Below are 72,089 nucleotides of genomic sequence, written 5' to 3' on the forward strand. Positions count from 1 at the left end.
AATACAGTTATGTAAAGTTTAAAAATAAAATTAAAAAAAAAAAGAAGATTGCCACCTATAAGTGAAAAAAAAAATAAAAATAAAAAAAATCACACAAAGCAAGTTCTCAGACACTATGCAATTAAACTAGAATCAGTAAAGGAAACTTAGCTGAAAAATTACAGTAGAGATGAAATAACACATGGGCCAAGGAAGTATTTTCAAGAGAAATTTTAAAAATAATTTGAGCTAGTAAAAGGCAACTTATCAAAATTGATCTAAGTTTCCACCCTAGAAAACTAGAGAAAGATGAGCAATTAAAGCCTAAAGCTACTGGAATAAAATAAATAATAAAAATGAGGGCAGAATTTAATGAAATTTAAAAGCAGGAATAGAGAAAATCAACAAGAAAAAGGCTTGTTCTTTGAAAGATTGGTAAAATTGATAAACCTGCAGACTGGCTAACCAAAAAAAAGAAGACAAGACACAAATCAGTGTTAGAAATGAGCCCTTGGATATCAAAGGCATAATAAAGAAATATTATGACCTCTATGGCCAAAAATCTTACATTCTAGATGAAATGGAACAATGCCTTGAAAGACACAAATTACCAAACTCACACAAGGAGAAAAAAATAATCTGAACAGGCTTATATCTATTAAGGAAATTAAATCTGTGATTAATAACTTTTCCAAAAAGTAAATGCCAGGCTCAGATACTTTCACTGGTGGATTCTATCAAATCTATAAGGAAGAAATGGCACCAGTTTTTCTATAATCTTCGAGAAAACACAAAGAACACCTTAACTCATTTTAGAGATCACAATTACTAATACTAAAATCAGAGTAAAACATTACAAGAAAGATCTACAAATCATTATCTCTAATGAACATAGATGCAGTAATATTCGACAAATTCTTAGCAAATTGAATCTGGAAATGCACAAAAACATTATACATTATGACAAAGTTTTTCAGTTATATAAAACTTGTTCAATATTCAAAAATCAATCAACATAACCAATCACATCAACGAGTTAAAAAAATCATATGATTATATCAACTGATGCAGGGAAAACATCTGGAAACGTCCAATACCCACTAATGATAAAAATTCGAAGATAAATAGAAATAGATGGGAAATTCCTCAACTTGAAAAGTAATATTAACAAAAATACAAACTTAGATGACAGAAATATATTTTGAACAATGTAAAAAGTGTTAACATCAAGTACTGTATATGGAAAACAGCCCTATAGATCAATAAGAAAATAAAAATGGATAAGTAATATAAAGTTGAAATCAAAGATGTGGATATACCTGATGGACAATAAACATCAAAAAAAAAATGAAATTGCCCTATCCCAGTGTAAATATGGGAATATTTAAAAAATAAGCTTAGTATTTCCAAGGAATGGTGAGCATATGGTGAAAAAAGGATCTCATATAATCTTAGTGGGAATGTAAAATTAGTACTACCACTTGGGAGAGCTATTTGAAAAAAAATGGTGGTTTGAAAATAGGTCTGTTCTAACACTCAGGGATTTTAGTTTTTTGGTATTGTACCCTTAAGGACCTCTTGCACATATTTACTAGAAGATATGTGTAAGCAGGCCAAATGCCAAAAAATTGATGCTTTAGAACTGTGTTGTTGGAGATGGCTCTTGAGAGTCCCTTGGACAGCAAAGAGATCAAACCAGTTAATCCTGAAGGAAATAAACCCTGAACATTCATTGGAAGGACTGATGTTGAAGCTGAAGCTCCAATACTTTGTCCTCCTGATGCAAAGAACTGACTCAATGGAAAATATCCTGATACTGGGAAAGATTGAGGGCAAGAGGAGCAGGGGACTACAGAGGATGATATGGTTGGATGGCATCACTGACTCAATGGACATAAGTTTGAGCAAGCTCTGGGAGAGGGTGAAGGACAGGGAAGCCTGGCATGTTGCAGACTGAACAAAGAGTGTAAGAATGTTCACTGAAGCATGATAATAGCATGAAGTGGCATATATTTCCAATAGCAAATGCACAAATATGATATAATCTTATGATGGCAGATTCTACAGGATTAAGTATGGGTGAACAATATACTAATAACATAGACAGGTTGAAAGAGGGCTTTCCAGGTGGCTCAGTGGTAAAGAATATGTCTGCCAAGCAGAAGACGTGGGTTCAGTCCCTGGGTTGAGAATATCCCCTGGAGAAGGAAATGGCAATCCACTCCAGTATTATTGTCTGGGAAATCCCATGGACAGAAGAGTCTGGCAGGCTACAGTCCATGGGGTCCCAAAGAATCAGATACAACTTAGTGACTAAATAGTAGCAGCAGCAGTTTGAAAGAACATACTATAGCTAGAGAAAATCAAATATACAATAATATGAAAAATTAAGGCATTCATGTGACTTTTATAAAATATATAGCTTGATATGTAGTAAAACTTATGACTGGTAGGATAACACATATTCATGGTAGTGACAGGAATGCATCTAGGTACTTATTCTGTAATGTTCTATAATCTTTATAAATAGAAAATTTGAAGCAATAAAAATCCAAAGTAAAAATAGTTTTATGTTCTTAACAATATTTCAGAGTACACTGAATCTATGAACTAAGAATAACTAACCATAAGGGGAAAATGTGAAATTGTGAACAGTTATGTAGAAATGAAAATTCACAATTGTCAAATAAAAATATACTATGGGGGAAGCAGAAACCAGATTGATGCATAATCAAATCATTGAAGTAGAACACATATTTGTTCTATTTTACCAGAACTCTGAAGAAAAGAATAAAGGCATTAAAATAATGACATAACCTCTAAAAGACACAGAACAGATTGTGGAAATCCAAATTAAACATAGTCTTAAACCCAGAAACAGCAGATATTAAAATTATTAATAAAATTAACAATCAAAAAGTCTTGAAGAAAATCTTCCTGAAGTGAAAAGGATCCTATTATGATTAATAAAAGTATGCACCATGCAATAGGTAAATAATGGAAACAAAGCAAGATTTAGATTTATTCTGGAAAAAAATCCTTGAATTTGAAAGCCTTTTTTTCTTTCCCCTTAAGCATTTAGTAGGAAAAAAACGAGTTGGCAAATGATCAGATTTTGTTCTTTTTTTTTTTTTTTTTTTTTTTTAGAGGAACTAGTTCTACAGAAGGTTAAGATGAGAATTTTTGTGAATGAGAAATTATATAAGGAGCCAAGGTGGCACTTATGGAGACTTAGTAGCAGCAGCAACAACGTTTTCTCAGATATTGAAGGGTGCAGAAAGAATGCCACCTACATAATTCCCAGAACTTTACTCCTCCTCTCAACTTGCTGGAATTTGAAGATTTGCTCCAGTTTCCTCAGGAATAATCAAAGCAGAGAACTCAAGATGAATTGTTTATAGCATAAAAGACCTGCTGTGAGCACTAAAACCAATTAAATATAGACTTAAGTCTAAATAATTTAAATGTATTGATAAAATCTAAAGCTATGCTAAAAATACTCCTTAAAAATAGATTTTATAAAATACTTCTGGAACAATAAGTTCTGAACAATCATCTGAATATAAAAATTTCATAGTGAATAAAGAGAAATTGCCAAGAAATAAAACTTTCATCAGGTAGAATATTATAGATATGGCCTCACTGTTAAAATCATAATTAAATTTAAATATATTAAAGGTATCCCCTTGAATGAAAATGGGGTGTATACCTTCCAATAAACTGAGAAAGGCATTTAATTTATTAAAACAGGAAAAAAAGTGTCAGTGACAAGTAAGCCATAAAAGAGAATAAAGCATTGAACAGGATGACAGAAGTAGCATTAAAATGGATTGATTACTTCTAAGGGGGGAAGGGGAATGTTTTATTTTAGGTTGCAAAATAATTCAAGGAGCCTTCTAGGTTTCTGAATCTGTACCCAGTGGATAGTGGCTTGATCAGGAAATTCTGTGTTAGATTAAAAAAAAAAAAAACTTAATGGAGTATAGTTGCTTTACAATGTTGTGTTTCTGCTTTACAGCAAAGTGCATCAACTATATGTATACACATATCCCCTCTTTTTTGAATTTCTTTCTACTTAGGTCACCACAGACCACTAAGTAGAATTCCCTGTACTATACGGTTCTCATTAGTTATCTATTTTATACATTCAATTCAGTTCAGTTCAGTTGCTCAGTTGTGTCTGACCCTTTGCGACCCCATGAATCGCAGCACGCCAGGCCTCCCTGTCCATCACCAACTCCCGGAGTTTACTCAAACTCATGTCCATCGAGTCGGTGATGCTATCCAGCCATCTCATCCTCTGTGGTCCCCTTCTCCTCCTGCCCCCAATCTCTCCCAGCATCAGAGTCTTTTCCAATGAGTTAACTCTTCGCATGAGGTGGCCAAAGTACTGGAGTTTCAGCTTTAGCATCAGTCCTTCCAATGAACACCCCAGGACTGATCTCCTTTATGATGGACTGGTTAGATCTCCTTTCAGTCCAAGGGACTCTCAAGAGTCTTCTCCAACACCACAGTTCAAAAGCATCAATTTTTTGGCACTCAGCTTTCTTCACAGTCCAACTCTCACATCCATACATGACCACTGGAAAAACCATAGCCTTGACTAGACAGACCTTTGTTGGCAAAGAAATGTCTCTGCTTTTCAACATGCTATCTAGGTTGGTCATAACTTTCCTTCCAAGGAGTGTCTTTTAATTTCATGGCTGCAATCATCATCTGCAGTGATTTTGGAGCCCCCAAAAATCAAGTCTGACACTGTTTCCACTGTTCCCCCATCTATTTCCCATGAAATGATGAGGCCAGATGCCATGATCTTAGTTTTCTGAATAGTAGTATGTATTTACTTTATTTTGGATGCTGGCGAGTGGGGGTGGGGGCAGGCCAATTCTTATCTGAAGGCTGACTACCTGTACTGACCATCAGTGGGCAAGAACTTTTATAGATGAAAGGAGGGAGCTACATGCAAAAACAGCACAGTCAGCTCTGACAGTTATCTTGCAATTGGTCATCACTTGTCTAACCAGTGTCATCTTGATTGTTTTAATTACAGTTAATGTTCAGTTCCAGGGTCGGTTTGTTTCCATTTCTTTGAGGCCAGTTCTTAGAACTGTGGCAGCTTATGTCATGACTACAGGTCTGGTCATCATGCAGTTAACTTCTCCACCTGGTGGGGGTTTCAGTATCTATAAGACAGCTCACAGGATATGGCTCAGAATGTATCTATAGCCCTTGAGAAGGAACTAAAAGTCCTTGACTTTACTTAATGACAACATTAATATTATTTCATCTCCTTTGATTGTTTTCCTTTTTTTGTGCATTTTTTTCTCTTCTCTGGTTAAGCTTATTCTTTGGCTCAAGTTTTTCCACAGGAAAAAACAGCAGGTGAAGGACATTGGAAGAGGGGAAAAGACCATAGGTCCTGCTGCATTTCAAATCTTGTATTATTAATAAAATTACATCTGCAGTAACTTGGAGGTATAATCAGAGGCATACTTAGCGAGCAGTCCTAGAGTGAAAGGTGAAACAAAACGGAAACTTCATAGTGTGTGCTGGTTCTTACTGCCTGAAAAAGCTTGGCAAGATAATATAGAAAAGACATGAACTCAGAATATAGTCAGTTTTCAGTTAAAAATGAAAGGAAATAGGAAGAGTTAAGGGACTGTGGGCTTTGCAGGTTTAGAAAAGACCAAATGTTTTCCCAACACCATATTTTAAGAGTTGGGAATAAAAAAGATGTTGAGAGGATAAGATTTCAGTAATACTTCTCAGCTGAATAAAATGATTCAGAACAATGATCAGATTCAATGCATGGATTCCCCATCACTTTTTACAGATAGCTACAAGATAGCTACTATTAATGAGTGTGTGCGTGTTTATGTATAAGGAATCAAAATAAATGAGACTTGAGAAATATATTAGAAATACTTGTGTGATCACTGGTACATGGAACTGACTTGAAGTGAATAGATCAAAATCTTCAAAGCCTCTGATAATTTGAAAGTTAAGAGAACTTGCAGTTCCACCTTTCAGCACCTGTATTTGAGACAGCTGTGGAGCCACTAGGGATGGCCTATCCCCATGTATTTCAGATATGACCAAGGGAGATAATGTAAAAGAACTTCTAGAACACAGAGCTCAGGCTCAGCAATAATCAACAAGGACTCTCTCCCACTGAGTAGAATTAGGCTTTAATTGAGACTTCTACCAACAGGATAGGGAGCCTTCATAATGCCTGATTCTCAGGATTTCAACTTTGCGATATACTAGTGAGTGATGGGTATATATCTCTTTTTCCCTTTTTTTTTAATGGAAATTCCTTTCTTTCTTCTTTGCTTGCTTGGTTTCCTTTTTGTGCCCCAATATTATTTCACTTGCTCCAGTATTATATTTTAGACATGTGTGGTGGTGATAGACAGATAACTTGTCATCTTTAGTACATAGGTCACCTAACCAAAAGCAGTCACATCTAGTCCTAAGAGAGAGTACTGCACAAAACCTGAAGAGTTTGAAATCTGCCTGCATTCAGTACCTTGATGGGACTTTGGTTTGTCTTCACTGGGGGCATTGAAAAGAAAAAAGGTAAACATTTTAACTTCTCTGAGCAAGAGGAATGGGATGAAAGAAATGTTAGGGTATTACATCAGGGAATAATTAAATCTTCTCAGTGGGTCAGGGTAAATTGCAGCACTAAGACTGGCACTGCTCTCCATGTAACATTGCTCCTCTTGAAGTTCCTGATCTTTATCTTGATGTGAATAAATGCTGTTTCATGGAAAATGTTCTACTCATTATTTTCTTATTATGTTTTCTTTCAGCTTCTCATGAGTACTTGGTTTTAAGTATTACTTTTAAAATATATTTTAATCAATTGTTTTCTATGAATATTCTTCACTTTCTATCTCCATTTAGTTCAGCCTTTCAGCTGTAGTGACATTAATCATACTGGGAATTTATAACACATACAGGAAGAGAACACACTACAGGTTCAATAAGTATTTTACCTCCCACCACTAAACAGAGGCAACAGGTTGACTTTAAGTTGTCAGCAGGCAGAGACACTTACTTCATGTATAAGAGATGAGATTCATAGCTAGTGTAATGAAAATGTAATCTCTTGAAACTGAGCTCCATGGATTCAAGTTTAGGCTTCTAAAGTTATATTGAGGAACATGATATGAAAATAAGAGTTTCCTAACATTTTGGCAGCTGGACTTATAGTCAGTAGTTGTTGTTTAGTCACTTCGTCGTGTCTGACTCTGTGTGACCTCATGGACTGTAGCCTGCCAGGCTCCTCTGTCCATGGGATTTCCCAGGTAAGAATACTGGAGTGGGTTGACATTTCCTTCTCCAGGTGATCTTCCATACCCAGGGATCGAACCCGGGTCTCCTGCCTTGCAGGCAGATTCTTTACCACTGTGCCACCTGGAAATAATAAGTGAATTCTGAAGAAATTCTCCACAAATTATGACTGTACTCATAACCAAATAATGAACTCATAGGTACTTTAACCACATTGAAGTCAATCACTGCTCCTTTGTTTTGCAGTCATTAACAGGACTCGAGCACTTATTAATTCACCACTTAAGACTGAAGGCTTAGCTTCTTTCCTCTGAACCCCTTACAAATTATTCAAACTCCTAGTAGTACCCACTCCTGCCATCTGTCCCAAGAATGCCATGGATTAATGTTGAGGGGCATTGGGTGTTGAAGAGTTTGGGCTGATCTTTAATGATTACAGGAATGGAACAGAGAGGATTGGAAATTACAGTGAATTTCAGGAAAAGATGTAAAAGTATTTAAAATCCCAAAGTCCCCGCTCTTCAGAATGTGTTCCAAATATAAGATGCTATTATGACAATGAATTAAATTGAACATAGTAAACCATTTACAATTCGTTGTTCTCTTTCAACATCATTCAGTCTTTTTTTTTCTTTTTTTAACTTTATTATTATTTTTTAAATTTTATTTTATTTTTAAACTTTACAATATTGTATTGGTTTTGCCAAATATGGAAATGAATCCACCACAGGTATACATGTGTTCCCCATCCTGAAGCCTCCTCCCTCCTCCCTCCCCATACCCTCCCTCTGGGTCGTCCCAGTGCACCAGCCCCAGTATCGTGCATTGAACCTGGACTGGCGACTCATTCCATATATGATATTTTACGTATTTCAATGCCATTCTCCCAAATCATCCCACCCTCTCCCTCTCCCACAGAGTCCAAAAGACTGTTCTATACATCAGTGTCTCTTTTGCTGTCTCGTATACATGGTTATTGTTACCATCTTTCTAAATTCCATATATCTGCATTAGTATACTGTATTGGTGTTTTTCTTTCTGGCTTACTTCACTCTGTATAATAGGCTGCAGTTTCATCCACCTCATTAGAACTGATTCAAATGTATTCTTTTTAATGGCTGAGTAATACTCCATTGTGTATATGTATATGTGTATATGATCAACATCATTCAGTCTTAAACAGTTGGGAAAGAACAGAAGTTCTGAAATAGATGCAATTGATTTTATCAGCACTGATAGTAAAATATCAGAGCCTTGGCTATCCAAGCAGTCTTGTTCTATTCAGATACTCTATTTCTTCATGAATCACTCTTGGGTGGTTGTGTGTTTGTAGGAATTATCTATTTTTTCTAGGTCATCCAGTTTATTGCATCAGTTGTAATGTCCCCTTTTTCATTTTTGATTTTAGTTATGTGAGTCTTTTTCTTCTTATTTTAGCTAAGAGTTTGTTAATTTTGTTGATCTCTTAAAAAAAAATCACTCAGTTTCAATGGTGTTTCCTATTGATTTTCTGTTCTCTATTTCATTCACCTTGGCTCTAATCTTTATTCTTTCCTTCCTTCTGTTCAATTTGGGTTGTTTGTTCCTCTTTTTTCAGTTTCTTGAGATGTAAAGTTATGTTGTTGATTTGAGAGAGTTCTTTTTTAATGTACACATTTATAGCTCTATACCTACCCTGTTAGCAATGCTTTTGCTGCTCACCATGTTTTTTGTGTATATTGTGTTTTCACTTATCTTAAGCTATTTTCTGATTTCCCTTGTGACTTCTTTGACTCACTGGTTGTTTAAAAGTGTGTTGCTTAATTTTCACATATTTGTGAATATTCCAGTTTTCCTTGTGCTATTTCTAGTTTCATTCTATAGTGATCAAAAAGGATACTTTCTATGACTTCAGTATTCATGGATTTTTTAAGATTTGTTTTTGTATCTATCCTGGAGAATATTCCATGTGCAGTTGAGAAGATTGTATATTTTGCTGTTGTTGGGTGGAGTGGTCTGAATATATCTTTTATGTCTAGTTAGTCTGTGTTATTAAAGTCCTCTATTTCTTTTTGGATCTTTGTTGCTCTATTCACTATTGAATGGAAGATATTGAAGTCAACTACTATTATTGTGTTGCTATATATTTCTCCCTTCAACTTTCACAATATGTGTCATATATTTAAGAGTTTTGAGGTTTGGTGACTATAATTTATAATATTTATAATGACTATATCTTCTTGGTGAATTGATGCTCTTATATAATGTCATCCTTTGACTCTTATTAAAGTTTTTTTTTTTTTTTAAAGTCTAATTTGGCTGATGTTAATATAACTGTACCTGTTCCCTTTTGGTTACCATTCATACAGAATAGTCTTTTCCATTCTATCATGTTCAGCCTATGTGAATCCTTAGATCTGAAGTGAGTCTTTCATAGGCAGCATTCTGTTGGGTCTTATTTTTTTTAAATATACATTCAGGGAATCTCCATCTTTCGATTGTAGAGTTTAGTCCATTTTCATTTAAAGTAATTAATGATAAGGAAGGATTTACTGTTGCCATTTAAAAAAGGTGTTTTCTGCATATGCTGTAGCCTTTTTGTGACTCCTTTTACTATAGTCAATTTTGGTTCATTGTTTTTTTCTGTGGTGATTATCTTGATTCACTTCTCATTTCCTTTTGTGTATATTCTGTAGATATTTTCTTTCTGGTTATCATTGCAGTTACATAAAACATCCTAAGTCAGATCAGTCTCTCAGTCTTGTCTGACTCTCTGTGACTCCATGGATTGCAGCACGCCAGGTCTCCCTGTCCATCACCAACTTTGGGAGTTTACTCAAACTTATGTCCATTGAGTCGATGATGCCATCCAACCATCTCATCCTCTGTTGTCCCCTTCTCCTCCGGCCTTCAATCTTTCCAAGCATCAGGGTCTTTTCAAATGAGTCAGCTCTTTGCATCAGGTGGCTAAAGTATTGGAGTTTCAGCTTCAACATCAGTCCTTCCAATGAATATTCAGGATTGATTTCCTTTAGGATGGACTGGTTGGATCTCCTTGCAGTCGAAGGGACTCTCAAGAGTCTTCTGCAACACCACAGTTCAAAAGCATCAATTCTTCGGCACTCAGCTTTCTTCACAGTCCAACTCTCACATCCATACACGACCACTGGAAAATCCGTAGCCTTGACTAGATGAACTTTTGTTGGCAAAGTAATGTCTCTGCTTTTGAATATGCTATCTAGGTTGGTCATAACTTTCCTTCCAAGGAGTAAGCGTCTTTTAATTGCATGGCTGCAATCACCATCTGCAGTGATTTTGGAGCCCCCCAAAATAAAGTCTGACACTGTTTCCACAGTTCCCCCAACTATTTCCCATGAAGTGATGGGACCAGATTCCATGATCTTAATTTTCTGAATGTTGAGCTTGAAGCCAACTTTTTCACTCTCCTTTTTCACTTTCATCAAGAGGCTTTATTGTTCCTCTTCACTTTCTACCATAAGGGTGGTGTCATGTGCATATCTGAGGTTACTGATATTTCTCCCAGCAATCTTGATTCCAGCTTGTGCTTCTTCCAGCCCAGCATTTCTCATGATATACTCTGAATATAAGTTAAATAAGCAGGGTGACAATATACAGCCTTGACATACTCCTTTTCCTATTTGGAACCAGTCTGTTGTTCCATGTCCAGTTCTAACTGTTGCTTCCTGGCCTGCATATAGGTTTCTCAAGAGGCAGGTCAGGTGGTCTGGTATTCCCATCTCTTTCAGAATTTTCCACAGTTTATTGTGATCCACACAGTCAAAGGCTTTGGCATAGTCAAAAAAGCAGAAATAGATGTTTTTCTGGAACTCTCTTGCTTTTTCCATGATCCAGCAGATGTTGGCAATTTGATTTCTGGTTCCTCTGCCTTTTCTAAAACCAGCTTGAACATCTGGAAGTTCACGGTTCATGTATTGCTGAAGCCTGGCTTGGAGAATTTTGAGCATTACTTTACTAGCGTGTGAAATGAGTGCAATTGTGCAGTAGTTTGACCATTCTTTAGCATTGCCTTTCTTTGGGATTGGAATGAAAACTGACCTTTTCCAGTCCTGTGGCCACTGCTGAATTGTCCAAATTTGCTGGCATATTGAGTGCAGTACTTTTTCAGCATCATCTTTCAGGATTTGAAATAGCTCAACTGGAATTCTATCACCTCCACTAGCTTTGTTCGTAGTGATGCTTTCTAAGTCCCACTTGACTTCACATTCCAGGATGTCTGGCTCTAGGTGAGTGATCACGCCATGATGATTATCTTGGTCATGAAGATCTATTTTGTACAGTTCTTCTGTGTATTCATGCCACCTCTTCTTAACATCTTCTGTTTCTGTTAGGTCCATACCATTTCTGTCCTTTATTCGAGCCCATGTTTGCATGAAATGTTCCCTTGGCATCTCTGATTTTCTTGAAGAGATCTCTAGTCTTTCCCATTCTGTTGTTTTCCTCTATTTCTTTGCATTGTTCACTGAGGAAGGCTTTCTTATCTCTCCTTGCTATTCTTTGGAACTCTGCATTCAGATGCTTATATCTTTCCTTTTCTCCTTTGCTTTTCGCTTCTCTTCTTTTCACAGCTATTTGTAAGGCGTTCTCAGACAGCCATTTTGCTTTTTTGCATTTCTTTTCCATGGGGATGGCCCTGATTCCTGTCTCCTGTACAATGTCATGAACCTCAGTCCATAGTTCATCAGGCACTCTATCTATCAGATCTAGGCCCTTAAATCTATTTCTCACTTCCACTGTATAATCATAAGGGATTTGATTTAGGTCATACCTGAATGGTCTGGTGTTTTTCCCTACTTTCTTCAATTTAAGTCTGAATTTGGCAATAAGGAGTTCATGATCTGAGGCACAGTCAGCTCCTGGTCTTGTTTTTGCTGACAGTATAGAGCTTCTCCATTTTTGGCTGCAAAGAATATAATCAATCTGATTTTGGTGTTGACCATCTGTTGATGTCCATGTGTAGAGTCTTCTCCTGTGTTGTTGGTAGAGGGTGTTTGCAATGGCCAGTGTGTTCTCTTGGCAAAACTCTATTAGCCTTTTCCCTGCTTCATTTCATATTCCAAGGCCAAATTTGCCTATTACTCCAGGTGTTTCTTGACTTCCTACTTTTGCATTCCAGTCTCCTATAATGAAAAGGACATCTTTTGGGGGCATTAGATCTAAAAGGTCTTGTAGGTCTTCATAGAACCATTCAACTTCAGCTTCTTCAGCGTTACTGGTTGGGGCATAGGCCTGGATTACCGTGATCAGGAATTGTTTGCCTTGGAAATGAACAGAGATCATTCTGTCGTTTTTGAGATTGCATCCAAGTACTGCATTTCAGACTCTTTTGTTGACTATGAAGGCTACTCCATTTTTCTAAGGGATTCCTGCCCACCATAGTAGATATTATGGTCTTCTGAGTTAAATTCACCCATTCCAGTCCATTTTAGTAGGCTGATCCCTAGAATGTCAACGTTCACTCTTGCCATCTCCTGTTTGACCACTTCCAATTTGCCTTGATTCATGGACCTGACATTCCAGGTTCCTATGCAATATTGCTCTTTACAGCATCGGACCTTGCTTCTATCACTAGTCACATCCACAACTGGTTATTGTTTTTGCTTTGACTCCATCCTTTCATTCTTTCTGGAGTTATTTCTCCACTGATCTCCAGTAGCATATTGGGCACCTATCGACCTGGGTAGTTCCTCTTTCAATATCCTATCATTTTGCCTTTTCATACTGTTCATGGGGCTCTCAAGGCAAGAATACTGAAGTGGTTTGCCATTCCCTTCTCTAGTGGACCACATTCTGTCAGACCTCTCCACCATGACCTGCCCGTCTTGAATGGCCCCACATGGCATGGCTTGGTTTCATTGAGTTAGACAAGGCTATGGTCCGTGTGATTACGTTGCCTAGTTTTCTCTGATTATGGTTTCAGTGTGTCTGCCCTCTGATGCCCTCTTGCAACACCTACTATCTTGGGTTTCTCTTACCTTGGTTGTGGGGTACCTCTTCACGGCTGCTCCAGCAAAGCGCAGCTGCTGCTCCTTACCTTGGATGAGGGGTATCTCCTCACCACCGCCCCTCTTTATCTTGAACATGGAGTAGCTCCTCTTGGCCCTCCTGCGCCCACACTGCCACCGCTCCTTGGACGTGTGTTACGTTTACTGTGCAGTTTATTTCTAATCTGGGCTTCCCTCATAGCTTAGTTGGCAAAGAATCCACCTGCAATGCAGGAGACTCCAGTTTGATTCCTGAGTCGGGAAGATCCGCTGGAGAGAAATAGGCTACCCTCCAGTGTTCTTAAGCTTCCCTTGTGTCTCAGCTGGTAAAGAATCCACCTGGGCACCACCAGCCACAGGGTCTTGTAGGATCCTTTCATCAAGGAAATGGCCTCCCTCCTGGAGCTGCTCAGTGCCACCTCGTTGATGTTCACCACCCTGTCCCTACACTTTGACATATATTTATGTTTTTTTTTTTTTCATTTAAATTATATGTACCAAAATTAGAAGAGTATACAGTTTGCTGTTTGTCCATGCATTTACCTTTGCTGAAGAACTTTATATTTTTATGGTTTTATGTTGCTATGTACTGATCATTCATTTCAATCTGAGGGATTTTCCTTAGCTTTTCTTATAGGGCAAGTATTATCATAATGAACTTCCTCAGTTTTTATTTATCTGGGAGATATTAATTTATTCACTTTTAAAATAGAGGATAATTTTAATTGGAGGATAATTGTTAAACCTTATTCTGCTATATTCTGTGATTCTCCTATACAAGGTGTTCTGCTATACAAGGGTTCTGCTATACAAGGTAATATCCTTCATTTTTGAAAGACAATTTTGTCTAATACAATATTCTTGGTTGTTAGTTTTTTTTCTTTTAGCACTTTAAATATATCATCCCAGTTCCTCTAGTCTGCAAAGTTTCTACTGAGAAATTCACTGACAATTTTATGGAACTTCCTTGTATTTCTTTTCTTTTGCTACTTTCAAAATTCTCTTTGACTTTGACTTCAGTTAGTTTGTTTATAAAGTGTCTTGATATGGTTCTGTTTTCATTTATTTTAGAGTTCTTTCAGATTCTTCAATCTGTATGTCCATTTTTTCCCTCAGATTTGGGAAATTTTTAGTCATTATTTCTTCAAAGGAGCTTGCTGTTCCTTTCATTTTCTTTCTGGGATTCTTATAATGCATCTATTGATTGCTTGATAATATCTCACAAGTTCTTTAGACTCTCTTCACTTTTCATTATTTTTTCTTTTTGCTTCTCTGACTGGATGTTTTCAATTGATCTGTTTTCAAGTTTACTGGTTCTTCCTTCTGCCTAATGAATTCTGATGTTCAAATTCTCTAGAATTTTCAGTTCAGTTATTGTATCTTTTAGCTCCAGAATTTGTCTGGTTAATTTTATAGGTTTTCCTCTCTGCTGATACTCTCATGTAGTTTATGCATCAATTTCCTGATTGTGTTTAGTTTGTGCTCTCTTTTAGCTCATTGGGCATTTTTATGACTGCCTTTTTATATTCTTTGTCAGGTAGCTCATGTATCTGCATTTCTTTAGGATCAGTTGCTGGAATTTTATTTTGGTCTTTTGGTTGGGCCATGTTTTCCTGTTTATTTATATGCCTTATAATTTTTTGCTGGAAATTTGGCATTTGAAAAAAAAACAACCACCTGTTTCAATCTTTGCCTACTGGTTTAATGTGGGAGAAGACATTCACAATTCTGTCTGATTACAAGTTTTAGGCCCTCTTAAATCTTTTCTTACTTCTTTCTTCCCTTGTCATCTACCTGAAAAACTGCAGCTCTAATGTGATCCAGGAGAAGGCAATGGCACCCCACTCCAGTACTCTTACCTGGAGAATCCCAGGGACAGAGGAGCCTAGTGGGCTGCTGTCTATGGGGTGGCACAGAGTTGAACACGACTGAAGTGACTTAGCAGCAGCAGCAGCAATGTGATTCAAGTCAGGTGAGACAGAAACCAGTCCCTTGAAAAACCCCTTGACAAGCCAGAACACAGGACACATGGTACACTGTTTTTGTTTCTCTCATGATGGAGGAACCTTGGCACACAGGTCTTCCCCACTGGTTGCTCTGTACTATGCTGCTTAGGGGATGCTGCACTTTGCTACACCAAGTGCTGTGACTTTTCCTACCCCTTGCTTTTAAAATGGCCTTGATGCTCTGGTTTCTCAAGTGTACTCTAGAATTCTCATAGAAGTATTCTGGTCCTTATATTGTTGCTAACTTGGTGTGTCTATGGGGAAAAGAGGGTCTGTAACTACCATCTCGCTCTACTCAACAGGATGTTAAACTTGGTTTTCTTTGACCCCAGAGTCCATATTTCTATGTAGTATGTTACCCTCTCTCCTGTGTGGGGTCTCCTTATGCTTATCTCCATCTCTGCCCAAATTCACATTCCTGCTCTCCCACTATAGTCATTCAAATGTGAATGAGTTTTAGAAATTTAAATGACTTCACTGTCATAAATTTTGCCTCAGGTTAGTCTCATTTATAAGTAAAATGTCTACTTAATAACACAATTTCTAGGTGTTTATGTGTTATAAACTTTATTCAACAAATGCTATTTGATATTTACTATGATATAGTTGTTTGTTTAGGAACAGGATAAATGAATGGTAACCTGGAATGGCTTAAAAGTTAATGAGTTATGCTGAGCTGCCTACAAGGTACTATAGCAGAAATCTGGAAAAATTGCTGGAAGCCTTAGAAGAGAAAGTGATTTCATCTGCCTTGGGAATTAAGGAGTTCCTCACTCATGATCTGTCATTTGAGCTGATTCTTAAAGGATACCTAGGAACTGACTATGTGGTCAATAATTTTTAGATATTTATTGTAGAGAGCAGTGTGGTTAAAGGTGGAGAGGGTTGAAATGATGAGCCATTCATTATAGCAGAAGTGAAAGGAGGGGAAAGGCAAAGGGTGGCTTTATTAGATGATGATCTTTTTTTTTTTTTTTCCTTAATGATGGATTTTCAAGTGTCAAGGTAACCTATATCTGGATCTCTTGCCTCGACTTGAGGGTGACTTTTCTGTGAGACAGAAGGCATCTTGTTAACCTTCACATCTGAACTCCTAGAGTCCATGTGAAGCACTGCATAAATTTCATACAGCTCTCCATAGGGCTTGGCTTGACCCCAGAATCATATGCAGAGTTCCCTAGATGAAACAGATAAGTGTTCTACAAAATTCATGCCAATCTAACCAGTGACATTCCCCTTCTAACTAGAGATTTGGTCCCCAGGACAGGGCCAAGCAAAACCATCCTAAAGGGAGGACCTCACGAAGGTGAAAGATTTTATAGGAGTCAAAATCACTTTTTATCATAAATGACCCAATCAAAAAATGGGCCAAAGAACTAAATAGACATTTCTCCAAAGAAGACATCCAGATGGCTAACAAACACATGAAAAGATGCTCAACATCACTCATTATCAGAGAAATGCAAATCAAAACCACTATGAGGTACCATTTCACACCAGTCAGAATGGCTGTGATCCAAATGTCTACAAGCAATAAATGCTGGAGAGGGTGTGGAGAAAAGGGAACCCTCTTGCACTGTTGGTGGGAATGCAAACTAGTACAGCCACTATGGAGAACGTGTGGATATTCCTTAAAAAACTGGAAATAGAACTGCCTTATGATCCAGCAATCCCACTGCTGGGCATACACACTGAGGAAACCAGAAGGGAAAGAGACACGTGTACCCCAATGTTCATCACAGCACTATTTATAATAGCCAGGACATGGAAGCAACCTAGATGTCCATCAGCAGATGAATGGATAAGAAAGCTATGGTACATATACACAATGGAGTATTACTCAGCCATTAAAAAGAATACATTTGAATCAGTTCTAATGAGGTGGATGAAACTGGAGCCTATTATACAGAGTGAAGTAAGCCAGAAAGAAAAACACCAATACAGTATACTAACGCATATATATGGAATTTAGAAAGATGGTAACAATAACCCTGTGTACGAGACAGCAAAAGAGACACTGATGTATAGAACAGTCTTATGGACTCTGTGAGAGAGGGAGAGGGTGGGAAGATTTGGGAGAATGGCATTGAAACATGTAAAATATCATGTATGAAACGAGTTGCCAGTCCAGGTTCGATGCACGATACTGGATGCTTGGGGCTGGTGCACTGGGACGACCCAGAGGGATGGAATGGGGAGGGAGGAGGGAGGAGGGTTCAGGATGGGGAACACATGTATACCTGTGGCGGATTCATTTTGATATTTGGCAAAACTAATACAATTATGTAAAGTTTAAAAATAAAATAAAATTTTTAAAAAATCACTTTTTATCACAACAGGAATTCATTATAGAATTTGGTCATATAGACCAAAATTACAAGTTATGTGGCCTTAATCAGGTTATTTATGCTCTTTGAGCCACAGGCTCTTCATCTCTAAAATGCAGACAATAACAGTATCCTAGCACAAAGAGATGTGAAGATGAAATTAAATAACACCTTAGTGGGATCTATGTAACATGGCTGATAGTACACAAAGAAAGTTTTTGCTGCCCCTACCCCAGCCCACCCCACAGTGAGTTATAGTGAACAAACTGCTTTTCTGTATTTTTTGACAGTAAATAAACTTCCTCTTCACAGTTTCTATAACCAACCCTGAAAATATCTATAATAAGGGTAATCTGGCTTTTATTGGCCCTGGGTACTTGCTAGCATGGCTTTGTAAAATATGACTGACTCAAACTTTACTCAATTGTCTAGATCTCATGGACCATGCTGTTTGCCTTCCCTACAGGATTGGCTGTAGTTGAGCAATTGTGTCACCTTGAAATCCAAGCCTCTATCCATAAATTTCTGCTTTTATGGACCCAACCTGAACGAGCAGAACGAGGGAAGATACTCACTTTGAATGCTGATCCTCAGATAAACCTTTCCTTCATATAATGATTTGATTTCTTTATTTAGAAAGTCATTTGCCATGTGTCCCAAAGGATGTTTCAGTACCTCATTCATTGTCTTCTCTAGCTTCTTTTCATTATGTGTGAGCCTCCATTGAACTATCTTTGAAATTCTGCTTGTCAGGAAAACAGCCAAAATATTGAAACAGATGTCAAAAAGTATTTTCTCAACTTGGAATCATTAAATGCTTCTCTATTCATAGATAATATTAAATATAATTACATGATGTAACTGAATTTTAAATCTGATGTTTTCTCTACAAAACTTTTAAAACAATGTTTTAATATAAAGGTTCCATTGCCCCACTGTGTTTGTTACCCATGAATGACTTCTTTTTTTGTCTTCAATTTCAAACTCCAAAGGAGTCTTTAACAAGAGAATCTCTCTAAAGACATCAAAACTGTAGTCATCCTCTGATTTCTTAACCCCTCTAAGGTCGAGCCAGTACTATTATTTCTCATTTTGATATCAAGAGCACTTCTCTACTCAGCCTGCCTTATTCTAAGTTAATCTTGGTCAGAACTGGAATTAGATATGTGAGCAGAACTCAGTTCATTTAGTCTGGAATTTATTATATTATCCAAGGCATCATATGTAGCTGGGTGGGTGTGGCTTTTGAGTCACAGGCTTTGCCTAGGGTTCCCTCCACTGTTCTATTTACCCATCCATATGACTGGCTGGCCTGCCATGCTCTCTTATCAGATATTTACAGATATCACAGGAGAAACTGTGATAAAACCCCATCAGCTTAACTGGAACCTTGGTATCCTGCTTAGGTCTTATAAAACACCTGTCTCAAGGGACTGGGTTAGCATCATCTGAATGAATTTGTACTTCAAATGTAGAGTAGCATGTGGAGGCTATGGGCCTGGGTTATTGAACCATAGACCTTTATATGAATCTCAGCTGTACAGCTTGATCTAAGTGTTCTCTCAAAGTCCTAATTTCCTCACAAGTAAAGAAAGGATAATATTGTCGAGTCTCATAGAGTTGTTAGGAAGAATGAATGTGTTAATGAAGATAAAGCACCTATAACATACCTGGCATACAGCAAGTGCTCATTAATATGAACTGCTAAACTTCACTGACTATACAGACCCACAATGTGTTCACATTTACATTTGAGGATCACCTAGTACTGAAAAGTTCTAGCAATAATGACCCTTCACATCCTCCACATTATATGTTCCTTACCTGCAATAAATTTGCATATGCTCTATTAGAATTTTTGATACAGGAGACCAACCAATACAGTTGTGTGCCTCAGCACACATATCCATACACTGTTATAGCTTTCTCCAGCACATGAGACTTGTTTCTTACCAGAGCAGACCTAAGTGATAATATTTGTGGAACCTCTAGTTATGCTATTCAACCCGACACAACGGTTAGCCACAGGACCCCTTTCACAGAGGATGTCCCTTGAATTATGCCTGGGTGAGACATTAACCTACTTCATCATGAGGACAGATGATCTTTTGGGCTTTCTGAGCATAGTGAAACATGTAGCTGGTCCAATTTGCTAAATATAACCTTTAAGAATCATCAATGAGCAAAGCAGAAAACAAGGCGTCCCTGCCGTGTGTGCATGTGTTAGTTGCTCAGTTGTGTCTGACTCTTTGTGACCCTGTGACCTGTAGCCTGCTAGGCTCCTCTGTCTATGAGATTTCCCAGGCAAGAATACTTGAGTGGGTAGCCATTCCCTTCTCCAGGGGATCTTCCTGACCCAGGGATTGAATCCACATCTCCTGCGTTGCAAGCAGATTCTTTGCCATCTGAGCCACCAGGGAAGCCTCCAATATCCTACTGAAATATCAGAGAAGACACAGAAACAGAATAGACTGCAGAGTACAGAAGTCCATATGCTGAAAGTTCCATTTTGGTTGGAGATCCACCCAATGTATTTTTCATGGGAAATGATTGAAGGATACTGAAGAAGGGAGGAAGAGCTTTTCACACTCATTAGCTTAACAGACACTGCAGATAAGACTCACTGCTCTAGGAGAACTAGATAGAGTGACTATATGTATCATTTTGCTCACAATAGTCTTCATTTATGCCCATTTTTCTAGTAGAAGTATTAACAGTGCCCCTTTCACTCTCAAAAGAGTCCCAATTGGATATTATGTAGTCTCTCTAGGATTACATAGAGTGCCTCAATAGAATACACAATAACCTTAAAGTCACACAATTACCCCCTTCATTATCATTAAATTGTTTTGACTTACCTGAAAAGTATTTACATTCTGGGCAACACTCTATCCAATCTGAACCAGCCAACATTTGTTCATTCCTATCAACACTTCCTCAAATAATGAAGCACCTTTCAAACAATAGGGCAGGAAAAGTAAGACTTATTACCACAGGATAGATTTTAATGATGGAAAAAATGTTTTACTTCTCTGAAAAATGATGAAAAATTTAGACTTATTTCCAAGAACAAAAGAGAACATCTCTGAAATTGGAAAAAGAAAGAAGAAGAGAAATAAGACTGAGATACAAGAAAAGGTACAGATGGATGACTAAAGCAAGCAAGTGATCACATGTGAAAATAATTCAACACAGCAAGGTAAAATTCCTCATGGGAGGCAGTAATTAACAAAATGTGAAAGAAAAGTCAGAGTATAAAAAAATGCAAGAAATGGTAATAACACAAAAACACTATGTGAGTTTGAAGACCACAGAATTATAGGTGTTGAGAGGAGAAACGAGAACAGAAACCCAAAGAGTAAAGAAAGATGAAATTGAAGACAACGTTCCCTTCCTGATAACAGATGTGCATATACACGTTGAAAGTAATCAGTGACTTCTAGGTGAAAGTAATGAAAAGAAACTTACACCTTGGGATATTTTGGCAAAACTTTAAATGTTAATATTCACAAATTCTCCAATCATCAAAGCAGGAAAAATGTTTACGGACACATACAGAAAAGTCAACCTGAACACAGTTTACTACTCAGGAAAAAAAAAAAAAACTAAATGGAAGAAGAAAATGAAGAAATACCTACCATGTTTTGGACAGACATGACATCTGTGAGAAGAAAACAGTGATGTCCTAGAGCTGTGGTATCACACTTCCTCCTTTTTTTGTTCCACTTCCTGGCACACAGAGAAAAGGATATTTTAATAGTTTATATGGTTACTATATGTGGGTGCTCACAACAGGAAACTATCAGCCTAAAGGCTCTGGCTGACCCAGGCTGTGATGAGCCACCTCAGAGGTGAAGGGGTAAATTCCTCACACACATGTCATCCATTTTTAGTACAATCTTATACTATGGCCCATGAGTTGAGAACCTCTTCTCAGATGTACAATGATTCACAAAACATAACTCTTGTTCTCTCTTAAGTAGTTTTGTGTGCTCAATCACACTTCAGTAGTGTCCAACTCTTTGCGACCACATGTGGGCTGGGGTCCATGGGATTCTGCAGGCAAGAATACTGGAGTGGGTTGCAGTGACCTCCTCAAGGGGATCCTTCTGATCCAGGATGGAATCTGCATCTCTTGTGTCTCCTGCATCGCAGGCAGATTCTTTACCGCTGAGCCACTGGGGAAGCTTTGAGGAGGAACTGGGAGTCTTTAGTAGAACCTACCTTATTTGTACCTCAGCTGAAAGTGAGATAAAGGTAGAATCCAAGAATGATAATATTTTGAAGGAGACTGAAGGGGTACACAAACCAATGAAACTTAGGGTGCTAAATGTGAAGTAACTGATAGAAATATAGGAACTACATTTGTTACTTGAATACTAGGTTTGCCTCTTGGTGGATGTTAAGTCAAAACACAAAAAGACACAACCAAGCCAAATAATTGGAGAAGGAAGAAGATGTATTACTTGCAGGAAGTAAGAACACTGGAGATCTTTCCCCAAAAAAGCAAAATTCAGGAAGTTTTAAATCAAGGGTACAGGCATATTCATGAAGGAACTTGAATAGAGGAGATTTCAGTGCATAATTGGGGCCAAGTTCTACAGAGTCCAAGGCTTAGTTAATTGAAGTCACCCATGAGGGTCAACATCATCATTGCATCTTCCATCAGGGTTGGGGCAGTATCAGGTTCTTATGTATATTCTTTGAGGAAGAACTAAGACTCTGTTGTATTATTCATTGACTGCCTTTCCTCTGTTCATGCACTCATTTGTTCCCTTTGTTTCTGTTCAGTCACTAAGTTTTGTCTGACTCTTTGCTACCCCATGGACTGAAGCATGCCAGGGTTCCCTGTCCTTTATTATCTCCCGGAGTTTATTCAGACTCATGTCTGTTGAGTCAGTGATGCCATCCAACCATCTCATCCTCTGTTGTCCCTTTCTCCTCCTGCCCTCAATCTTTCCCAGCATCAGGGTCTTTTCCAATGGGTCGGCTCTTTGCCTCAGGTGGCCAAAGCATTGGAGCTTCAGCATCAGTCCTTCCAATGAATAGTCATGGTTGAGTTCCTTTAGGATTGGCTGGCTTGGTCTCCTTGCAGTCTTTGTTCCCTTAAGATCATTGATTACTGAAACAAGGGTAAGAATTGTGGCCAGGCTTAAATCACAAAATAGTTAGGCCAAAAATGCCTTCTCTTCTGTCAAGAAAGCATTGCCTAGTTCTCTTTCTCCCAGGACCCTCCTACACATTGACTTTAAAATCTTAAAGTTCTTTTTGATAATTATTTTATGTGACTAAAATTATACTTTTATTATGTTTTGTTTTTAAATGTATATTATTTTAATATTGAAAGTGCTGTGTAAAAGACAAAGTCTGCTAAGCCAAATGGACAGTTGTCAGTCCTTGTCTTATTCTTTGTAGTATTTATCTATTTTTTAAAATCTATCTTTTCAAGTGTGTGGTGGTGGTGGTAGTTTAGTTGCTAGGTTGTGTCCGATTCTTTTGACCCCATGGACTGTAACCCACCAGGCTGGATGAAGCACAAGCTGGAATCAAGATTGGCCGGAGAAATATCAATAACCTCAGATATGCAGATGACATCACCCTAATGGCAGAAAGCTAGGAGGAACTAAAGAGCCTCTTGATGAAGATGAAAGAGGAGAGTGAGAAAGCTGGTTTAAATTTGACTTTCAAAAAAATTAACATCATGGCATCCGGTCCCATCACTTCACTGTAAATCAATGGGGAAACAATGGAAACAGTGACAGACTTTATTTTCTTGGGTTCCAAAATCACTGCTGATGGTGACTGCAGAATGAAATTAAAAGACACTTATTCCTTGGAAGAAAAGCTATGACAATCATAGTATATATATATATATTTTTTTAAATTTTATTTTATTTTTAAACTTTACATAACTGTATTAGTTTTGCCAAATATCAAAATGAATCCGCCACAGGTATACATGTGTTAAGGCAGACATTACTTTGCTAACAAAGGTCCATCTGGTCAAAGCTATGGTTTTTCCAGTAGTCATGTAGGGATGTGAGAGTTGGACCATAAGGAAGGCTGAGCACCCAAGAATTGATGCTTTTGAGCTGTGGTGTTGGAGAAGACTCTTGAGAGTCCCTTGGACTGCAAGGAGATCAAACCAGTCCATCCTAAAGGAAATCAGTCCTGAATATTCATCGGAAGGACTGATGCTGAAGTGGAAGCTGCAATACTTTGGCCACCTGATGCGAAGACTGACTCATTGGAAAAGACCTTGATGCTGGGAAAGTTTGAAGGCAGGAGTAGGGGACGACAGAGGATAAGATGGTTGGATGGCATCACCGACTCAATATACATGAGTTTGAGAAACTGCAGGAAACAGTGAAGGACAGGGAATCCTGGTGTGCTGCAGTCCATGGGGTCACAAAGAGTTGGAAACTATTGAGCAACTGAACAACAGTTGCTGTGTTGCTCTCTGAAATTTATGGCATTTTACAGTCAACCAACAATGATTGATAGAATTTGTTTCCTATATCCTTGTAAATAATGTTGTTTAACATTTTTCTGCCTTTTAGGGACAAAATGTGATGTATTTCATGGATTTTTACTGAGGTCAGCCATCTCTTCATTTATTTATGAACCACTTGTATTTCTTCTGTGCATATCTTGTTCTTAGTTCTTTATCCTCCTTTTTTTATTTACCATTTTATCTATGTGTTCCCTTCACAAATTTGTAAGAACTATTTGTATATTAGGCTTCAGCTTCCCTGGTGGCTAAGATGATAAAGAATCTGCCTATTATACAGAGTGAAGTAAGCCAGAAAGAAAAACACCAATACAGTATACTAACACATATATATGGAATTTAGAAAGATGGTAATGATAACCCTGTGTGCGAGACAGCAGGGGAGACACAGATGTAAAAACAGTCTTTTGGACTCTGTGGGAGAGGGTGGGATGATTTGGGAGAATGTCATTGAAACATGTATAATATCATATATGAAATGAAACACCAGTCCAGGTTCGATGCATGATACTGGATGCTTGGGGCTGGTGCACTGAGACGACCCAGAGGGATGGTACGGGGAGGGAGGAGGGAGGGGGGTTCAGGATGGGGAACACGTGTATACCTGGGGGGGATTCATGTTGATGTATGGCAGAACCAATACAATATTATAAAGTAATTAGCCTCCAATTAAAATAAATAAATTTATATTTTTAAAAAATTACCATAAAAAAAAAAAAAAAGAATCTGCCTGCAATGTGGGAGACCTCGGTTCAATCTCTGGAGAAGGAAACGGCAGCCCACTCCAGTATTCTTGGCTGGAGAATCCCATGGACAGAGGAGCCTGGCAGGCTATAGTCCATGGGATTGCAAAGAGTTGAACATTACTGAGAAACTAATACACACACACACACACACATCTGCATATTAAGAGTAACAGTCTTCCATCTATTAAAGAGTCACAATTTTTCCAAGTTACTATCTTTTAAAATGTTTATATTAAAATGAGCAAAACCAATACAATATTGTAAAGTTAAATAAAATAAAATAAAAAAAATGTTGATTCAAAGACAAAAGTGTAAAAAAAATAAAAAAATAAAATGTTTATATTATTTCTTGGTATGTAAAAACTTTAAATTTTTAGATCTTACATTTTATCAATGTTTTCCTTTATGGCTTCTCTCTTGTCTAGGAATGCCTTCCTCACTCTAAGTTTGACCCTTCAGTCTCATATCCTTTGTCATTCTATATTCTCTAGTCTGATCATGGCTCTAACCCTTAGTAGTCTGAGTAAAGTTTAATTATCTGGGTCCTGCATTACTCCAATATTCTCAGAAAAATAATGTTTTCCATGATCAAGATCTAGAGAAACATGTATTGTTTCTCACCTTTCTCCCTTAATTTGATCTTAATTTTGATGTTTTTAGAATATATCATTTTAGTCAGTAACTGCACTGTAGTTTGATTATACCTGCTGTTTTATTCTCATTTTCTTTTTCTTTCTTTCTTTTTTTTTCTTTAAATGGGGGATGCATTCAGAGTGTAGCAGAGTCGGGTAAATATTCTTCCATCTCCAGACTTTCATCAGAGGTGTACTTGCAAGTGTTGATGACTCCCTCTAGCAAATAATCACTTAATTTTGTTGTTATTTAGCCACACCTCGACACTTCCTTTTTGTAGTTCGTTTTTCTACATCTTTGGATACTTTATCTAGTTTTCCTTCTGCTTTATCTTTTCTTTCTAATTTTTTTTTCAGTTTTTATTTTATTTTTTAACTTTACAATATTGTATTGGTTTTGCCATATATCAACATGAGTCCACCACAGGTATACACGTATTCCCCATCCTGAACCCCCCTCCCTCTCCCTCCCCATACCATCCCTCTGGGTCGTCCCAGTGCACCAGCCCCAAGCAGAGGTGCATTCTTTATCTTTTCTAACCATCCTTTAAATGTTGGAGCTTTTATGAATCTGACCTGGTTGCATTATCTCTACACTCTTTATAGTCTATCTGGAAAATCTCATCTACTGCACTGGCCTCAAATATGACCTGTGTATTTTTTATCCTCAAAACTATCTCTTTATTCCAGACTTATCTCCAGCAATGTGTACTCACATCTAACTACCTACTTCCATTTATACATGATATTTAATATGTGTCCCAACTTATTTAAAAAATGCTTTATTTCCCCCCTAAACCTGCTCATCTGTCAGTCTCCCACATGTGAATATATAACACCAATATCCATGCATTTCTGAGGCCAAAACCTAAGAGATCATTCTTCATCTCTCTCTTTTCTTCATGGATGATGTCCAAACTGTTTAGCAATGATGTCAAATCTTCCTCAAAAATAGTTCCCCCTTTCTTCAGTTTTGGCCCTCTCCAGTCCATTCTCCACACATCAGTCACAACGATGATTTGGAAACCCATTGCATATCATATTTTCTTCCTTCTTTAACCTCCTATAATGGCACTCTGCCTCATTGCCCTTTGATTATAATTCAGATGTCTTACAAGGCCCATCATGATGTGGCTTCTGATCACATCTACACATTTGTCCCTTATCTTTGACTCTTTCACATTTCACACTCAAGGAAAACTCAAATATGCCATGCCCCTCCTCACAGGCACTTTATACACATGTCTCTTTCTTCCTGAAGCATTTTCTCTTCCTCTTCCTTTTTTTTTATATCTTAGTGCTAGTTTTCCTTCAGGGGTCAGGAGTTTTCCTATGTCAGGAAGTTATTCCTGATCACTAACCCCCAGGTTACACTGTAACCAAATACAGGTTTGGCCACTGGCCACTCAACAGCCAATAAATCGAGGGGCAAGCTTTGATAGAGAGGCAAGATACTTTATTCAGAAAAGCCGGTGATCTGGGGAGACGGTGGGCTTATATCCAGAGAACAACTCCAAAGATTCTGCTCCATGACAGTTTTTAAAAGGAAAAAAGGGGATACCATCTCAGTTAATCATTAAGGCAGGAGGTCATATTCTTCATCATTTTTCCATTACGTGCAGGCCTGCTGACTTCTCCCCATCACAAGATGCTGTCTTGCCCATATGGTCTGCCTGAAAATTTACTAAAGGGAAGCTGGGGGTAGAGAGTCAGTCATTCTTTAACTACTTAGTATTTCATCCTTATACCTTCTGTTGCAGGAATGGAATCAAGGGTTTAGGTAAGGTATTGTATATATTTAGAAAAACAGAAATCAGGAGCTAAGTTAAATGTTGTGTAATGATCTCATCTTTCTGATTAAGGTCTAAGGAAAACAAGGTTGAGCAAACAGAAAGGGGCAAAAGAGCTGCTTACAACATTATGTATCCCTAGCATACGCTATAATTAGTGCACCAAGAATAGAGCAAAGGTTTGTTTACAGGTGTCTGTCTCCTAGTAGACTGCTTTCTGCAGGGGCAGCAGTTCTGTCACCTTACTTCTGTCTAACACAAGGACATCTTATCAAACATATTTTGAATCAAGTAATGGACTGGATGTGTGATTTTTCAAAGTTCTAAAAACCCCTTCAGACAACCTGAAGAGTGCAGTAGGGTAGGGGAAGGAATAAAGGAAGAGAGGAAGTCATCATAGGAATGATTCTGGAGCCTCAGCCCCACTTCCAGTACAGAAGCTGCACTTTCACCAACACTTCTATGAAACTTTTGTTTCTGACTTTATTTGAGAAAAGATTCTGCTAAGAATAAAGTCAGAAATAACCAAAGTCCATAATATTGAAGCTCTCCCCAAGCTCTTAATTCCATAATTTTGTGAAACTGCAATGAACTAAATGATGGAAATAACATAGGATGAGAACATTAGACTCTAGTCTACATACAAAGGATCTTCAAAGAGGTTTGCCTCAGACTCAGATCATTTTCAGACAGTTCAGCAGATCATTGCACTACTGTATGGGACAGTCATTCAGGAAACTGTTTCTAGAAGGTTGTTTTTTTTTTTTTTTTTTCCTTCTTCTTTTCAAGAGTACATATCCTAGTAGCTAGAAACAAATTACTATGTGGCGCTTGCAGAACTAGGATACTGTTTCTCTCAAACCATTATTCAAACCCATGATAGTTTCATTCTATTTTAGTTAGTAACTGAAATAAACCTATAAAATCCACATTCTTTCTCTTGCCTGTGGGAGCCTCTTGATTCAGGAAACTTGATTGAATATAAAAGGCAATATTCAGAGAAGAAAGACACAATTGTACTACTAATTAAATCACTTGCCTCTTGCTTCAGAGGTTAATGAGCATCCCAATCAGGGATCACAAAACCAAAATTAGATGTTTTAGAAATGAGGTACATAGGTATTATAATCTTTATATTAAAAATTATTAAAGTTTTTAATACCACTCTCTATTTTGCTCTCTCTCCTTTGTTTTTGTAATGTTTTCACATTACGAAGCACGGGATTCAAGAAGTGTCAGGGGCTTTGGAGACAATACTGCACAAATTTTCTTCTCATATAATGTGAAAAAGCCCAGGGAAGGGAAACAACTCACCCCAGATCATTCAAGTAGCAGAAATGAGGTTAGAAATCAGGACTATGACTCTTAATTAGATGATCTGTCTTTGATACTAAATTTCAATCTATTTATATTTTTGAAAAAAAGTATAATATAGGACAGAATAATATACCCCATGAGGCATTGTAGCACAGTAGAAAGAATATGGATTTTAGAGGAAGACAGATCTGGTTTGAGTTCCACTTAGGTCTCTCTCTAATTTCTTAAACACCTTGGGCCTCATTTCTGCCTCTGAAAGATTAAGATGGAAATATTAGTTGTGGTGGATTATACTTTTCAAATTGGCCACAATATCTCCCATTCTGCATGCTTTTCATTAATGTGACCTGAATGCTCCTACCAACAATAGGTGGACCTTTGTCCCCTCCTCTCCTATCTGATTTGACTTGTGGCTGTTCTGAGCATTAGAGGGTAACTGAATGATAGTATTCTAGCCTGGAGAATCCCACGGACAGAGGAGCCTGGTGGGTTATAGTCCATGGGGTCGCAAAGAGCTGGACATGACTGAAGTGACTTAGCACACACACACACATATGACTTCCAAAGATAGAACAGAAATGGTTTGGAAGTTTCCACCAGGTTTTCCTGGGACACTTGCTTGGAGGATGGTAACTGCCAGGTGTGAGGTTCAATTGCTCGGTAGTTACTATTGTGAACTGGTGGACAATCCTAGCTGGGATTCCAACTTACAGCCAACATCTCTTGCCAGCCATGGGAGTCAGCCATTTTCAATGTTCAGGCCAGTGAAATTTTCAAATGAGGGAAATCACAACTGAAATCTGGGTGCAGGAGCACGAGAAACCCCAAGAAGTAGGCAACTGAACCCTTTCTGAATTCCTGACCAGTTTAATCATGAACACAGCAAAAGTATTTTCATTTTACTCTAAATTTAGGGTCATTTGTTCTGTAACAATAACCAAATCACATACTGCTACTGCTGTTGCTGCTAAGTCGCTTCAGTCGTGTCTGACTCTGTGCGACCCCATAGATGGCAGCCCACTAGGCTCCTCTGTCCCTGGGATTCTCCAGGTAAGAATACTGGAGTAGGGTGCCATTTCCTTCTCCAATGCATGAAAGTGAAAAGTGAAAGTGAAGTCGCTCAGTCGTGCCCGACTCTTAGCAACCCCATGGACTGCAGCCCACCAGGCTCCTCCGCCCATGGTATTTTCCAGGCAAGAGTACTGGAGTGGGGTGCCATTGCCTTCTCTGAGATCACATACTATATAAGGACTAAAAGGTAAAGTGCACAGTATAGTACTCACCAAAATATACAGAGCTAGTTTTTATGAAATTACATTAATAAAGAAACACTCCCATTTTTACATTGAGGCAACAATAATTTTTTATTATACCCGAGTTAAATTCCAGTTCAGAAACATATGTGATGGCTCCAGTTAATCTGAGGTCCCTCATATTTCTCTTGTAATTCTCTTGCCTTCACATATACTCTCAGTTCCTTGTCTAGATCTCAGCCCTGGTCATTGTCACTTGGAGAATTCCATGGACAGAGGAGCCTGGTGGGTTACAATCCTTGGGGTCACAAAGAGTCAGACACGACTGAGTGACTAACACACACATTATATTTGGACTGATGCTATTATTAAGTAATATATTGTATATATGTGGCATTTGAGAAATTCTCTCAATGCAGATATGCATCCACTTATAAAAGTTAGTATCAACTTATGCCACACATATATGCATTGATGTGCCAAATGTATGTAGACCATTTGTCCAGAGCATGTAAATGAAGCCACACAAATGAATCGCATCTGATCAGTTGTCCTTCTACTATGTGCAGAACATACATAATCGTGTTCTCTGGCACAGAGAGACAACTACTCCATAAACGATGATGGGGATGCTTCCTGTGTAATGAATAGGCAGGACTCATGTGTGGAAAAGATGTTCATTAAATAAAAATATTTTAAATGCAATGATATGGCTGGCTGGCTGTATATCACAGAACCTGGGAATGGCCCTATCTCTTTTCTAGATAAGAGCTGTGCAATGACATTTGCTAAAGGTCACCATGAATCAACAGGGCTTGGAGTCAACTCAATGCTCAGAGTCATTTTCAATTTACAAGTCCTCTCTTAGAAAAGTAGGGCTCATCCTCCCTTCACTGCTCCCCTCCCTGTCATTTTATCTCCCATAATCAAGCATACCATATATGAGGAACATTTTCATCAATTGCTGTGGATGAAAGGAAGGCAACTTCCACTTATGGAGTGTGCAGTATGCACCAGGTGAATCATTGTGCTACTTCACATGTCAGTGTCATTTAGCTCTCCCAGGAGAGTATGGTGAAACAAGAGAACACTTGGATAGAAGTGTTTGCTAATAATATAAGCAAGCAATTATTGTCTTCCTAGATCCATAAAATATTAATTTTGGAAGAAATTTATAAAGCTCATTTGGCCTACTGATTTTTAACCAGATTTTGGCTTCTATTAATATATATGACAAATTATCCCTAATGTTGCTATATAGTCACTAAGTTGTGTCCGACTCTTGTGACCCCATGGACTGTAGCCTACCAGGCTCCTCTTGTCCACAGGATTTTCCAGGCAAGAATATTAGAGTGGGTTGCCATGCCCTCTTCCAGGGGATCTTCCTGACCCAGGGAATAAATCCATGTCTCCTGCATTGACAGGTGGATTCTTTACCACTGAGCCACCAGGAAAGCCATCACTAATATTATGTCTTCTAGAAGATCGGAGGAGAGGATGGTTAGGGTAGGAATCTGTGTATTTTGAAAATGAAAGCTCATCCATGACTTGCCAATAGGCCTTTTGTTGAATGCAGATCACTGTTCTTCCCTGCCACCCCCATTTGAGAATCCTGAAGTAGTTGGATACTCTTTCTTTACCAGTGAAACAGTTGGAACATTATGACAATGAGATTAAGTGACTTGGCCAAAATACTGCAAGACTGTATTAGAGGTAATCATCTCTCTTTCTTTCTTCTAGGACACTGTCTACTTCTCTTCGAGAATGTGCGCTAATGTCAGTATTTTCAAAAAAATGATTATTTTGAGAACTGATCAGGCCATCCTTATATAAGCGGAACTTACTGTGTCCCAAATGCAAATTATATGAGTTCAAGGGACCCAATGGTCTTCACATTTTTTTTTTTTTGGTCTTCACATTTTAGTCAATGTCCCATTTGCAAGATAAAGCCCAGAACACTGGTGCTGGAGTCATCATCTGTAATTCCAGGCAAATGAGAGAAACACCATGCATATTAATTACTCCTGCTACAAAACTGAAGTTGATGGGGTATTGGGGATGCTAATAATGATCATAGGAATTAAAATAACCTGAAGTACTATCCAAACATGAATCAAAGTATTCTATCACTTGCAGAAATCATTTAATGAGTGCCTACTCCCTCAGAAATGTATTATTTTTTTCTCATTTCATTGATTGATTTTTGGCATGAATGTAGATGTGGGAAACAGATACACTTTACCTGATTCTGTAGCCCTTATTTGTATTATTTCATGAATTCATTATAGCAGAACCTTCACTATATTTTAATGCAAGCAGAATAGATAATGAGTTCCTCCCAGTGTCTTACTTCACCTCTCTACATTATTTTTTATCAAATTAAATCATTGGTCAATAGAATCTTTGATTTTCCATACTGTTGGTGAATGCTGCAATTCCATGGCTCTCAAGGATCTTGGCATTCAAATTCAAGATAGATTCAGCTTTTCTTGGAAAAGAGAGATTTACCTTTGAGTCAAGTGAACTACACCATCATAACCTAATAACAATCTTCACTGAAACCAGTTGAATATGATTAGTGTGCACATTTATCCTCAACCCCCCCCCCCCCCGGGTTGCAAGTCAAGACTGTTGGAAACTTCCTGAAGAGAAGATATTGTCCACTTAAAATGGGCCAGAGATGTGTGCTTTCGGTACATCTTTTACTCTTCAGTTTTGAGTCTGTCCTCATGCTCTTAACCAATATATCACATCATAAACCCTATAAACTTGATCTCTATTCATGACAGAAAACTATTCACTCTGAGTATGTGGTCCTATCTTCTTCAAGCATACCACCCATCTCAACAACAGTGACATCACTCATCTTCTCTGATAAATGTCAACTCTTTCTTCTTTTATAATTCTAACCAAGAGTTCCCTGAACTATGACATTTTCTTGCATCTGACTTTCTGCTTCTCATCTCTGTCACCATCTTTTAGTATCCTTATATATAGGGGAAAAAGTGACACTTTTGATCTGTTCTAAAGCAGAGCTCTTGCTTTAGTTATCTGTTGATCACCATTTGAGGTTTGCAAAGGCAATACTTTCACCTGAAAAGCAGAGCTGGAGATTGCATTATCTTCACTCTGTATGCTGCTACTGCTGCTGCTAAGTCGCTTCAGTCGTGTTCGACTCTGTGCGACCCCATAGATGGCAGCCCACCAAGCTCCCCCGTCCCTGGGATTCTCCAGGCAAGAACACTGGAGTGGGTTGCCATTTCCTTCTCCAATGCCTGAAAGTGAAAAGTGAAAGTGAAGTCGCTCAGTCGTGTCCGACTCTTCGCGACCCCATGGACTGCAGCCTACCAGGCTCCTCCGTCCGTGGGATTTTCCAGGCAAGAGCACTGGAGTGGGTTGCCATTGCCTTCTAAATGAAATCTATTCATGTGGTCCAGAAATGGAGAGGGGATTAGAGAGCAGAACAAGAACAGACTAGAATCATATGCCTGTGAGTGCATGGGAGAAAATACTTTTTTTATTTTAAACTTAATTGGAAAATGAGGCAAAAAGTCCATTTTGCTCCTCTAACTGTGGCCTGAATAGAAAATTTCAGCCAATTTTTGTCAGTATCGCCTATAAGGGAAAAAGTTTTGTATGAAAGCACCAAAGGTGAGCCCTGGGGACCAGTATGTTTTTCAGCAACATAGGTTTAAGGAGAACTAAAATTGTATGCTGTGACAACACTATAATTTTGTTACAGAATAAACAAGTGAGAGAGAGAGGGGCGAGATGCTGGAGGCATGCACACTTTACTGAGTAAAATTATTACTCCATTTAAAAGTTCAATTGTGATTGCAAATAGCCAGAGAATAAAGAGTAAATTTGCATAAACTATTTAAAAAGGGATTCAGATTCCAGGTTTTGTTCTATCAGTATTGCACTAACCAACTTGTGGTGGCTAATTAGGACTCCAGTGTGCTCATACTGTGGCCTCAGAAGAGTTGTAATAATGTATTTAATCACTGAGAAGAAATTAAATGATGGATAAATTAACATCATCTAATTGATGATGCCACGGATTGTTTACTGTGGCATGTAAATCTGTTTTTTTATGTGGCTTTGTCATGGACTATGTTAACATGTGTGAACTTGCTTTATCTCCTTTTGTGAAAGTAAACATTATATTTTTAAATTTTTTAAATTGAAGTATAGTTGACTTACAGTGTTAATTACTGCTGTACAATGAAGTGATTCAGTTATACATATACATACATATCTATATATACATTCTTTTTTGATGTATATATTCTTTTTTATATAAACCATTATGGTTTTTCATAGGATAATGAATATAGTTCTCTGTGCTATATAGTAGGACCTGTTGTTTATCCATTCTATATATAAAAACTTACATCTGCTAACTCCAACCCTTTCTGCCATGGCAGTCACCAGTCTTCTGTCTGTGATTCTGTTTTTGTTTCACAGATGGGTTCATCTGTGTCATATTTCAGATTCCACATATAAGTGATATTATATGGTATTTGTCTTTCTCTTTCAGACTTCACTTAGTATGATAATCTCTCTTTGAATCCATGTTGCTGCAAATGACATTGTCTTTCTTGTTTATGACTGAGTAGTATTCCATAATGTTTGTTTGTGTGTGTGTGTGTGTGTGTGTGTGTGTACAGACATCTTTTTTATCCATTCATTTGTTGATGGACGCTTAGGTTGCTTCCATGTCTTGGCTATTGTGAACAGTGATGCTATCATCATAAAGATGCATGTATCTTTTCGAATTATGGTTTTCTCTAGATATGTGCCCAGGAGTGGAATTGCTGAATCATGTGGTAGTTCTGTTTTTAGTTTTTTAGGAACCTCCATACTGTATTCCATAATGGTGTACCAATTTATATTCCCACCAACAGTGTAGGAGGGCTCCCTTTTCTCTACAGCCTCTCCAGCGTTTGTTATTTGTAGACTTTTTCAAGATGACCATTCTGACTATTCTGAGGTGATAACTCACTATAGTTTTGATTTACATTTGTCTAATAATTAGAGATGTTGATCATCTTTTCATGTGCTTTTTGGCCATCTGTATGAAAGTAAACATCTTAGTTGCTGGGACATCAAATGTTGTTAGGGGGACTCACTAGACATGTTAAACATTGCATGGGTTAAGTGCTATTGGTACCTACTTAATGTGACAACTACTTCCTCATTCATCATTCATCTTGGGTCATATTTGTTATATTTATTAACTAAGCAAAAATACCATGTATCACTCCATTTTAATTTTTCTTTCCACATCTTTTAAGCTAAATGCAAGGTGGCTAGAACAGGGAGATGTCATTAGCTATTCAGAGTAGATGCACCACTGTATGCATTTTGTTGTTGTTCAGTCACTGAGTCGTGTCAGTCTTTGCGAACCCATGGACTGCAGCATGCCAGGGTTCCCTGTCCTTCACTATCTCCCGGAGTTTGCTCAAACTCATGTCCATTGAGTTGGTGATGCTGTCCAACCATCTCATCATCTGTCATCCCCTTCTCCTCCTGCCTTCAATCTTTCCCAGAATCAGGGTCTTTTCCAGTGAGTCAGTTCTTCACATCAGCTAGCCAAAGTATTGGAGCTTCAGCTTCAGCATCAGTCCTTCCAATGAATATTCAGGGTTGATTCACACATAATGAGACACCTTTCTCTTTGTCTTGCCCTGCCCCTTCCAGCCCCTCACAGTTGGAGGCACTGACGCCCTCTGCTTATGCAGTCACATGTGGTCCCCGAATCAACCCAGCAGACAGCAGGCATATAAAAAGAGCCACAGCAAACCATCAAGTCAGGTCTAGACTAAGTTTTTGCTCTTGATTTAGCAGGCAGAGGACTGTATACCTGCATGACCACCATGTCAGTGCACTCTCTATGCTGGTTAGCATTTTCTTTCATGGTTTCCTTGGTCCTACAATTCCCACTGGTATTATAGATGACTCCAAACCCTGGAACCTGACATTTAACCCAAATTCTTGCTGTTCTCCTCCTAGAGGGTTGGATCATACCTTTGACACCCTTGCTCCCCATCCTTTCCCAGCTAGGATCTTGCTGGGAAAGAACTGAAATCATAGTAATTACTGAAACAAGCTCAATTATCTCATCCCTTTGGATTTTATATATTGGGCACTTTGGCCATGATTCTCAGGGTCCAGTTCTATATTTGAGCTTAACTCCTGTTATCTCCCTCCTCGCTAACTTTGCCTTTCGCAACTGGCAAGAACCACCACTAAACCTCATTCCCTAACTTGACAGAGCTAACTGAGATAATAAATATATATATTAGCATTGTGACAGCATTCCCTTGGTCCCATTCTCACCCTATCCTTTTCAATAATACTAATAATGAATTTCAAAAACAGTATTACATGATTCTTCATGAACTATCAGCATTTTCATAGCTAAACAGCTGCATTCGATCTACACTGCATAAACTCTGGTCACAACAGAATTTCCTGAGAATGGAGGATGAAGATCCTGATGTCTGTGTCCAAGGCATTGAATGTATTTCCCTCCCTCCTCCTGATCACTGCTTCTAATGCATTTTTATTCTGAGATACAATGCTTTGAAGTAAACACTATGTTTAAAATGACTGCTTTGTAATTAGGTAGTCACATACATGTAGTTGAAAACAAGATCATAATACTCCACTCGGAAACATATAATTTAAACGAGTAAGAGGTTATGTATTCTAAGCAACCTTTTGTTTCCTGAACAACTATTTTTAGTATGCAAATATACAGATGTGCACACTTGTTGCTCTCTAATGAATAAGTTGTGTCAGATCTAACAAAAGCGATAACTATTGTTTAGTTATAATTTTATTTATTTATTTATTTTAGTTATAATTTTAAAAAGAAATTTTCAGTGCATCTTTTGTGCATTTTATTTATATGAAGCTTCTATTTTTTTGGATACAGTGTCTATACATATAGTCAACATGAGTATTGTGATATTAAAAAAAAAAATAAGACTCTTAACCTGATGTAGCAGCAAATGTCTAAGTAACACTTGATGTTTTTAAGTGGCATATCCACTGATTAGGCCAAATATTCAGCTCAGCTAAACCAAATATCTTGCAGCTGATTATAAAAATTACAGTCAAATATTCATGTTTTATCCAGATTGGAAGTCATACAAGAATCCAATCTTCCTTTCTAGGTTATGTCTCTTAGCATAGTTACATAAATATCAATTATTAGCTTAAGATGTCAAGTGGCTTGTATACGGTAGCTTAACACATTCATTAATATATGGCAAATTTCATGATCTTGATGTATGCATGTCTATGAAATAAAATGATAAATAAATATTTCAATAGAACAAAGGAAATCATGGCTGTAAGGGAGTTTTCTATGCATAACCTTGAATTTTAATGAAATATCTGATAAAAAGTTTATTTTCTAATGCTACTGGATATGTATTTATAATACATGTATTTATTTTTTTAATTTATTTTTTGTTGAAGTATATGTGATTTACAATATTTTTTTATATAAGATTTTTTAAATTTTTATTTTATTTAACTTTACAATATTGTATTGATTTTGCCATATATCAAAATGAATCCGCCACAGGTATACATGTGTTCCCCATCTTGAACCTTCCTCCCTCCTCCCTCCCCATACCATCCCTCTGGGTCGTCCCAGTGCACCAGCCACAAGCATCCAGTATTGTGCGTCGAACCTGGACTGGTGACTCATTTCATATATGATATTATACATATTTCAATGCCATTCTCCCAAATCATCCCACCCTCTCCCTCTCCCACAGAGTCCAAAAGACTGTTCTATACATCAGTGTCTCTTTTGCTGTCTCGTATACAGGGTTATTATTACCATCTTTCTAAATTCCATATATATGCGTTAGTATACTGTATTGGTGTTTTTCTTTCTGGCTTACTTCACTCTGTATAATAGGCTCCAGTTTCATCCACCTCATTAGAACTGATTCAAATGTATTCTTTTTAATGGCTGAGTAATACTCCATTGTGTATATGTACCACAGCTTTCTTATCCATTCATCTGCTGATGGACATCTAGGTTGCTTCCATGTCCTGGCTATTATAAACAGTGCTGTGATGAACATTGGGGTACATGTGTCTCTTTCAATTCTTGTTTCCTCAGTGTGTATGCCCTGGTGGAAAGTGAAAGTCACTCAGTTTTGTCTGACTCTTTGTGACCACATGAGCTATGCAGTCCATGGAATTCTTCAGGCCAGAATACTGGAGTGGGTAGCCTTTCCCTTCTCCAGGGGATCTTCCCAAGCCAGGGATCGAACCCAGGCCTCCTGCATTGCAGGCAGATTCGTTACCAGCTGAGCCACAAGGGAAGCCCAAGAATACTGGAATGGGTAGCCTATCCCTTCTCCAGGGGATCTTCCTGACCAAGGAATCTAACAGGCGTCTCTTGCATTGCAGGCAGAAATTCTTTTCCATATATATACATTCTTTTTATACATATATACATTCTTATACATATATATTGGGGAAGGAAACGGCAACCCACTCCAATATTCTTGCCTGGAAAATCCCATGGGCAGAGGAGCCTGGCAGGCTACAGTCCACGGGGTTGAAAGAGTCGGACACAACTTAGCGACGAAACCACCACCACCACCATACATATATATGTATAACTGAATTCAGTATCACAGGTTATTGAACATAGTTCTCTGTGCTATACCTAGGACCTTGTTTATTCATTCTATATATAAAAGCTTACATCTGCTAACTCCAGACTCCTACTCCACCTCTCTCCAACCCCTTCCCCCTTGGCAACCACCAGTCTGTTCTCTATGTCCCTGATTCTGTGTCTGTTTAACCAATGGGTTCATATGTGTCATATATTAGATTCCACAGTTAAGTGATATCCTATGGTATTTGTCTTTGTCTTTCTGACTTGCTTCATTTAGTATGACAATCTCCAGTTGATCCACGTTGCTACAAATGGCATTATTTTTTCTTTTTTTTTATGGCTGAGTAGTATTCCATCATGTATATATGTGTATGTGTGTACACACCACTTCTTTATCCATTCCTTTGCTGATGGACATTTAGATTGCTTCTTTGTCTTGGCTATTGTGAATGTGCTGCTGTGAACATATTATAACATAGGTGTTATAATACATATATTTAGCTATGTATGTGTATATACTACATATAAAAAATTAACTATTCTCACATATAAATGAATATCCATGTGTGTATACATACATATATATATATATATATATATATATATATTCTATCTATACATATGACATACATACCTTGGAAGACACACGTTAATTGATTATTAGGTTTATTGTATATTTGTGGGCACATGTTTTAGCTTGTACATTTCTCATAAAACTACATGTGCCCAAGGATATCACTCTCTTTTTTCAAATAGGAAAGCTAAGACTCCAAAGCCTACGGCATTTATACTGTATTATGATTCAGCAAACATTCTATTCATTATTTTAGATTTTACTATCCAACTATTGGATCTTTCATCCATTTGTTTTTCTTTGCAGAAATTCTTTTGTTGATTCAGTGAGCATTATTAGCAAATTCAATTTTTACTTAAGGGTACTATATCCTTTAGGATTTATTAGGTGGTATGTGGGATAGCAAGTGGAGAGAGGATGATGGTAGATGAGAAATGATACAGGACAATATGTGCTATAAATAATACAAAAATACAAAGGATTGAGTCAGTTTATAGGAGTCAGTGTGGGAGAAGAACTGAAAGAAACTCTTCATAGAGGAAGGGCAGTGAAGATGAACATCCTTTGAACCTCGCACTTTTGAGTTAAGGTGGCATTTATCTAGCAGCCACCACTAAGCCTTTCCTTACAAACACAGTATCTGAAAACCACAAAAGTGCCCTTAAAAAGGAGCCTACAATCTACTGTCATAATTTAAGAGAATTTTATATTAAGTTCAAGACCCATGACACTGAGTTAAGACTCATAATAAACAACTGATACATTATACCACACAATTAATGGGAATCTGAAAGTATGCAAGAAAGATACTTTGCCCTTCTCCCTCTGGCTGTCCTGTGATTAAGACACCGAAGGTTTCTACCAAGAAGAAACTTGGACAGCTATCTCTTTACATGTTATTGTTTTTATTTTTGACAACAATTTTATTGAGATTTGTTTACATATAATATACTGATGAGTTGGACTATAAAGAAAGCTGAGCGCTGAAGAATTGATACTTTTGAAACGTGGTGCTAGACAAGACTCTTGAGAGTCTCTTGGACTGCAAGGAGATCCAACCAGTCAATCCTAAAGGAAATCAGTCCTGAATATTCATTGGAAGGACTGATGCTAAAGCTGAAACTTTAATACTTTGGCCACCTGATGCAAGGAATCGACTCATTTGAAAAGATCCTGATGCTGGGAAAGACTGAAGGTGGGAGGAGAAGGGGAGATGGGGATGAGAGAGGATGAAATGGTTGGATGGCATCACCGACATGATGGACATGAGTTTGTAGGCTCTGGGTGTTGGTGGGGCTTCCCTTGTGGCTCAGCTGGTAAAGAATCAGCTTGTAATGCAGGAGACCTGGGTTCGATCCCTGGCTTGGGAAGATCCCCTGGAGAAGGGAAAGGCTGCCCACTCCAGTATTTTGGCCTGGAGAATTCCATGGACTATACAGTCCATGGGGTCGCAAAGAGTTGGACATGACTGAGCGACTGAACTGAACTGAATGTACTGACATATGTAACGTATTTATATATAGTGAATATATAATTTATTTACATACAATGAAGCCATTTTAAATCTGCTGCCACTAATTGATTTTGACAGGTGCTTATACTTCTGAAACCATCCCCACAATCAAGATATAGAAGATTACTATCACTCAGAAAATTTCCCCATGCCTGAATCTAGTCATTGCCACCTCCCCACAGGCAATTATTGATCTAATATTTATCAACCAAGGTCAGTTTGCCTGTTTTTGAACTCCATATAAATGAAATTATGTAGCAAGTGTTCTCTATGTCTGGCTTATGAAGCTCGTGCGTGCGTGCATGGTAAGTCACTTCAGCTGTGTCTGACTCTGTGATCCTATGGATCATAGCCTGCTAGGCTTTTCTTTTCTTCTCTTTTCTTTTCTATTCTTGGTTTTCCAGGCAGCAATACTGGAGTGATTGCCATGCCCTTCTCCAGTGGATCTTCCTGACCAAGGGATCAAACTCAGGTCTCCCGCATTGCAGGCAGTTTCTTTACCATCTGAATCAAAGCATTGTATTTCTGAGATTCATCTATGTTCATGTGTGTATCAGTAATTCAGTCTCTGTTTAGTAGTGTTAACTTGATCAACAGAACATTTATCATTTAATGGAAATGATTAATATTCCCAATATGCAGGCATTTCAAATAGAAACTGCTATAAAAATCTGTGAATAAGTCTTTTTATAAATAGATGTTTTAATTTCTGTTGGCTAGATACCTGTGCAAGATCTCTATGAGGATTGTTTTTAAGCCTTTCAGGACAATGTCTATAGTTGCCTTGACTTTAAGCCTAATGGGTCCCTACTATTGAGGTGTGATTCTTTTAAGATTTCTCTTTGCATGTGTCAGATGTCCAGTCAAGTCTCTCTACTCTAGCTGGTCAAAACTCAAATGGAGTCTAGACCTGTGCAAGTTCTCAGAATTGTTCACCTCACAGCTCCTTACTATCACTTTGCCTAATTCTTGTGAAGTGTTACCCTTGTCTGTGTAATTTGAAGTTCTACAGTACACTCACAGGGACCCAGTACAGACTCCTGGAGCTCTTTGTCTACACAGATCCCTGTTTCCAAGACTCTGCCTTACATATTTCAGCTACATCAGCATTTTTAATTCTAAATGTCTAACTCAAGTCAACAAAACCTCTATGTTTTGCTTGGGTCCCCATTCCTGCATAGCAGTGTAGAAGGAGCCTCTGGGAAGAGAGATTGGATGATCATCTTTCATCTCCTGTTTTCCCTCTTCCTAGTCTGACTGTCATGATACACATGTTTTTCAGTGTTTGAAAACATACGTTTTATATATTTTGTTCATTTTCCTACATTCCCAGTCCAATATCAAACAGGTTTCAAACACTTTGTCATGATTGAACAGTGATGTCCATGGATTTTGTTTGGGAAGGTGGCTAAAGTATTATACCTCTCCTCTTGGATCTTTAGTTATTCCTCACATGGTGGGATATAATTATTCACACAAGACAGAGCAGGAGAGTGAGAGGGGAGTGGTAACCATCTCCTGTTTCCAAAGGAAGATAATAACTACCTGTGAGTTTGTAATGGATAGGATAGGAAAAGGAAGAACCCTGGTTTACTCACATGTTGTAAACCTTTGTGTTGCCAGAGCTTCTTTGGTTTACCATGATAAAGACAGGAATGATGAAGTTAGGAAATGTTTCAACACAATTCAAATGAGATATACTGGAAAAATACTTGCTGGAAATTGAGCCCACTCCTGTGTATATCCATCTGCTCTCAAGCTACAGATCTGCCAAGGGTATTATACCAAATCCCAAATGTAGGGGTTTCCAGGTGTAAATTTTAAGTCTTGTTTGTGATAGATATGTATTTTGTCAACTAAGGGCATGTTTTACTGTGAATTTCATGCAAATGTGCTTATTTTTACTCCAGTATTTTGAAATTCATTACTCTCCTGATTTGCTGCTTTCGTATGAGACCATAAAGTTTACAGTGCAGTATTTTTGTTGAGATTAACTAGCATCATCACTCATGGAAGAAAAGTGGGGTGAAGGGACAGAAACACACCACAGACTCCATTTGTTGGCAAATACTGGATCTGCATAGATACATTTTTTTTTTCACATTGAATAAAGGAAAAGAAAACTACTTTGTGTTTCTGATAAAACAGTATAGGACAAAGAAATGGAATTTAATCCTATTTATCCACTATGTTTATGAAAATATTTAATACACAATTAAAAGTAAAATACTTAAGAATTTATTGGAAACATGATATTATGAAGATAGCAGTTCTTAACTACTTGATCTACAGATTCAGTGCAATCTTAATCAAATTCCTAGCAAGTCATTTTATAGATATTGACACATTGGTTCTAAAAGTTTTCTTTTAATTAAAAAAAATATATTCATTTGGCTGAGGTAGGTCTTAGTTGTGGCATATGGAATCTTTAGTTGTGGTATGAGAACTCTTAGTTGTAGCATGTGAGATCTAGTTCCCCGACCACAGATCGAACCTGGGCCTCCTGCACTGGGAGCACTGAGTCTTAGCCACTGGACTACCAGGAAAGTCCCTACACTGATATTTTAAAAGAGAACCCAAGCATCCAGTATCGTGCATCGAACCTGGACTGGCAACTCGTTTCATACATGATATTTTACATGTTTCAATGCCATTCTCCCAAATCTTCCCACCCTCTCCCTCTCTCACAGAGTCCATAAGCAGATTCATTTTGATATTTAGCAAAACTAATACAGTTATGTAAAGTTTAAAAATAAAATAAAATTAAAAAAAAATAAAAGAGAACCCAATTCTCCTCATTTTGATCAACACTTAACATTGCTGAACTTTTAAATAATGTCAACATGATGGATGAAAATGGCATTTCCCTACTTTTGTTTGTCTATCGTTTAGTTTGCACTTTTCAAATTACCAGAGAAATTGACCATCCTTTCAATTTTCTCTTTGATAAATTGTCCACTCTAATCCTTTGTCACTCTTTATATTTAATATTTATATTTTCGTGATTGATTTTTAGGTAAAATGGATACATTCAAAATGTTAATTGTCACTTTTTATATGTGTTAGAAATATTTTCTTCTGATCTCTCTTTTTTTGGGGGGAGCTTATAAGTTTTTGGTCACATAGATTGTATTTAACCTTGATGTATCACATTTTAAGAACATTGATCATCACAGGTTTGCCTTTTGAGTCCTGCTTGAGAAAGCTTCAGCATCCAACATTAGAAACATATTAATATGTCATTCATACAGTGATTAAATTGATCCCCAAAGACCTGATTTTTATAAACATGTCATTTTGCTATTGACCGATTATACTTTTTGTTCTGTGAAATGTATGTTCTTTGATTTTTTCTCAATGTTTCAAAAATATTTAAGGAAATATACATAAATAATATTGGTGTGTGTTGAATATATGTGCATGTGTTTGTATGTGCATAGAACTCTGATTTTAGGTTGTACTGAAATTTTCAATTTCTATCACTATTAAATGAGTATAAATGGAAAAAATAAAACATATGATCTTGTTGTCATCTAGCAGAGAGAAAGAAAGAAGGAGAGCAGGAGAATAGAAAAGTGAGAGCAGAGAGAGAGATATGGATACCAGGAGGCACACACTGTTATTTTATGGTTAAATAATTATGCTGGTGTTAATTTCTTATGATGCTTTGACTTCATTGAGATATACCACTTTTTATTGCTCAAAAGAAATCTCTATACTTTCTGATAAGACTTTTGTACCTTCCTTTTTAGTGTTGAATATTTTATCCATAGAGGAGTTATTTTCCCTTTGCAGAATTAATGGGATTATTGTTTCCAGGTATACTTGCTCTGGCATTACAGAGTCTTTACTCTAGGGATCTGGGGTATTTAGTCCTTAGGTTATAGAGGTCTGACAATAGGCTCACTCAGGAAATTGGGCAAGAGATCATGTCTTTTGATCAGGAAGAAAACCTTTGCATTAATGATTATCCATTCTTTTTTAATTTATATTAATTGGAGGATAATTACTTTACAGTACTGTGATGGTCTCTGCATACATCAACATGAATCGGCCACAGGTATACATGTGTCCCCTCTCTCCTGAATCCCCCTTCCACCTCCCTCCCCATCCCACCACTCTAGGTTGTCACAGAGCACTAGCTTTGGGTTCCCTGTGTCATACACCAAACTCACACTGGCTATCTATTTTACATATGGTAATGTATATGTTTCAGTGCTACTCTCTCAAATCATCCCACCCTCTCCTTTTCCAACTGTGTCCAAAAATTTTTAATTTATTGGCTGTGCTGTGTTAAGTCTCTTCAGTTTTGTCTGACTCTTCGTGAATGCATGGACTGTAGCCCATCAGGCTCCTCTGTCCATGGGATTCTCCAGGCAAGAATACAGGAGTGGGTTGCCATGCCCTTCTCCAGCATATACTGTATAGAAAGAAAAGAAAGTGAAGTCACTCAGTCGTGTCCAACTCTTTGCGACCCCATGGACTGTAGCCTACCAGCCTCGTCTGTCCATGGGATTTTCCAGGCAATAGTACTGGAATTGATTGCCATTTCCTTCTCCAGGGGATCTTCCTGACCCAGGGATTGGACCTGGGTCTCCCACATTGTAGACAGACTCTTTAGCATCTGAGCCACCAGGAAAGTCCTTATTTACTGTATAGACAAACACTTATAGACACTTATTTTGGCTGCACATCAATTTTGCCTCTAAAAATGTTGTGTTCTACTAGCTACCTTTATAACTTTCTGCAGGTCAGGATCCCTTGGCTGCCACTGCAACCTGGCCACTCATTATGAATATTATATCTACCACCTTGCTTCTGATATTAAGCTCTACCATGTGACCTCCTTTTTTTTTTTTTTCAGAATCCTGTCACCCCATTGTTATCAATGAGTCTGTTTTTAGATGTGGCCTACAGATGTCACCCCCATCAAACTTGAGAGTCAAACTGGTGTCCCTTTCATTGCCACTTTCATTATTACTTTGGTAAGGATGCATTCCCAGGGTCTGCAGTGTGACACAACCATCTGGTAAGTTTTCCTGCTTTGCGTGGGGCTTCCCAGGTGGTGCTAGTGGTAAAGAAGCTTCCCCAGCAGCGTTTTGCCACAGTATCCCAGAATCCTTGCATGGATGTTAAATCTTGTAATGTGAGAGGTTGTTGTCAAATTGATGTAAACATCTGAGGATGTTTAACATCCTCAGAAAACACAGTCCTGTGCATCCTTTTCTGGCTCCTCATGGTAATAATAACAATTCGTAAATGCTGAGATATTTATGTAAAAATCATGTAACCTTCACAGTTAGCTTTGCAAAATAGACATCACTGTTCATGTTATAGACAGAAACAATTAGGCATATAGGGATTAAGTAGCTTGTCCAAGGTCACACCTTGAGTATGTCAGTCTCATCCGAAAAGTCAAGTTCTCAACAGTACTCTTCACTGATTCAGGAAACCAGCTGATAAGTGGTAGATCTGGACAAAACGATGGTTTCTTGACTCTAGTATAATTTTCTAGTCATTATATCATCACTTGAATGATCAAATTACTAAAATTTTAACTATCTGATTCAGCTTTATTAACTTAATCTTCATGCATACTCTGCTATGAAATAAAATAATGTAATAAGTATAGTGAAGTTCATGCAGGAAAAGGTATGTGGAACAATATCTGTTAAATTGTTAACCATGTCACCAATCAGAGCTTTTTCTTGACCACATTGCATACAGATTTACCCTTCAAAGGCTGGACCATTTCAAATTATGTCTATGAAAAAGCCAAAATAGGTCAGCTATTAAGGACTCATATAGTTGAATGGGGCTCAAAATCTATAATTTAAAGATCCAGAAGCCTGTGTAAGCTGTAAAATACAAAGGTCAAAAGCATAATTTATACTTCACTTTTTCTTCTAGTACAGTTTACACTAAAATTATGTTAACACTTGTGGCTTCGGGGCACTCAAGGTCACCTGATCTACCAGCAACTTGAAAAGCTGTTATTTGGCAAAGGAGAGTTCGAAGCCTCAGAGACAACCAGTCTTTATAAACTGCATCCAGTCATAGATGAAAGCAAAAGATGTAAAAGCCCACCTTGGGTTAGAAAAACCAAGAGAGGCCCTGTGTTATTTTTTTTAATACTGTATTTATTTAAAATTTTGATTTATTTATTTTTGGTTGCTCTGGGTCTTTGATACTCACCCAGGTTTTCTCTAGTTGCTGCGAATGGGGGCTACTCTCTAGTAGTGGTGCACGGGCTTCTCATTGTGGTGACTTCTCTTCTTGCAGAGCATGGGCTGTGGGGCACACAGGCTCAGTAGTTGTGGCCCAGAGGCTTAGTTGCTCCTCAGCATGTGGAACCTTCTTGGATTAGGGATTAAACTTGTGTCTCCTGCATTGGTGGGGTGGATTCTTAACCACTGGGCCCCAAGGAATTCCCCGATGTTATTAATTTAAATATTGTCATAGAGCTCCAGGGACTTCCCTGGTGACCATTCTTTTCAGATGGTAAAGAATCTGCCTGAAATGCAGGGGATGCAGGTTTGATCTCTGAATTGGGAAGATCCCCTGGAGAAGGGAATGGCACCCCACTCCAGTATTCTTGGAGAATTCCATGGACAAAGGAGCCTGGCAGGTGTTGCAAAGAGCCAGATGCAACTGACCAACAGTTTCACATAGAGTTATGGCTCCCAAAGCTTTCAAAATATTGAGACAACACAAACAGATTCATGTGAGGGAACATTTATTCTAAGGTTAGTAAAATCAGCAGTTGGTATAGTTGACATGAGAAGGGGATATTTTGAAATGTGCCACTGATTCCTGTAATTCTGTGGATCTAAAATAATTCAGTCTTGAAGTAAAAGGTGAATTTTAAGCACATACCAGAATAGAAAGAGACCTGATGCAGGGAAATTCATATTCACTCTTCAGGCCTGATTTTCTTCAGCAGTAAAAGGCAGTGATCTCAAGAGCCCTTTCTAACTCAAGAAAAGGTAGGACTGCCAAGTAATAACTTTGTTGTTTTGGACATATGAATGTTTTCATGAAGTCTTTAAAGTGGTTGGTAAAAATATTCCCCTTTTATAGGGTTGTTGTGTGGCGCTCCCGTGAAAGAAGTTCCTCAAAGGAGGGACTACGATCCTGCTTTCTCACAAGTGGGAGAAAGTTCAGAACATGCTAATTGGGCAAGCTTGAAATTCCAGAGATCTGCAAATGGAACAAGTGCAAATGGAACTGGTGATAATTGATGGCTAATTATGCAAGCAGTAACACACCCCAGGGTATGAGCCTGTCTGCCAATACATACAAGCCTTGGGTGGGAGTTTATTAGCAGGCAAACACACACCCAGGAGGTTATATTGTGCAGAGCAAATGCTTTTGAACACACAACGTGGTTTCAAGTACAGTGCAAGATTCTGAAAACATATTAGTACCTAAAATGGTTCAATGTGGATCAAGTACACATACAGAGTTCAGAAGAAATTTCTGTTGGCTGTCCCCCTTGAATCCCTCTTTCAATACTTCTCATCATTCTGACCTCTCCCCCTGTACCTTCTAAATCCAAAAAAGCCATTTGGAAAAATACAAAATGCTTTCATTTGACTTTGAAACTCGATTGGAATGAATTGAATTAGCAGTCAGTGAGGATTCATAAGGTGATGCCAGGAAAATGGTTTTCTCATAAAAGATCAAGTATATCTGACCAGTCTGTAGTGAATGGTTTTCTAGACTCTTGACTCTGATGCTGGAGCATAGTGCCAGGGATTGCTATTAATGATGACAGCCAGAAGAGCAATGTCCTTAAGCTGAGAAGAAAATTGAAAGAAAATGATGGAAGGGCCAGGTTATTAGTTTCATTTTATTTTCCTTTTTGCATAGCATGAATGTTACTAGATTGCACAGATGGGCCAGCTTTCCCAATTGAGTATCAGGGAAGAACTGGTCCAATGTAGACTAATTGAGACCACTGGTGAATGACTTCATATTCAAATTATGACCAGAAGCCCATCACTTCCACTGCCTTTACCGTTCCCTACTCCAGGTCACCATAATCTCTCAGCTGGAGGATGGCTTGAGCTGCATGATTACTTCCAACCTTGTCCCCAATCATTCTGTCCTCAATGCATTAGCCAAAGTGATTCTGTCAAAATACAAGTCAGATGATGCCAGTTCTGCTCCAGATGCTCTGAGGGCTTCCATCTCATTCAAAGTGAATGCCCAATCCTTGTAATGGCTACAAACCACAAGTACTGTGTCCGGTGACCTCTCTGACTTCTGTTCTTCCCTATGATTTTCTGTGCTTGCTCTGTCTAGCCATGCTGGCCTCTTTGAACTTCCCATTTCCTCTGTCAGAACATTCCTCTTTCAGCTATATGGCTTGCTCTTTTACCCCCATCAATGCTTTGCCTAAATAGTATGTTCTTAGTGAAATTTTCCCCTGATCATCTTACCAGCATAAAATTGTAAACTATCCCACATTCCCTACCTAGTGTCCTGCATTATTATTGCTTATGGTACTTGTGAACTTCTAATATATAATTCAGTTTTCAGTTATTTGTTTCCACCAGAATGTAAGTTCCACGAAGGCACAGATTATGTCTGATTAGTTGATTGTTATAATTCCAATACAATTGAAAAGAGCCTTGTACATCTCTTCAATGTCACTTGATTCAACCTAATATTGTTATTAGATAAACAGAAAGATGTTCCCTGATGGCTCAGATGGTAAAGAATGTGCCTGCAGTGCAGGAGACCTGGGCTCAATCCCTGGGTCAGAAAGATCCTCTGGAGAAAGGAATGCTGACCCACTCCAGTATTCTTGCCTGGAGAATTCCATGGACAGAGGACGTGACTGAAGCAAGTGAGCATGCAGACTGAGAGTGCTGGTCAAATCTTTCAAAGTATCTTGTGTTTGTGAAAATCATTAGGTTCATATGAAATGAGTTGACAGCCTAGGTTCGATGCACGATACTGGATGCTTGGGGCTGGTGCACTGGGACGACCCAGAGGGATGGAATGGGGAGGGAGGAGGGAGGAGGGTTCAGGATGGGGAACACATGTATACCTGTGGTGGATTCATTTTGATATTTGGCAAAACTAATACAATTATGTAAAGTTTAAAAATAAAATAAAATTAAATTAAAAAAAAGAATATATAGATTTTCTCATAAGACAGATCATATATGAACATAAAGATGAAACCAGTTTTCTAGCTATATAATCAACGTGGGTGTCAGTGCTTCCAAAATTATGCACCAGACTTCCATAGGGGCTTTTACAAAGAATAAAACTTATGGTCTAGCACACTCAAGGTGATGACGGCAGCTCAACCCAGGTGAAACATCTTCTTTCTATTTATCTGATAACTGTATTAGGTTGAACCAAGTGACATTGATATTTGACAATTTCTGACCTAACAAATGGTGATTTCATATATTTCAAATGAATACTTCCTGAAGAACTTGAATCATTCATTTTGCTACCTTCCAAAGAGGAGCACTATTCTTGAGAAGACTCTGTCAGCCACCTTGGAAGAAACTGTCCCATCTCATGCCCAGCCTTGATTATTTTCAACTCTAGTTGCTTTCAACTTGTATACTGCTCTAAGCAAATATATCCAGAAAGTATGTTAATTTCACTCCTGGATTTTACTTTGAAAGTGGTTGAACTAGTTAAACTTTTTCTGTTACAAGTAATAGAAACCCAACTCAAAACGAACTAGCTTAAACAAAATGGGGATTCATTGGCTCATAAACTGAGAAATACACAAATTGAGATGTTGAGTCTAGAGTCTCAAATTCTCTCTCACCACCTCTTTGTTTTACTTGGCTGCATTCTGCATAGATGTGCTCTACAAAGGATGGGGAAGATGGCTACAGATATCTCTATATTCACATTTCCCTTAGTTAATCTAGTGGAAAGATTTCTTTCAGTTTCTGCATCTTGGGGAAGATACTAATTATCTCTCCATGGGTCTGGTATCCAATCCTGGATCAAGATTGTACCAAGGATGGAGTACAGTGATTGGCTCAGCCTGGGTCCTGTGTTGGGGTAGGGATGGGGGTTTGTGGACTCTTTGTGCATTAGTGTAAATGACAAACATTGTTAGGACCTCAAGTAGTAGAGGATGAGTGCTTCAAAGACAAGGTTTAACTCTATGACCCACCTCCCAGAATATTGGAAATAAAAGCAAAAATAAACAAATGGGACCTAATTAACCTTAAAAGCTTCTGCACATCAAAGGAAACTATTAGCAAGGTGAAAAGACAGCCTTCAGAATGGGAGAAGATAATAGCAAATGAAGCAACTGACAAACAACTAATCTCGAGAATATACAAGCAACTCCTACAGCTCAACTCCAGAAAAATAAATGACCCAATCAAAAAATGGGCCAAAGAACTAAATAGACATTTCTCCAAAGAAGACATACAGATGGCTAACAAACACATGAAAAGATGCTCAACATCACTCATTATCAGAGAAATGCAAGTCAAAACCACTATGAGGTACCATTTCACACCAGTCAGAATGGCTGCGATCCAAAAGTCTACAAGTAATAAATGCTGGAGAGGGTGTGGAGAAAAGGGAACCCTCTTACACTGTTGGTGGGAATGCAAACTAGTACAGCCACTATGGAGAACAGTGTGGAGATTCCTTAAAAAACTGGAAATAGACATGCCTTATGATCCAGCAATCCCACTGCTGGGCATACACACTGAGAAAACCAGAAGGGAAAGAGACACGAGTACCCCAATGTTCATCGCAGCACTGTTTATAATAGCCAGGCCATGGAAGCAACCTAGATGTCCATCAGCAGATGAATGGATAAGAAAGCTGTGGTACATATACACAATGGAGTATTATTCAGCCATTAAAAAGAATACATTTGAATCAGTTCTAATGAGGTGGATGAAACTGGAGCCTATTATACAGAGTGAAGTAAGCCAGAAAGAAAAACACCAATACAGTATACTAACGCATATATATGGAATTTAGAAAGATGGTAACAATAACCCTGTGTACGAGACAGCAAAAGAGACACTGATGTATAGAACAGTCTTATGGACTCTGAGGGAGAGGGAGAGGGTGGGAAGATTTGTGAGAATGGCATTGAAACATGTAAAATATCATGTATGAAAAGAGTTGCCAGTCCAGGTTCGATGCACGATACTGGATGCTTGGGGCTGGTGCACTGGGACGACCCAGAGGGATGGAATGGGGAGGGAGGAGGGAGGAGGGTTCAGGATGGGGAACACATGTATACCTGTGGCGGATTCATTTTGATATTTGGCAAATCTAATACAGTTATGTAAAGTTTAAAAATAAAATAAAATTAAAAAAAAAAAAACTGAGATACAGTTGTTCTATATTATATGTTACAGTTGTACAAAATTAGTGATTCAAATTTTAAAGGTTATACTCCATTTACAGTTATAAAATATTGGCTGTATTCTCTGTGCTGTACAATACATCCCTGTAGCTTATTTATTTTATGCATAATAGTTTGTACCTTTTAATCCCTTATGATTGTCTTGTGCATCTCTCCTTCACTCTCCCCATTGGTAACCACTACTTTGTTCTCTGTATCTGTGAGTCTATTTCCTTTTTAAAAATATTCACTAATTTCTTTTTTAGATTCCACATGTAAGTGATATCATATGATATCTGTCTTTCTCTGTCTGACTTCACTTGCTATGAAAATCTCTAGGTCTGTCCGTGTTGCTGCAAATGTCATCATTTCATCCTTTTTGGGCTGAGGGGTATCCTATTATACATGTATAACACATCTTCTTTATTTCTCTGTCAATGGATGAAAAGGGCAATAATAATAATAGCAATATTATTGCTATTAAGAGTCTATTTCAATGTATATATTTGGCACAAAAAATTCAGAATCTTCCTGAAACCTGCCTTGTATACACACTTCAGGTGTATCTAAGATAACCATCTTAAACTCATCTTTGGTTCTAGAATTTAGTTTGAGATTGTGGAGCTGTCTGCCAATCCCTGAAGTCATCCTCATGAATCCTAGACATATGGATTGATGGAAGATTTCTTTTGGTATTAGGGAAGCCTCTTTGCAGTTAATGGGGGAGGCATAGACTCTTTAACTAATAAAATGCTGTTTCCCATGAAAAAGTAATAATAAATACAAAGAAACGATTATGGGATCCTAAGGAAATAAAGCATTATTAAGGATCAAGTAAATTCTACAAGATCATCTTTAATAGTTTTAAAATAATATGTATTAATGGTGCTAGGGGCAATTTGAATCAACAATGCTACATTTCCAGGAGGGTTTAGGAGATGAAATTTTTCAAGAAATAAAACTACTTACATATCTCTGTCATAGACACACAACAAAAAGGATCTTAAGTGGAAAGTCATGGGCAGAGAATCCTTGGGCTAACCTGCAGGTTTCTCACCGAGTGAGGAGTTTTGTTTGCTTGTGTGTGTGGTTTTTTTTTTTTTTTTTTTTACTAGCCCAAATCCTAAAATTTATCCTAGACCACATGTTGTTAAATTTTGATGCAGATTAAAATCATGAGTGAGAAGGAAGTCCTGCCTCATGATATGGGATTTCCAAATACAGAAAAGACAGTCATATTGAGTAGCTCACACATGTGACAAGTACAGCTAGTAGTAATAGTAGCAACCATAATAATGTTACATGGATCATAAGCATTGGTTTTCCTAGATATAATTGTCATAAGGTTCCTACATCTAGGCTCTTATATAGCAGATAGACATTATCACAGAGACATGTCCAGTAAATTAAATCTAATTCAAAGTTCCTTAATGTTATATTGAGAAAGACTATATTTTGTTTCCTTTTTATTATTTGTCAAAATTTGTCTGACAAGGAAGAGCTATTGGGTTGGTATATAATACAAATATTGCTTAATCCTGAAATAGATCATTTAGGGATAATTAACCCTATTAGAAGGTAGCACAGGTGGTAGCTTTCTTCCACAATAATGTACGGTTTCATTTTGATGATCAATTAGCAACTGTCTCTGCCAAGTTCTCCTCCATACTAGATGACAATCAGAAATGCAAAGTCATTGGCACCGGGTTTTGTATTCAACAGAAGAATAACTTTGTTATTTAATTTGAAGTTACGGGTAAGTACTTTCCATATTCTTTCTCTGATGTTTTTTTTTTTTTTTTTTTTTCCTGTCAGAGATTCATTGTCATTTAAGTTGATTGTAATAGGAAATGCCCCCTTGGATGCTAACATATTGCCATAGATAACAACAAATAAAAGCATAACATCTTTTACCATGTAAGATGCTATTCTAATTCCAATTGGTGACAAGAAATAATTGCTACTATATGATCTATGACTGTTTACAAACCTTAATGTAGCTCCCAGGGAAGTTGAATGTGATTTTTTTTTTTTGTCTTCCAGAGAGGTTCATGGTGAACGTCTCTGAACAGATTATATCACTGAAGTCTCAGCTAAGTTTAGTTATGGACAAAAAACTAATATTAATGCATAAAGCAAAAATTTCATCTTTATGGCAATAAAGCATCTGTGAAATCCTGTATTTAACAAGGTATAAAAAATGTCTTCCTGGGGCAGTTCACTATCTCATTTCTCACTAGTAGAGAATACTTTTGATGGAAAGCTGGCAAAAGGACTGACTAAGGAGTTTACCAAGGTGTTCGTTTATGAAGAGTAAGGATGGTTTAGGGGTGGAATTGACATGTATATTCTGCTATATTTAAAATGGATAACCAACAATAACCTACTATATAGCCCATGGTACTGCTCAATGTTATGTGGCAGCCTAGGCGGGAGGGGAGTTTGGGGAAAAATGTATATCTATGGCTGAGTCCCTTTGCTGTCCACTTGAAACTATCACAACATTGCTCATTGGATTAAAAAAAAAAGTTTCTTTTTTTTAAAGGATTGTTGAGTCCAGAGGTGGAAAAAAGCAAACAGAAGCTGTATCAAACTATGGATAGACAGGCTAAATGAATAATAAACTTTAAGTGTTCAGACAGAGAGGAGGAGGAGTGGGAATAAAATACATCCTGAGGATTATCTATGAGAGCAAAAACTTGAAAGAAAGAATCAGAGATCCAGCAAGGAGAATTCCTCTCACCTATGAGAAGACTCTACCGTCATTATTCATTAGGTTCTTGGGGCCTCAGGCCCTAGAAAGAGGAAGTCACTGAAGGCACTTCTCTGGTGATCATTCTATTTTAATTCTCCAAACTCAGTACCCTTAAAAGATATTTATTAAGCACCCTACATGTAGAGAGTGCTGCATTAGATCCAGAGTTTCCAGGCAACATGGTTTATGGAAGAAAAAGCAATTGCTTTCTTTGTTCGGGTTTCCTCTAGCAGGCTGGGAACAGCTACCAGGAGCTCCAGGTTCATGAAGGCTTTGACAATTGTATCTGGATTCAGCAGGTATGACTGCCCCAATGGCTGTCCTGCTTCTTTTACAGGGCTTTTTGTGAGGATTAAGTGAGACCAGGTCATCTAAAGAGCTCAGTATAAGTGTGCAAATAAGATCCCCTTCTGTAGAAAGTACTGTAAAACCCCGAATCAAACATATTTCAAGAATAATCATAACTGACTCATTCCCTGAAAGCCCCAGAGGTTGGATATATTTCAGCCAAAGTTTGAACCACACGTTCATGATGTCATCGGTGGTCCTAGTTCTATGATTCTCTCAGCTCTGCTCTCCTACCTAGCCAGATTCTTCCTCAGACTGGCTTCCCCTGAAGTAGCAAAATGGCTCCAACAGTTCTAGGCCTCGTGTCGACATGTCAGATGCTCAACTCAGCAGCCCAAACTGGATTGAGCTTCTCTAGGTCAGGTGGAGAATGGATGTTACGGTTTTAACTACAAATAGCTATTACCCTGCTTATTTAACTTATATTCAAAGTACATTATGAGAAATGCTGGGCTGGAAGAAGCACAAGCTGGAATCAAGATTGCGGGGAGAAATATCAATAACTTCAGATATGCAGATGACACCACCCTTATGGCAGAAAGTGAAGAGGAACTAAAGAGGCTCTCGATGAAAGTGAAAGAGGAGAGTGAAAAAGTTGGCTTAAAGCTCAACATTCAGAAAACGAAGATCATGGCATCTGGTCCCATCACTTCATGAGAAATAGATGGGGAAACAGTGGAAACAGTGTCAGACTTTATTTTTTTGGGCTCCCAAATCACTGCAGAAGGTGACTGCAGCCATAAAATTAAAAGACCCTTACTCCTTGGAAGGAAAGTTATGACCAACCTAGATAGCATATTGAAAAGCAGAGACATTACTTTGCCAACAAAGATCCATCTAGTCAAGGCTATGGTTTTTCCAATGGTCATGCATGGATGTGAGAGTTGGGCTGTGAAGAAAGCTGAGTGTTGAAGAATTGATGCTTTTGAACTGTGGTGTTGGAGAAGACTCTTGAGAGTCCCTTGGACTGCAAGGACATCCAGCCAGTCCATTCTGAAGGAGATCAGCCCTGGGATTTCTTTGGAAGGAATGATGCTAAAGCTGAAACTCCAGTACTTTGGCCACCTCATGCAAAGAGTTGACTCATTGGAAAAGACTCTGATGTTGGGAGGGATTGGGGGCAGGAGGAGAAGGGGACGACAGAGGATGAGATGGCTGGATGGCATCATCAACTCAATGGACATGAGTTTGGGTGAACTCCGGGAGATGGTGATGGACAGGGAGGCCTGGCGTGCTGTAATTCATGGAGTCACAAAGAGTCAGACACGACTGAGCGACTGAACTGAACTGAACTGAAGAGTATGGATTCCAGTGGCTTCTGTAGATTCCAAGATCGGAAGGAAATGTTGATTTTGTAAATTTCTTATTTCCTTAATCAATCTTTTCTCTTAGCTCATGGGACAGATGACTGTTGAGCAAACAGTCATGGCCACATACTTCAAAGTGGGCAAAACATTTGAAGCAGAATCACAGGGCATATTCCCACCTTACTCCCTTCATCCTTAGATGATTTGAAGGAAAGAGGTAATTTCATTATATTTGATAATTGAACAGAAACCAAAGTTCACCTTCTTTACGACTTTACTTCCCTCCTTACTGATCACAAGTTTGTGTGCCCAGCACATAGTGAGGCCAAACAACACTGAAATGTCAGAGTTTAGAGCAATGTTTATTGCAGAGCCATGCAAGGTGAATGGGTGGCTTGTGCCCCACAAAACCCAAAACTCCCCAAAGAGTTTCAGCAAAGCATTTTTAAAGGCCACATAAGGAGGTGCTTGAGAGATATGTGATCAGCTTGTGCAGAATTCTCTGATTGGCTCATGGTGATATAAATGGATGGTTAATTTTATCAATCCTTAGGCACCAGAGTGTCTGGGGGTTACATGCTCATGATCAAGTAGTTAATTTCTTCCATTTGGTGGTGGTTTATAAGATCTGAGCAGCTCAGGAAATATGCACTTGATATTGATACTATTACCTAGATACTTCAGAGAGGAGCTACAGCACAGGATATGGGGGAGGGGTCTGTCCCAGTTAGGCCCCATAGACTCTCGCTCATTTGTATCTTGACAGATATATATTGAGGATAGCATGTATCTATTGTATCATTTCATAGATGGAGAAACTAAGGTCCATGTTTCCTATCTTATCTACAACCCAGTTAGCTTTCTGCAATAATTGCTTCAACTCAATATAGTTCAACAGATATTTTTTTAAGCATCTTATATGTATAGAGGACTGCACTAGATCCAGGGCTTTCAGATAGCTTACAACTGAGTGACTGCTTCTTTTTCTCATTCTTCCTACCTTCTGACACAGCATCTTACACATAGTGATATGTGTTTTTTGAAATGATGAACTGAGGTGTGAGACATTTGCACAGTTAACTATACAAGAAGAGAAACTGTCAAATGCACCAACACCTTCTCTCTTACTTATTGCATCCTAACTAATACAGCTGTAAGTGCCAAATCCTCTTCTTTTGCCAACAAATATCATTTAGTTAGTTAATTATCCAAAAGAAAAGAAAGCTGTCGGAGAAATTTGTAAGAACACATTGAAAGAGGGAGTTTATGTCAAGATGTAATTTGTCATCCTGGGCCAGTATGGACAGTTCAGTTCAGTTCAGTTCAGTCGCTCAGTCGTGTCTGACTCTTTGCGACCCCATGAATAGCAGCACGCCAGGCCTCCCTGTCCATCACCATCTCCCGGAGTTCACCCAAACTCATGTCCATTGAGTTGATGATGCCATCCAGCCATCTCATCCTCTATCGTCCCCTTTTCCTCCTGCCCCCAATCCCTCCCAACATCAGAGTCTTTTCCAATGAGTCAACTCTTTGCATGAGGTGGCCAAAGTACTGGAGTTTCAGCAGTCCAAGTCCAAGGGACTCTCAAGAGTCTTCTCCAACACCACAGTTCAAAAGCATCAATTCTTCGGCGCTCAGCCTTCTTCACAGTCCAACTCTCACATCCATACATGACCAATGGAAAAACCATAGCCTTGACTAGACGGACCTTTGCTGGCCAAGATACATTCAAAAAAGGTTTAAAAGCTTTGAAGAACATATACAAATGCTTTAAGAAAGACAGGTGAGGGGAAAGTTCTAGAACACACCTCATATTTTAAGTATGCATTTCATGGTGTTAACATTTTATTTTATTTTGTTAGCTAGTTGTTTAGCTTATTGAAATTTTTAAATTATATAGTGTAGAGACAAAGAGAGAAAGTAAGACCAAAAGTATAAAGAAGTTAAAGATCTGCTATTTCAGTACATTCAATATGATGCCCTCCAATAGGCGATTAAAATCTCCATAGATGTCAATGAGAGGCTTCACTTATCATCAACAAGAGCAGTCACAAAGGCTCTTTCAAATCCATTATCTCTAATGTCAAAGTCTTTAATCTGTACTTCTTCGTATCTGAAGAACCTCTCAACTGAACTTTTGCTTTTGTCTTCTGACTAGTGTGGCTGTTGTGTCAAGTGCACAAGTACAATCCTAGCAGCTTTCCCGTGTCAACTAAGACACCTTAGCCCTGTCTCACATTTATCTACCCAGTAACTTTGGCTATTGTGATGGACTGAATGTTTGGGTCCTCCTCAGATTCATGTGTTGAAGTTCTAGCTCCCAATGTGAAGAGAGAGGCACTGCCTTTGAGAGGTAATAGTTTAGAGCAGACCGTGAGGACTGGACCCTCATGATGGGACTGCTGTTCTTTCAGGAAAAGGAAGAGAGACCAGAGGTCTCTTTTTCTTTCTCTGCCATGCAAAGAGACATTGAGAAGGTTAAGTCTACAAACCATGGGCAAGCCTTCAACAGGAATCAAATCTGCAGGCACTTTGATCTTGATATTTCCAGTCTCTAGAACTGTGATACATGAATTCCTGTTGTTTAAGACACTCAATCTATGCTATTAAGTTATGGCAGCCCAAGCTAAGACAGTTACACAAGTTGCCTTTTCATCTGGTATGCATCTGCCTGTGTGTTTGCGCATATATGTACGTGTCCTTGGAGGAGATGTTTCATTTTATGATGGATTTCACAGAAAGCCTTAGATCTACAAGATAGCAGTGTATGATGATTAAAATGATCTAGAACTGCACAGAGTATGGACACTTCTGCTCTTTTGGACACCTTTCTATAATAAGGTGTAATCAGATCAGCAGGAGATGCCTAATGCTATTTAATAGAAGGCAGCCATTTTTAATTTTTTCAATTGTTCAATATTTTTCTTCAAACAGCATACATTTGGAACTCCATTATATCAGTTGGTTTAAAGTGAAGACCTTCTAGCCTGAACCCTTTACAGCTGCTTTACAGATGAGGAAACTAGTACCAAAGAGAGGATAATATTCAATTTCACATAGTCAGTAATTAGCAAAGCCAAATCATAAAGCCAGTTCAGCTGCCATAACATGTAAATTTTAATCCCAATTCTACTACTAACTAGCTGTATAACTTGAGCAATTCTCTTAAACTCTCTGAATCTGTTTTCATCATTTGAAACATGAGGCTAAGAAGTTACCACTAAGCCAGGTGTGCTAGTGGTGGTTCGATCCCTGGGTTGGGAAGATCCCCAGGAGGAGGGCATGGTAATCCACTCCACTATTCTTGCCTGGATAATCCTATTCACAGAGGAGCCTGGTGGGTTACAGACCATGGGGTCACAGGGTTGGACATGAATGAAGTGACTTAACATACACACAAGAAGGTACCTACTTCATAACACCTATATGTAAGGATTGCATGAGATGCTCTATGTAAATATTTCTAGTACATTACAATGCACAGCACAGATAATACTTACCTTCATTAACATTTCCTTACACTAAACACAGTGTTTTTGTCACCATATAAGTAGCTTCTGATATTATTTTAGCAGTAGAAACTTTACTCAAACATCATGTTCCATTGAATCCCCCCAAATAAACTGGATAAAAGTGAACCTGTGTTGATTGAAGTGCAGATAGAGTTCAGATATCCTGGCAGCCTTTTCTTTAATTCCCAGGAGACCTGGAAATACTCAGAGGAACTTACCTAGAGATTATAGGGACTACACTTAGATAACACTGTGTTTGTCTTCTTTTATTTTTTTCCCCAACAAATTGACAATCTATTTAGTTTTCTCTGCATTTCACCTTGGATCCTCTAACCTATCAGGAGACAGATATTTCTTTTTCTGCCTCTCAACATCAATAGGAATAACTGAGACATTCTCATGTAGAATAGGTCAAAGTGCACAGAACAAGGTTAACAGGATAGTTAGATTTATTCAGGCTGAGTTTCAAATATTTAAAGATCACCCTGCCCAAGAGCCTTATTAGTGGGTTTCTACCTAGTGATTAGGCCTCATGAGACCTGGCATATACCATTCAAATCCACCAGCAGCACAAAGAACTTCAAAAGAAGCCTTGTATTGAATGACCAGAGAAGGTGCAGCGATATAAATCAAAGAGGACTGTTAGCACCATGGAGTCTTCTGACATTTATGATCTCATTTAATCCACCAACTGACTTCATTAGGAAGCAATGGCCTCCACTGTAGAGATGATTCATAGAAGCTCCAAGAAATTCACTGACTTCTGAAATGAGATCCTGGAGTAAAAATCAGCTCTATCTGATTTCAAAGCTCTTGCTCTATTAAATTCCAAGGTCATAAGGTAATATATTAATTCATTCATTCAACAAAAAATTATCTATTGTCACTGTTCAAGGCACTGTATGAAAATTACATAAATAAATAAAGGGACCTAATTTTTTGAGAAGATCTCTATATTCTCCCCTTTCCTATAACCACTTCTTATATCTTCAGTAATTTTCCTAGGCCCTCTGGGGAACACAGAAAAAAAAAATCAAGCTGAGACCAGCTCTTGGTAATGTGACAATATATATAATTGGAGAGAAATATCATATATAAATAAGTATATGAACATATGAATATGCTTGATCAGAAGATTCTGGAATGAATGAGAAAAGTAATGTTTAGTGTATAATAGCAGTGATCTACTTGAATGACACTACTTTACTCATCTTCATTCTCAGAAGTCATATATCCTCGAGTTATACTTGATGAATCAAATGCTACTGTAGTTAAAAGATACAGCAACTTGTAGTTTTGATAATCTTGCTAGAACCTCATGTCTTTAAAAGCTTTTGGGTTCCCAAATTGTGTTTAGAATTTAACCTACTCATGTATGTATGCAAACATGTGCATGTATGCATGCACGTTTGCTAAGTCACTTCAATCGTGTCTGACTCTGCAACCCTATGGACTGCAGCCCTTCAGGCTCCTCGATCCATAGGAATCTCCAGACAAGAGTACTGGAATGGGTTACCATGCCCTCCTCCAGGGAATCTTCCGGACCCAGGGATCAAACCCACATCTCTTATGTCTTCTGCATTGGCAGGCAGGTTCTTTACCACTAGCACCACTTGGTAGGCCCCACAGATGCATGTATATAAGGACATAATCAACTTTGACATATCCAATAATACAGCGTTTGATTTATTTATTTTTAATATAAATTTATTTATTTTAATTGGAGGCTAATTACTTTACAATATTGTATTGGTTTTGCCATACATCAACATGAATCTGCCACGGTGTACATGTGTTCCCCATCCTGAACCCCCCTCCCACCTCCATCCCCATACCATCCCTCTGGGTCATCCCAGAGCACCAGCCCCGAGCATCCTGTATCATGCATCGAACCTGGACTGGAGATTCATTTCACATATGATATTACACATGTTTCAATGCCATTCTCCAAAATCATCCCACCCTCGCCCTCTCCCACAGAGTCCAAAAGACTGTTCTATATATCTGTGTCTCTTCTGCTGTCTCGCATACAGGGTTATCGTTACCATCTTTCAAAATTCCATATATATGTGTTAGTATACTGCATTGGTGTTTTTCTTTCTGGCGTAGTTCACTCTGTATAATAGGCTCCAGTTTCATCCACCTCATTAGAACTGATTCAAAGGTATTCTTTTTAATGGCTGAGTAATACTCCATTGTGTATATGTACCAAAGCTTTCTTATCCATTTTTCTGCTGATGGACATCTAAGTTGCTCCCATGTCCTGGCTATTATAAACAGTACTGGATTTAACATTGGGGTACACGTGTCTCTTTCAATTCTGGTTTCCTCTGTGTGTATGCCCAGCAGTGGGATTGCTGGGTCTTATGGCAGTTCTATTTCCAGTTTTTTAAGGGATCTCCACACTGTTCTCGGTAGTGGCTGTACTAGTTTGCATTCCCACCAACAATGCAAGAGGGTTCCCTTTTCTCCACACCCTCTCCAGCATTTATTGCTTGTAGACTTTCAGATAGCAGCCATTCTGACTGGTGTGAAATGGTACCTCATTGTGGTTTTGATTTGCATTTCTCTGATAATGAGTGATGTTGAGCATCTTTTCATGTGTTTGTTAGCCATCTGTATGTCTTCTTTGGAGAAATGTCTGTTTAGTTCTTTGGCCCATTTTTTGATTGGTGCTGGGATCCAGCCCCAGCAGGATCCAGGGGTACCCTCAGGAGAGACAACGTTGGTGAGAGAGAGAGAGAGAGAGAGAGAGAATGACACGGGGAGACTAAGCTTCAGTGAGAGAGGCTCATAACTTTATTTTCAAAAGGAACTTTTATACCTTGACTTGTACATAGAGGGAAATGAAAGATGCAAAGTCATGTAGAGTCAGCCCAAACATTACATCTGTTTTGTCTTTATCTAAACCAGGATTTTTTCTGCATACCTTTCCCATAAACAATGTTGTGTACATTATCTTCTGGCCTTGGAGGCCTGTGGACATTTTATGACCATTTTTTGATAAAGGCTGCTCTACCAGAAAACTTATTTTCCCTTGAAGTGTTTTTTCTTTATATTTCTAATCTATGTCAGCTTCAGAAAGTGCTAAACAGAATTATCTTCTCACGGAGCAAAGGTGCAGTGAGTTACAACAAAGAAAGAACCAATTAGCTCAAAGGTCTGATGTGGTTAATTCCAAGGCTACTACTTGTTTTTCTTACATTCCAACTATGTTAACTAATGCACTCCCAGGTGCACAATGGATAAGGGATATGGGCACTTGGCAGCAAGCATTGGCTCAACAATGAAATCTTACACCAGCACTACTCTAATAGTTTTTAACTCTTCGAAAGGCTCTATATTTTTTAACTCTTCGAAAGGCTCTATATTTTCAGAATGTTTTAGGCTTCCCATGTATCTCACGGTTGGGAGGCTGTGAACAATCACATGTGTAGCTGTAAGACTCTGGATAAACCTGTCAGGCAAACTAGAAAGCCATCAGAGGGGTTTGAATTGAAACACTTCTATCATGTCCAGGAGACTTATTAACTAAAGCCCTAAGTTGAACTTTTCCAGAGAAAGGTGGTCAGGGGTAGCCCCCTGTTAATGTCAGAAGAGTTGGTGAAAGGCAGAAAATAGTAAGACAGATTCTGGTTTTGGGGTAGATGCTCAAGCACATCCATGGGGTCCCTTGAGTCCTGATCCACCTTGCTTGTCAGGTCTCTTCCACATGACCTTGTCATGGGTGGGATCTCCCGTGCTGGCTCCCAGCAGATTGGGTCATTTATTTTTCTGGAATTGAGCTGCAGGAGCTGCTTGTATATTTTTGAGATTAATTCTTTGTCAGTTGCTTCATTTGCTATTGTTTTCTCCCATTCTGAAGGCTGTCTTTTCACCTTGCTTATAGTTTCCTTTGTTGTGTAGAATCTTTTAATTTTAATTAGGTCCCATTTGTTTATTTTTGCTTTTATTTCCAATATTCTGGGAGGTGGGTCATAGAGGATCCTGCTGTGATTTATGTCGGAGAGTGTTTTGCCTATGTTCTCCTCAAGGAGTTTGAGAGTTTCTGGTCTTACGTTTAGATCTTTAACCCATTTTGAGTTTATTTTGGTGTATGACGTTATAAAGTGTTCTAGTTTCATTCTTTTGCAAGTGGTTGACCAGTTTTCCCAGCACCACTTGTTAAAGAGATTGTCTTTAATCCATTGTATATTCTTGCCTCCTTTGTCAAATATAAGGTGTCCATAGGTGTGTGGGCTTATCTCTGGGCTTCCTATTTTGTTCCATTGATCTATATTTCTGTCTTTGTGCCAGTACCATACTGTCTTGATGACTGTGGCTTTGTAATATAGCCTGCAGTCAGGCAGGTTGATTCCTCCAGTTCCATTCTTCTTTCTGAAGCTTGCTTTGGCTATTCGAGGTTTTTTGTATTTCTATACAAATTGTGAAATTATTTGTTCTAGTTCTGTGAAAAACACCGTTGGTAGCTTAATAGGGTTTGCACTGAATCTATTGATTGCTATGGGTAGTATATTCATTTTCACTATATTGATTCTTCCGATCCATGAACACGGTATATTTCTCCATCTATTAGTGTCCTCTTTGATGGAAAATAGATGGGGAAACAGTGGAAACAGTGTCAGACTATTTTTTTGGGTTCCCAAATCACTGCAGATGGTGACTGCCGCCATGAAATTAAAAGATGCTTACTCCTTGGAAGGAAAGTTATGACCAACCTAGATAGCATATTGAAAAGCAGAGACATTACTTTGCCAACAAAGATCCGTCTAGTCAAGGCTGTGGTTTTTCCAGTGGTCATGTATGGATGTGAGAGTTGGACTGTGAAGAAAGCTGAGCGCTGAAGAATTGATGCTTTTGAACTATGGTGTTGGAGAAGACTCTTGAGAGTCCCTTGGACTGCAAGGACATCCAACCAGTCCATTCTGAAGAAGATCAACCCTGGGATTTCTTTGGAAGGAAGGATGCTAAAGCTGAAACTCCAGTACTTTGGCCACCTCATGCGAAGAGTTGACTCATTGGAGAAGACTCTCATGCTGGGAGGGATTGGTGTCAGAAGGAGAAGGGGACGACAGAGGATGAGATGGCTGGATGGCATCACTGACTCGATGGATGTGAGTCTGAGTGAACTCTGGGAGTTGGTGATGGAAAGGGAGTCCTGGAGTGCTGTGAACCATGGGGTCCTAAAGAGTTGGACACGACTGAGCGACTGAACTGAAATGAACTGATCTGATTTCTTTCACCAGTGTTTTATAGTTTAATATATATAGGTCTTTTGTTTCTTTAGGTAGATATTTTCCTAAGTATCTTATTCTTTTCGTTGCAATGCTGAATGAAATTGTTTCCTTAATTTCTCTTTCTGTTTTCTCATTATTAGTGTATAGGAATGCAAGGGATTTCTGGGTGTTGATTTTATATCCTGCAACTTTACTATATTCAATCATTAGCTCTAGTAATTTTCTGGTGGAGTCTTTAGGGTTTTCTATGTAGAGGATCATGTCTTCTGCAAACAGTGAGAGTTTTACTTCTTCTTTTCCAATTTGGATTCCTTGTATTTCTTTTTCTGCTCTGATTGCTGTGGCCAAAACTTCCAAAACTATGTTGAATAGTAGTGGTGAGAGTGGGAACCCTTGTCTTGTTCCTGAATTTAGGGGAAATGCTTTCAATTTTTCACCATTGAGGATAATGTTTGCTGTGGGTTTGTCATATATAGCTTCTATTATGTTGAGGTATATTCCTTCTATTCCTGCTTTCTGGAGAGTTTTTATCATAAATGGATGTTGAAATTTGTCAAAGACTTTCTCTGTGTCTATTGAGATAATCATATGTCTTTTATTTTTCAATTTGCTAATATGGTGTATTACAGTGATTGATTTGCTGGTATTGAAGAATCCTTGCATCCCTTGGATAAAGCGCACTTGGTCATGATGTATGACCTTTTTAATGTGTTGTTGAATTCTGATTGCTAGAATTTTGGTTAGGATATTTGCATCTATGTTCATCAGTGATATTGGCCTGTAGTTTTCTTTTTTTGTGGCATCTTTGTCAGGTTTTGGTATTAGGGTGATGGTGGCCTCATAGAATGAGTTTGGAAGTTTATCTTCCTCTGCAATTTTCTGGAAGAGTTTGAGCAGGATAGGTGTTAGCTCCTCTCTAAACTTTTGGTAGAATTCAGCTGTGAAGCCGTCTGGACCTGGGCTTTTATTTGCTGGAAGATGTCTGATTACAGTTTCCGTTTCCATGCTTGTGATGGGTCTGTTAAGATTTTCTATTTCTTCCTGGTTCAGTTTTGGAAAGTTGTACTTTTCTAAGAATTTGCCCATTTCTTCCACATTGCCCATTTTATTGGCATATAATTACTGATAGTAGGTCTTTTTGATCCTTTGTATTTCTGTGTTGTCTGTTGTGATCTCTCCAGTTTCATCTCTAATTTTATTGATTTGATTTTTCTCCCTTGGTTTCTTGATGAGTCTGGCTAATGGTTTGTCAATTTTATTTATCCTTTCAAAGAACCAGCTTTTGGCTTTGTTGATTTTTGCTATGGTCTCTTTTGTTTCTTTTCCATTTATTTCTGTCCTAATTTTTAAGATTTCTTTCCTTCTACTAACCCGGGGATTCTTCAATTCTTCCTTTTCTAGTTGCTTTAGGTGTAGATTTAGGTTATTTATTTGACTTTTTTCTGTTTCTTGAGGTATGCCTGTATTGCTATGAGCCTTCCCCTTAGCACTGCTTTTACAGTGTCCCACAGATTGTGGGTTGTTGTGTTTTCATTTTCATTCGTCTCTATACATTTTGATTTCTTTTTTGATTTCTTCTGTAATTTGTTGGTTATTCAGCAGCGTGTTGTTCAGCCTCCATATTTTGGAATTTTTAATAGTATTTCTCCTGTAGTTGAGATCTAATCTTACTGCATTGTGGTCACAAAAGATGCTTGGAATGATTTTAATTTTTTTTTAATTTACCAAGGCTAGATTTATGGCCCAGGATGTGATCTATCCTGGAGAAGGTTCCGTGTGCACTTGAGAAAAAGGTGAAATTCATTGTTTTGGGGTGAAATGTCCTATAGATATCAATTAGGTCTAACTGGTCTATTGTATCATTTAAAGTTTGTGTTTCCTTGTTAATTTTCTGTTTAGTTGATCTATCCATAGGGGTGAGTGGGGTATTAAAGTCTCCCACTATTATTGTGTTATTGTTAATTTTCCCTTTCATACTTGTTAGCATTTGTCTTACATATTGCAGTGCTCCTATGTTGGGTGCATATATATTTATAATTGTTATATCTTCTTCTTGGATTAATCCTTTGATCATTTCGTAGTGTCCTTCTTTGTCTCTTTTCACAGCCTTTGTTTTAAAGTGTATTTTATCTGATATGAGTATTGCTACTCCTGCTTTCTTTTGGCCTCTATTTTCATGGAATATCTTTTTCCAGCCCTTCATTTTCAGTCTGTGTGTGGCTCTTGTTTTGAGGTGGGTCTCTTTTAGACAACATATATAGGGGTCTTGTTTATGTATCCATTCAGCCAGTCTTTGTCTTTTGGTTGGGGCATTCAACCCATTTACGTTTAAGGTAATTATTGATAAGTATGATCCCGTTGCCATTTACTTTATTGTTTAGGGTTTGAGTTTATACTCCCTTTTTGTGTTTCCTGTCTAGAGAAGATCCTTTAGCGTTTGTTGGAGAGCTGGTTTGGTGGTGCTGAATTCTCTCAGCTTGTGCTTGTCTGTAAAGCTTTTGATTTCTCCTTCATATTTGAATGAGATCCTTGCTGGGTCCAGTAATCTGGGCTGTAGGTTGTTTTCTTTCATCATTTTAAGTATGTCCTGCCATTCCCTCCTGGCCTGAAGAGTTTCTATTGGAAGATCAGCTGTTATCCTTATAGGAATCCCCTTGTGTGTTATTTGTTGTTTTTCCCTTGCTGCTTTTAATATTTGTTCTTTGTGTTTGATTTTTGTTAATTTGATTAATATGTGTCTTGGTGTGTTTCGCCTTGGGTTTGTCCTGTTTGGGACTCTCTGGGTTTCTTGGACTTGGGTGATTATTTCCTCCCACATTTTAGGGAAGTTTTCAACTATTACCTCCTCAAGTATTTTCTCATGGTCTTTCTTTTTGTCTTTTTCTGGGACTCCTACGATTCAAATGTTGGGGCATTTAGCATTGTCCCAGGGATCTCTGAGATTGTCCTTATTTCTTTTAATTCGTTTTTCTTTTTTCCTCTCTGATTCATTTATTTCTACCATTCTATCTTCTACCTCACTAATCCCATCTTCTGCCTCCCTAATTTTACTATTTGTTCCCTCCAGAGTGTTTTTGATCTCATTTATTGCATTATTCATTATATATTGACTCTTTTATTTCTTCTAGGTCTTTGTTAAACCTTTCTTGCATCTTCTCAATCCTTGTCTCCAGGGTATTTATCTGTGATTCCATTTTGATTTCAAGATATTGGATCATTTTCACTATCATTATTTGGAATTCTTTATCAGGTAGATTCCCTATCTCTTCCTCTTTTGTTTGGTTTGTTGGGCATTTATCCTGTTCCTTTACCTGGTGGGTATTCCTCTGTCTCTTCATCTTGTTTATATTGCTGTGTTTGGGATGATCTTTCTGTATTCTGGCAGTTTGTGGAATTCTCTTTATTGTGGAGTTTCCTTGCTGTGTGTGGGTTTGTACCGGTGGCTTGTCAATGTTTCCTGGTTAAGGAAGCTTGTGTCAGTGTTCTGGTGGGTGGAGCTGGATTTCTTCTCTTTGGAGTGCAATGAAGTGTCTAGTAATGAGTTATGAAATGTCAGTGGGGTTGGAGTGACTTTGGGCAGCCTGTATATTGAAGCTCAGGGCTATGTTCCTGTGTTGCTGGAGAATTTGCATGGTATGTCTTGCTCTGGAACTTGTTGGCCCTTGGGTGGTGCTTGGTTTCAGTGTAGGTATGGAGGTGTTTGATGAGCTCCTGTCAATTAATGTTCCCTGGAGTCAGGAGTTCTCTGGTGTTTTCAGGATTTGGACTCAAGTCTCCTGCTTCTGGTTTTCTGTGTTATTTTTACAGTAGCCTCAAAACTTCTCCATCTATACAGCACCATCGATAAAACATCTAGGTTAAAGATGAAAAGTTTCTCCACAGTGAGGGACACCCAGAGAGTTTCACAGAGTTACATGGAGAAGAGAAGAGGGAGGAGGCAGATAGAGGTGACCAGGATGAGATGAGGTGGAATCAAAGAAGATAGAGCAAGCTAGCCAGTAAGCACTTCCTTATGTGCGCTCCTCATCTGGACTGCTTAGAGATGTTCATGGAGTTTTACAGAGAAGAGAAGAGGGAGGAAGGCAATATTTAATTCAATAAAAATTGAATATTTATTTCAATATTAAAGAAAAAAGTCACAAAAATTATAATATATATATGTATATGAAGTTTGCTTTAAAAAATGGATCTCTGTTTTTTTTTTTTTGCAAAGAAATTGTAGGTTATAAAAATGAAAATTAAATGAGTAATAGAGGACTTAAAAAATTAAAGAATGATAGTAAAAATAGTAAAAATATATCTAGGACTTTCTCTGGTGTTATCGAGGGCAGTGTGGGGAAAGTTCATTTTCAGATAGTTCCTTGATCTGGCTTATATTTCTCAAGATCTATAGGCCCCTTCCTGTGCAGTCGATACTAACTACAGGATTTTAATCTATTGCACCTGTCACGTCCAAGCAGGTTCCCTCTGTTTTAGCTTCTTCTGTTTGCTGGTCTCTTCAGTGTCTAACTTCTGCCCTGACACAAGGGGGAGGTGGTGTACACTTTTTTTAGGCTCACTTGTTCAGTCGTGCTGTGGGGAGGGAGGGATGCTGCAAAGAAATAAAACTGGCATGTGCTCAAAGTGTCTTGGCTACACTGGGTTTGACCCCTGCTCACGGCATGTGTGCTTTCCCTGTCTACACTGCTTAGGCTCTAGGTTGCTCTGCCAGGAACTGTCTGAGGCTGGCCCTGGGTTGTATGCACTTCCCAGGTCTGAGACACTCAGGTTCAAGTACTAGGGTGCTCCTCAAAGGCGCAGACTCAGTTGGGCCTGCGTTTTGTGCCCTTCCCAGGACTGAGCATCTCAGGTGACCAGGTGTTTGGCAAGCACAGTCGCTGTGACTTATCACCTCCCCCGACCCTGCCACTCGGAACGTACAACTGGCGCACGTTCTTAGGTGGATGTTGACTGTCCAGAATCCCAAGAAGTCTTGGCTAGCAATGAAGCCTGCTTGCAATTCGGTAGATAATGCCTCTCTGGGGCCATGACTGCCCCCTTCTGGCTCTGGCTGCCCTCGCCTTCCTGTCACTGGAGGGGAATGGGCCAACTTGCAGCAGGCTAGCTCTGCTCAGTCCTTTGTTCTGTGAGCGGGCCTGACGGTGTCTTAGGTTAGGGTTTTTCACGGGGTAGCTATCCCACAGTCTGGTTTGCTATCCCAAGTTAGTTCCCTCAGATTGCCCTCGGGGCATTCAGGCCCCGTCTTTACTCTAAGCAATGCAGCTGGCGCCTCCCTTCCCAGCCCTTGCTTGCTAGTGGTGGTTGCAGGCATCTGCGCTGCTTCTCTGCTGGGGGAGGTACCATTGCACATGTAACCTGTGGGTTTTAATTATTTATTTTTCCTCCTGGTTATGTTGCCCTCTGTGGTTCCAAGGCTCGCCACAGACTCAGTAGTGAGAGTTTTTCCTGGTGTTTGGAAACTCTTCTCTTTTTTAAGACTCCCTTCCTGGGACAGAGCTTCATCCCTACCTCTTTTGTCTCTCTTTTTATCTTTTATATTTTTTCCTACCTCCTTTCGAAGACAATGGGCTGCTTTTCTGGGTACCTGATGTCCTCTGCCGGCTTTCACAAGTTTTTTTGTGGAATTTACTCAGCGTTCAAATGTCCTTTTGATTAATTTGTGGTGGAGAAAGTGGTCTCCCTGTCCTATTCCTCCCCCATCTTAGGACCGCCCCCCCCAATACAGTGTTTTAATGTACAGAGCAATAGCAAGCCAGCTAGATAGATGGACTGAGCTTGATTGAAAGAGATGTAATATAATACATAATGCCTTAAAATGGACCTGAGCCTAGCAGCTTAGTACTTAGGGGTACAGTGCTAAACCGCGGAGTTATGCTAAACAAAAAGTGAAAGTTACAGAACAAATTTGAGTTTCAGGGTCTGTATCTGACCGCTCCTCTAACTCTACATTCCACACCTCAGGAAGTAATTTGCTTACCCATTCCCAAAGTCCTTTTTGGCTTGTACATTTGGAACTTAAACTGATCTTGCCTGAAGGATTAGTTTTAGGCCTAGCAGACTATATTCTCCTTACTCTGGAAGTTATTGTCATTTCCATTATCTACATACAGTAGGAAAATAAGGAGATAGACATAATTAAAAAGAGAGAAAACTAAAACATAAATTTCACCTCATGCTATCACTGAAAGATTCAGCTCAGTTCAGTTACTCAGTCATATCCAATTCTTTCTCACCCCACAGACTGCAAGCATGCCAGGCTTCCCTGTCTTTAACTATCTTCTGGAGCTTTCTCAAACTCATGTCCATAAAGTCTGTGATGACATCCAACCATCTCATCCTCTGTCATCCCCTTGTCCTCCTGCTTTCAATCTTTCCCAGCATCAGGGTCTTTTCCAAGGAGTCAGTTCTTCGCATCAGGTGGCCAAAGGATCAGAGCTTCAGCTTCAGCATCAGTCCTTCCAATGAATATTCAGGACTGATTTCCTTTGTGTTGGACTGGTTGGACCTCCTTGCAGTCCAAAGGACTCTCAAGAGTCTCCAACACCATAGTTCAAAAGCATCAATTCTTCAGCACTCAGCTTTCTTTATATGCCAACTCTCACATCCATACATGACTACTGGAAAAACCATAGCTTTGACGAGATGGACCTTTGTCTGACAAAGTAATGTCTCTGCTTTTTAATATGCTGTCTAGGTTGTTCATAGTTTTTCTTCCAAGGAGCAACTGTCTTTTAATTTCATAGCTGAAGTCACCATCTGCAGTGATTTTGGAGCCCAAAAGTATAAAGTCTATCACTGTTTCCATTGTTTTCCCATCTATTTGCCTTGAAGTGATTGGACTGGATGCCATGATCTTGGTTTTCTGAATGTTGAGCTTTAAGCCAACTTTTTCACTCTCCTCTTTCACTTTCATCAAGAGGCTCTTTAGTTCTTCTTCATTTTCTGCCATAAGGGTGGTGTCAT

This window comes from Bubalus kerabau, chromosome X, assembly GCF_029407905.1.
Source record: "Bubalus kerabau isolate K-KA32 ecotype Philippines breed swamp buffalo chromosome X, PCC_UOA_SB_1v2, whole genome shotgun sequence".
NCBI lineage: Eukaryota > Metazoa > Chordata > Mammalia > Artiodactyla > Bovidae > Bubalus > Bubalus kerabau.